General features: G+C 43.6%; 1 protein-coding gene and 2 long non-coding RNA genes across 6 annotated transcripts; 2 read left to right on the top strand and 1 right to left on the bottom strand.

Annotated features, from left to right (window-relative positions):
• Positions 1–27,540: 27,540 nt before the first annotated feature.
• On the bottom strand, positions 27,541–43,929 carry LOC135372249 (uncharacterized). Its single transcript, XR_010415911.1, has 4 exons — positions 43,813–43,929; positions 43,615–43,720; positions 28,999–29,105; positions 27,541–28,706 (listed from the first exon to the last, which is right to left on the bottom strand). It is a non-coding gene; the product is annotated as an uncharacterized LOC135372249 (long non-coding RNA).
• LOC135372267 (uncharacterized) lies at positions 33,106–42,872 on the top strand. Its single transcript, XM_064605919.1, has 13 exons — positions 33,106–33,381; positions 33,496–33,827; positions 34,534–34,615; positions 34,708–34,803; positions 34,883–34,975; positions 35,251–35,337; positions 35,512–35,598; positions 35,773–35,859; positions 36,023–39,773; positions 39,937–40,548; positions 40,715–40,774; positions 40,930–41,662; positions 41,752–42,872. The coding sequence occupies exons 1-9, from the start codon at positions 33,106–33,108 to the stop codon at positions 36,173–36,175; spliced, it is 1,293 nt and encodes a 430-aa protein (XP_064461989.1). The 3' UTR covers positions 36,176–39,773; positions 39,937–40,548; positions 40,715–40,774; positions 40,930–41,662; positions 41,752–42,872.
• Positions 43,930–43,960: 31 nt separating the features above from the next.
• LOC135372251 (uncharacterized) lies at positions 43,961–48,433 on the top strand. Of its 4 annotated transcripts, none has more exons than XR_010415913.1 (8): positions 43,961–44,076; positions 45,831–45,904; positions 46,228–46,256; positions 46,341–46,525; positions 46,634–46,753; positions 46,849–46,948; positions 47,033–47,221; positions 47,840–48,433. It is a non-coding gene; the product is annotated as an uncharacterized LOC135372251 (long non-coding RNA). The 4 variants fall into 4 exon arrangements; XR_010415915.1 differs by lacking the exon at positions 47,840–48,433 and having other exon boundaries at positions 46,341–46,357; positions 46,419–46,525; positions 47,033–47,832; XR_010415912.1 differs by lacking the exon at positions 47,840–48,433 and having other exon boundaries at positions 47,033–47,832.
• Positions 48,434–72,089: the final 23,656 nt, after the last annotated feature.

The raw sequence follows: 72,089 nt of genomic DNA, 5'->3' as shown, positions 1-72,089 counted from the left end.
GACAAGAGATGGCGCCGCTTGTCTTTGCAAAGATGGACAGCTGCCATTGCATTGGTGACTCATTTCTATCCAACTGGTTCTAGAGAGCCAGCGTTCTGAACAGCTTACATGCCGCCGTCTGTTCACATAGACGCAGTTGGAAATGGGGGAAAATTTTTTTTCAGGGTACACATCTCAAAACATGCTCCACACAAGTAAAGTTGGCTTCCCCCTGTTGCATGCCTGCGTTAGGTGAAGCCCGTCCCATCTGGCTGCTCACTGGTTCACAATGAAACTTTTTCACATGCTCTGCCCTACACAGACAAGAGATGGCGCCGCTTGTCTTTGCAAAGATGGACAGCTGCCATTGCATTGGTGACTCATTTCTATCCAACTGGTTCTAGAGAGCCAGCGTTCTGAACAGCTTACATGCCGCCGTCTGTTCACATAGACGCAGTTGGAAATGGGGGAAAAATTTTTTTTCAGGGTACACATCTCAAAACATGCTCCACACAAGTAAAGTTGGCTTCCCCCTGTTGCATGCCTGCGTTAGGTGAAGCCCGTCCCATCTGGCTGCTCACTGGTTCACAATGAAACTTTTTCACATGCTCTGCCCTACACAGACAAGAGATGGCGCCGCTTGTCTTTGCAAAGATGGACAGCTGCCATTGCATTGGTGACTCATTTCTATCCAACTGGTTCTAGAGAGCCAGCGTTCTGAACAGCTTACATGCCGCCGTCTGTTCACATAGACGCAGTTGGAAATGGGGGAAAAATTTTTTTTCAGGGTACACATCTCAAAACATGCTCCACACAAGTAAAGTTGGCTTCCCCCTGTTGCATGCCTGCGTTAGGTGAAGCCCGTCCCATCTGGCTGCTCACTGGTTCACAATGAAACTTTTTCACATGCTCTGCCCTACACAGACAAGAGATGGCGCCGCTTGTCTTTGCAAAGATGGACAGCTGCCATTGCATTGGTGACTCATTTCTATCCAACTGGTTCTAGAGAGCCAGCGTTCTGAACAGCTTACATGCCGCCGTCTGTTCACATAGACGCAGTTGGAAATGGGGGAAAAATTTTTTTTCAGGGTACACATCTCAAAACATGCTCCACACAAGTAAAGTTGGCTTCCCCCTGTTGCATGCCTGCGTTAGGTGAAGCCCGTCCCATCTGGCTGCTCACTGGTTCACAATGAAACTTTTTCACATGCTCTGCCCTACACAGACAAGAGATGGCGCCGCTTGTCTTTGCAAAGATGGACAGCTGCCATTGCATTGGTGACTCATTTCTATCCAACTGGTTCTAGAGAGCCAGCGTTCTGAACAGCTTACATGCCGCCGTCTGTTCACATAGACGCAGTTGGAAATGGGGGAAAAATTTTTTTTCAGGGTACACATCTCAAAACATGCTCCACACAAGTAAAGTTGGCTTCCCCCTGTTGCATGCCTGCGTTAGGTGAAGCCCGTCCCATCTGGCTGCTCACTGGTTCACAATGAAGCTTTTTCACATGCTCTGCCCTACACAGACAAGAGATGGCGCCGCTTGTCTTTGCAAAGATGGACAGCTGCCATTGCATTGGTGACTCATTTCTATCCAACTGGTTCTAGAGAGCCAGCGTTCTGAACAGCTTACATGCCGCCGTCTGTTCACATAGACGCAGTTGGAAATGGGGGAAAAATTTTTTTTCAGGGTACACATCTCAAAACATGCTCCACACAAGTAAAGTTGGCTTCCCCCTGTTGCATGCCTGCGTTAGGTGAAGCCCGTCCCATCTGGCTGCTCACTGGTTCACAATGAAGCTTTTTCACATGCTCTGCCCTACACAGACAAGAGATGGCGCCGCTTGTCTTTGCAAAGATGGACAGCTGCCATTGCATTGGTGACTCATTTCTATCCAACTGGTTCTAGAGAGCCAGCGTTCTGAACAGCTTACATGCCGCCGTCTGTTCACATAGACGCAGTTGGAAATGGGGGAAAAATTTTTTTTCAGGGTACACATCTCAAAACATGCTCCACACAAGTAAAGTTGGCTTCCCCCTGTTGCATGCCTGCGTTAGGTGAAGCCCGTCCCATCTGGCTGCTCACTGGTTCACAATGAAGCTTTTTCACATGCTCTGCCCTACACAGACAAGAGATGGCGCCGCTTGTCTTTGCAAAGATGGACAGCTGCCATTGCATTGGTGACTCATTTCTATCCAACTGGTTCTAGAGAGCCAGCGTTCTGAACAGCTTACATGCCGCCGTCTGTTCACATAGACGCAGTTGGAAATGGGGGAAAAATTTTTTTTCAGGGTACACATCTCAAAACATGCTCCACACAAGTAAAGTTGGCTTCCCCCTGTTGCATGCCTGCGTTAGGTGAAGCCCGTCCCATCTGGCTGCTCACTGGTTCACAATGAAGCTTTTTCACATGCTCTGCCCTACACAGACAAGAGATGGCGCCGCTTGTCTTTGCAAAGATGGACAGCTGCCATTGCATTGGTGACTCATTTCTATCCAACTGGTTCTAGAGAACCAGCGTTCTGAACAGCTTACATGCCGCCGTCTGTTCACATAGACGCAGTTGGAAATGGGGGAAAAATTTTTTTTCAGGGTACACATCTCAAAACATGCTCCACACAAGTAAAGTTGGCTTCCCCCTGTTGCATGCCTGCGTTAGGTGAAGCCCGTCCCATCTGGCTGCTCACTGGTTCACAATGAAGCTTTTTCACATGCTCTGCCCTACACAGACAAGAGATGGCGCCGCTTGTCTTTGCAAAGATGGACAGCTGCCATTGCATTGGTGACTCATTTCTATCCAACTGGTTCTAGAGAGCCAGCGTTCTGAACAGCTTACATGCCGCCGTCTGTTCACATAGACGCAGTTGGAAATGGGGGAAACATTTTTTTTCAGGGTACACATCTCAAAACATGCTCCACACAAGTAAAGTTGGCTTCCCCCTGTTGCATGCCTGCGTTAGGTGAAGCCCGTCCCATCTGGCTGCTCACTGGTTCACAATGAAACTTTTTCACATGCTCTGCCCTACACAGACAAGAGATGGCGCCGCTTGTCTTTGCAAAGATGGACAGCTGCCATTGCATTGGTGACTCATTTCTATCCAACTGGTTCTAGAGAACCAGCGTTCTGAACAGCTTACATGCCGCCGTCTGTTCACATAGACGCAGTTGGAAATGGGGGGAAAATTTTTTTTCAGGGTACACATCTCAAAACATGCTCCACACAAGTAAAGTTGGCTTCCCCCTGTTGCATGCCTGCGTTAGGTGAAGCCCGTCCCATCTGGCTGCTCACTGGTTCACAATGAAACTTTTTCACATGCTCTGCCCTACACAGACAAGAGATGGCGCCGCTTGTCTTTGCAAAGATGGACAGCTGCCATTGCATTGGTGACTCATTTCTATCCAACTGGTTCTAGAGAGCCAGCGTTCTGAACAGCTTACATGCCGCCGTCTGTTCACATAGACGCAGTTGGAAATGGGGGAAAAATTTTTTTTCAGGGTACACATCTCAAAACATGCTCCACACAAGTAAAGTTGGCTTCCCCCTGTTGCATGCCTGCGTTAGGTGAAGCCCGTCCCATCTGGCTGCTCACTGGTTCACAATGAAACTTTTTCACATGCTCTGCCCTACACAGACAAGAGATGGCGCCGCTTGTCTTTGCAAAGATGGACAGCTGCCATTGCATTGGTGACTCATTTCTATCCAACTGGTTCTAGAGAGCCAGCGTTCTGAACAGCTTACATGCCGCCGTCTGTTCACATAGACGCAGTTGGAAATGGGGGAAAAATTTTTTTTCAGGGTACACATCTCAAAACATGCTCCACACAAGTAAAGTTGGCTTCCCCCTGTTGCATGCGTGCGTTAGGTCAAGCCCACCCCATGAGAACAAGCTTAGGATCGTTTAGGATGTGTGTGCTTTGCAGTTCAACCTAAAAATTGTTTCAATCAAGCAGAATGGCAAATGATGCAATGGAGCGCGTTCATTCTTGAGAACGAATTTTGTGACAGAACATAAACAAAACATTTCAATGTGCAAAAAGCTCATCGTTATGCTAATCAGGGAAGCCAGCACGCGTTCGAAATAAGCAAGAAGAAGCACATGATCGAGAAAACAACGATAGTTGATGCTGTGCAGAGAAGCTGGTTTGAGGGAAAAACAGCTTGTATGATCAATAAACCCCATAGAGCTTGGGCCTGTTTTTATTTTAGACAGTGCGCATTCAACACGCGAAATTAAATAAATCGAGCAGAATGACAATAGCATAGTGGCGCTATGTGGTGAAGCTCAAGACGCACTGACACTCCAACGCTTATTAAACAATGCTATGCACGCACGTACTGAAGCTAAAAAAAGCAGACTCAACCCAAGCTGAGTATGAAGAAATACAATTTCACACTGCTCCCCACAGAATACTCTGTTCAAACATAGCCAGTGTACACGACACAGCTCGCACTCCTGGAAGCACTCTTAGAAATATAAGTCCAAGGCACAACGTCGCACTATGAACGAGTTCACCACGGAAAAAATGCGCGCTCACCTTCGCAGACGGGTCACGAGCACCATGCCGCAATATCTGAAACATGCGGCGCGTGGACAGCTCACGCGACTTTAGCCAGCCCGTGTTTAGGCATATTGCAGTTTTAGACTTCAACATAAGAAATTAACTAAATCAAGCACAAAGCACAGTGATGCTATGTTGTGACTGACGCTCCAACGCTTATTAAACAATGTTATGCAGTGAAGCTTCGCACGTACTCAATGTTAAAAACGGACACTCAACCCAAAACTGAGTATGAAGAAACACAATTTCAGATTGCTCTCTCCCGCAGAACATCCCGTGCAGTCGCACCTCCGCGTTCCTTCTAGCAATATTAAGATCGTCGCACTATGAACAAGTTGATCTCGTCAAAAAAATTGGCTCACCTCATCACACCGGTATGACGCACGTAGATTCTTGTCGCGCGACGCGCTACAGCAGGGTAGGGAAACACGGGCGCGTGGACAGCTCACACGATTTCAGCCTGCCCGCGCACACCTCACAACATGCGCCGACACACCAAAATGTCGCGCACCTTCCTGGTTCACCCGCATGTCGCCAACTTACCGTGCCAGCCGCACGGAAAACTCGATAGCCGAAACACAGGCGCGTAACACACCCCTCCGGTTGGGACCATCTCTTTTATATCAGTGCTCGCTCGTTTCCGCAAGGTTGGAAGTCCGAGAAATTGGGTCACCTTGAAGATGTATTGGAGCCATCTGTTTTATATCAAAAACGCACTTCCACCCGTCATGGCCAAACTCTGCGGCGGACCCTAGCGGAAAAAAAATGTTGCGTCAAGGTGATGTAAATAGACCTTCTCCGAGAAACTGGGTCACCTCGTAAATCATGTTTTCCGAGGCCGCGCGTATTAAAACCAGTGATCACACCACGCTATGCGAAGAAAAAAAATATCACTATGCGCCCACCTGCTCATTGCCGAAACAAGCTTTCTGTAATCGAGAACAAGGGGTTCGCTTATGCAGTTTCCAATAAGTTCCAAATGCCCTTCGCAGCTAACGGGCGCGCATCGCGGGCGCGATTGTGTAAACAAAATCGCGCCACCCTCCAAGGGCGCATTTGAGTTCCGTCCGTCGGTCGACTCTGGGTCAAGCGGACAACGTGGAAGATGAGGAAAGTTCTCATTTTCATAAAAGTATTTCCTGTTTTTAGGGGGGGAAATTATGTGTTGTGTGATGGAGAAGCTATACAGATAGGTGATAAGGAGAAGGATTATATAGCACGTACTCATCGACTAAGCGAGTATATAGTTTGTGGAGAGCGCCACGCTATTTTAAAGCCATTTTATATCATATCCCAAACGTTCTGCGCGATCAAACAGCATTATGGAAAGAAGAAAACCGTTTCACGCATCACGGTGCGTGCGCGTTTCAGCGTGCTCAAACAAGTTCTGGCTATTAGTAAAAGAAGTAGTTTTGGGTTCCCAGGCGGGTTCTGCATGGTGTTTCCAGCGCATCAGGCGATGTTCTACAACAACGTAAACTGTTCTGCGCGATCAAACAAGTCCCGCTCCCACGCGCGTGCCATATCACAACTTGTTTCAGCGTGCTCAAACAAGTTCTGGCTTTTGTGGTGGGACTCGTATGATGGTGCAGATTTGTAAGAAACACTGAAGAGATTCAAGAGGATGATCCTCCGACAGGTGAAAAGTGATGAGCACCGACTTGACAACCGCAAAAGTGCGAAGGCCCAGTGTGTCGTGTGAGATGGATCAGTTCGTATGCAAACGCATGCTGGCAGATTTACAATGCCTACACAACTTTTTAAATGGACACGGAGAAAGAGTGATTTTAGCGACATTTTGAGAGCTATTCCCGTGCGGAGTACTCATAAAATAAGACAGTTTGTGAGATACAAGTTGGAACTGTTGGAGCGATATAGAAACGGAGAACCCATCAGCGAGACAATCATAAATGTCGGGTTTTCCATCCCCGTGGTGCGTGACTACTGGAAAAAGAACCACACGAGCTTGGACATTACCGTCGTCGAGGGAAAGGAACGTGTTGTCTCCACGTTAGAAGACGTCCTCGCTAAAGTGTTGTGAATACCGTGTTTACTGTAAACAATTTCTTCATAATCTTTATTGTTTGTGACATAAAGTTCGCACGAAATAAATGCGGGAATGAAGCAACCACTATATTCTTATGATGTAAAGCAAATCCAACTCGCGAACGCGAACTACGCGGCGTATTGCCCACATTGAGGAGATATGTAGTGGCAGCGCGAAATCTTTATTGTTTACGTAGATTGAGATCATCCATAGATTTTTTACGAAAAGAAACGTTTATTTGCCCACTGCTGTTTCACTCTGATTCCACCGATAGACCAGCATGCGTAGCAGAAGGAGAGCTTGAAGAATATCTACAGGTACAATGTTTTCGTAGCTCGACCTCCTTAGGACTTCATCGAGATTACGTGATATCTTGAATAGAAATGAGACTCCTTGCTTTCGCTCGATTACGTAGTACATGCGTAAGATCTTGTCCACGGCGCTGTCTACCCTGTCATCTGCGCTGAATCTTTTGTTGATGTAAGCTTCATATATTCCTTCCGGCACTTCCTGTTCAGGTATCCATTGCAAGAAGGTTGTTACAACATCGAGGACCGCGCGTCCTACAGAAAATGTGATTTTCGTCATTTCTGTGAAGAGAGGGCAAGAAATCGATTTACCCCTTCTTCTATCAAACACCATGCTGTGTCGATGTGCTATCCCGAATGGTGTGCGGTGGGAGCTGGAATTGCACAGCCTGTTGCCTATTTACAGATATAGAGGGAGAGTATTTTCTCACATCAGGCTTCGAAAGTACCTTATTCCCCATACTTTGTTTTAGGGTTACTCCATGTGTGGTTATAAAGATACGCGATGTCAAACGCCCGCGTGGCAATTTCAAAAAAATGCGTCGAATGAGGTAGGCTGGACGTTCGAAACCGTCTGTTCATGCATTCAAAAATCTTTTGTGTGGAAGAAAGAGCTTTATTTTACGTGAGGATTACACAGCAGTTTCACTCGATCTTTAGGGGGCAGCCACCCGGTTCGTACATGATACGACAGCATTCATTCCAGAGGTAAACTAAGACGTGCAGCAGATGGAGAGCTTGAGGAATATCTATGCCCGCGATGTCTCTGTAGCCGTATCTCTTTAGGACTTCGCCGAGATCGTGTGATATCATGAATAGGTTCGCATCTCCTCTTTCTAGCCCAATTTCGTGGTATACTCGTAGGATCTCGTCCACAGCATCGTCTACCCTCTCGATGGTGGTGAATCGTTTCCCGATGAAAGCTTCATAGAGACTCCGCGGTACTGCATCTTCCGGAATCCAACCGAAAAACGCCGTCAAAACATCGAGGACCGTTCGCCCTGCTGAAAATAGTGCTTTTGATTAGACAGCGAGGATAAAATCGCAATATCGCTTTTGTAATTCGGCTGTCGATTTCCGTAGCGTGGTGCCTTGAATCTCTTCAGTGTTTCTTACAAATCTGCACCATCATACGAGTCCCACCACAAAAGCCAGAACCTGTTTGAGCACGCTGAAACAAGTTATGATATGGCACGCGCGTGGGAGCCGGACTTGTTTGATCGCGCAGCGACAATGTTGTAGAACATCGCCTGATGCGCTGGAAACACCATGCAGAACCCGCCTGGGAACCCAAAACTACTTCTTTTACTAATAGCCAGAACTTGTTTGAGCACGCTGAAACGCGCACGCACCGTGATGCGTGAAACGGTTTTCTTCTTTCCATAATGCTGTTTGATAGCGCAGAACGTTTGGGATATGATATAAAATGGCTTTAAAATAGCGTGGCGCTCTCCACAAACTATATACTCGCTTAGTCGATGAGTACGTGCTATATAATCCTTCTCCTTATCACCTATCTGTATAGCTTCTCCATCACACAACACAGAATTTCCCCCCCTAAAAACAGGAAATACTTTTATTTCACTGCCGAATGAACTGAAAATGAGAACTTTCCTCATCTTCCACGTTGTGCGCTTGACCCAGAGTCGACCGACGGACGGAACTCAAATGCGCCCTTGGAGGGTGGCGCGATTTTGTTTACACAATCGCGCCCGCGATGAGGACCCGTTAGCTGCGAAGGACATTTGGAACTTATTGGAAACTGCATAAGCGAACCCCTTGTTCTCGATTACAGAAAGCTTGTTTCGGCAATGAGCAGGTGGGCGCATAGTGATATTTTTTTTCTTCGCATAGCGTGGTGTGATCACTGGTTTTAATACGCGCGGCCTCGGAAAACATGATTTACGAGGTGACCCAGTTTCTCGGAGAAGGTCTATTTACATCACCTTGACGCAACATTTTTTTCCGCTAGGGTCCGCCGCAGAGTTTGGCCATGACGGGTGGAAGTGCGTTTTTGATATAAAACAGATGGCTCCAACACATCTTCAAGGTGACCCAATTTCTCGGACTTCCAACCTTGCGGAAACGAGCGAGCACTGATATAAAAGAGATGGTCCCAACCGGAGGGGTGTGTTACGCGCCTGTGTTTCGGCTATCGAGTTTTCCGTGCGGCTGGCACGGTAAGTTGGCGACATGCGGGTGAATCAGGAAGGTGCGCGACATTTTGGTGTGTCGGCGCATGTTGTGAGGTGTGCGCGGGCAGGCTGAAATCGTGTGAGCTGTCCACGCGCCCGTGTTTCCCTACCCTGCTGTAGCGCGTTGCGCGACAAGAATCTACGTGCGTCATACCGGTGTGATGAGGTGAGCCAATTTTTTTGATGAGTTCAACTTCTTCATAATGCGACGATCTTAATATTGCTGCTTCCAGTATAGAGAAGGAACGCGGAGGTGCGACTGCACGGGATGTTCTGCGGGAGAGAGCAATCTGAAATTGTGTTTCTTCATACTCAGTTTTGGGTTGAGTGTCCGTTTTTAACATTGAGTACGTGCGAAGCTTCACTGCATAACATTGTTTAATAAGCGTTGGAGCGTCAGTCACGACATAGCATCACTGTGCTTTGTGCTTGATTTAGTTAATTTCTTATGTTGAAGTCAAACTGCAATATGCCTAAACACGGGCTGGCTAAAGTCGCGTGAGCTGTCCACGCGCCGCATGTTTCAGATATTGCGGCATTGTGCTCGTGACCCGTCTGCGAAGGTGAGCGCGCATTTTTTCCGTGGTGAACTCGTTCATAGTGCGACGTTGTGCCTTGGACTTATATTTCTAAGAGTGCTTCCAGGAGTGCGAGCTGTGTCGTGTACACTGGCTATGTTTGAACAGAGTATTCTGTGGGGAGCAGTGTGAAATTGTGTTTCTTCATACTCAGCTTGGGTTGAGTCTGCTTTTTTTAGCTTCAGTACGTGCGTGCATAGCATTGTTTAATAAGCGTTGGAGTGTCAGTGCGTCTTGAGCTTCACCACATAGCGCCACTATGCTATTGTCATTCTGCTCGATTTATTTAATTTCGCGTGTTGAATGTGCACTGTCTAAAATAAAAACAGGCCCAAGCTCTATGGGGTTTATTGATCATACAAGTTGTTTTCCTTCAAACCAGCTTCTCTGCACAGCATCAACTATCGTTGTTTTCTCGATCATGTGCTTCTTCTTGCTTATTTCGAACGCGTGCTGGCTTCCATGATTAGCATAACGATGAGCTTTTTGCACATTGAAATGTTTTGTTTATGTTCTGTCACAAAATTCGTTCTCAAGAATGAACGCGCTCCATTGCATCATTTGCCATTCTGCTTGATTGAAACAATTTTTAGGTTGAACTGCAAAGCACACACATCCTAAACGATCCTAAGCTTGTTCTCATGGGGTGGGCTTGACCTAACGCACGCATGCAACAGGGGGAAGCCAACTTTACTTGTGTGGAGCATGTTTTGAGATGTGTACCCTGAAAAAAAAATTTTCCCCCATTTCCAACTGCGTCTATGTGAACAGACGGCGGCATGTAAGCTGTTCAGAACGCTGGTTCTCTAGAACCAGTTGGATAGAAATGAGTCACCAATGCAATGGCAGCTGTCCATCTTTGCAAAGACAAGCGGCGCCATCTCTTGTCTGTGTAGGGCAGAGCATGTGAAAAAGTTTCATTGTGAACCAGTGAGCAGCCAGATGGGACGGGCTTCACCTAACGCAGGCATGCAACAGGGGGAAGCCAACTTTACTTGTGTGGAGCATGTTTTGAGATGTGTACCCTGAAAAAAAATTTTTCCCCCATTTCCAACTGCGTCTATGTGAACAGACGGCGGCATGTAAGCTGTTCAGAACGCTGGTTCTCTAGAACCAGTTGGATAGAAATGAGTCACCAATGCAATAGCAGCTGTCCATCTTTGCAAAGACAAGCGGCGCCATCTCTTGTCTGTGTAGGGCAGAGCATGTGAAAAAGTTTCATTGTGAACCAGTGAGCAGCCAGATGGGACGGGCTTCACCTAACGCAGGCATGCAACAGGGGGAAGCCAACTTTACTTGTGTGGAGCGTGTTTTGAGATGTGTACCCTGAAAAAAAAATTTTTTCCCCATTTCCAACTGCGTCTATGTGAACAGACGGCGGCATGTAAGCTCTTCAGAACGCTGGCTCTCTAGAACCAGTTGGATAGAAATCAGTCACCAATGCAATGGCAGCTGCCCATCTTTGCAAAGACAAGCGACGTGGACAAGGACAAACTCTTGTCTGTGTAGGGCAGAGCATGTGAAAAAGTTTCATTGTGAACCATTGAGCGGCCGCGGATGGAGGCATGGGCAGTTGGAGCCTGTTAGGGAGCTCTAGACATAAGTGACCAATGAGAGGCTTGTAGTCAGATGGGCCAATGAGCACTTGCAGTTAGATGAGCCATATGGTGTCTATCGAGGGAGCTGAGTGACCAATGAGCGCAAGAGATGACCGGGATCTCTCTGATGCAGCTGAACCTACCCACAGGCTGTTGTACCAAATAAAGGTTGAAATCAACAATTGTCGTGTGTCTTGTCTGAAGCTGCTGCATTGTGGTTTAGGAGCGACAGGCTAGCCAATCACTGTTCAGTAGGCTTAACGTGGACCAATCAGGGCCAGACATCGGTAGGCTTTGGTGTGAAGGGACAATCAGTAGGCTTAGCGTGGTTCGGCTTAGAAGTCAGTAGGCTTAGAATGGACCAATCAGCATGAAGTAGGCAGAGCTGGTGAAGAGTTGTGCCATCTGGTGTCAGTGGACTTAGAACGAGGGCCAATTGGTAGCGGCCAATCAGAGCGCAGGTAGAGTGATCAGTAGGCTTAGCGTGGACTGGCTTAGAAGTCAGTAGGCTTAAAATGGACCAATCAATGCGAAGTGGGTGGAGCCATTAAAGAGTTGCACCACGAAGTAAGTAGCATCAGGGCCAGCCACAGCAGAACCAAGCCGTGCCCTATGACGCAGCTAGACCAATAGCATAATTTCTATTAAATGTGTAGGGAACCTTCTTCGGCGCTGTCAGAGCATGCGCGCTGTGAACCAATGAGCAGCAGGGTGGAGGCATGTGGTTAGCACGGGCCAATAGCAGTTGGAGCCTACCAGCCACCGCTAAAGTTATCCTATGGTAAAAGTTACAATCTCCCACAGTTAAATTTATCTCGTCTAGAGATGAGTGTGAGTGACCAATGAGTGGCTTGCAGTTCAATGGATCAATAGCAGTGACCACTTGCTGTTAGATGGACCAATCGGGGTTGGAGCCTATGAGGGAGCTGTGACCAACTAGAACCAATAAGGAGCTGGCTGAGCGGCCACGTGCAGTCAGATGAACCAATAACAGTTGGAATCTACCGAGGGAGCTGACTGAGCGTGAGAGATGTCCACATAGAATTATGGACCAATGATCTCTCTGATGCAGCTGGACCGGGAAGCTGTTGTACCAAATAAAGGTTGAAATCAACAATTGTCGTGTGTCTTGTCTGAAGCTGCTTAGGAGCGACAAATTCAGGTAAGCCAATCACCGTTCAGTAGGCTTAGCGTGGACCAATCAGGGCCAGCCATCGATAGGCTTAGAATGGGCCAATCAGCGTGAAGTGGGCGGAGCCAGTAAAGTCCGGTGTCAGTGGGCTTAGAAAAGGGCCAATCGGCAGGCTTACATTGGAAGGGTGATCAGTAGGCTTAGACGTCTGAATCAGACCAATCAGTATGAAGTGGGTGCACACGACAAGGTAAGTTTGAACATCTGAGATAAAGCCGCAGCGGGGCAGCTGCCATCTGGCGGGCGCCGGTGAAGGCTATGTTCAGTAGGCCACCCGCTAGCCCGGGCCAATCGGCATGGGTAAGTTCGAACATCTGAGATAAAGCCGCAGCGTGGCCGCTGCAGCCGGGGCCGCGCCTGGACAGTAGGACCAATCAGCGAAGCCGGTTAATTAGCACGGCGTGCGTGCACCAATCAGCGTGAAGTGGGGATGGAGTCAAGTAATGAACATAAAAGGGGCGGAGCTATGGTGAACCAATCAACGCGATCAGTAGGTTTAGCGTGGACCAATCAACGTGAAGTGGGGCGGAGCCAAGTAATTAGCATAAAGGGGTGGAGCTACGGTAAACCAATCAACGCTCAGTAGGCTTAGCATGGGCCAATCAGCGTGAAGTGGGCGAAGCCAAGCCAACTAATTAGCGTGAAGGAGCGGAGCTACGGTCAGCCTTTCAAAGATCAGTAGGCTTAGCATGGGCCAATCAACGTGAAGTTGGCGGAGCTAATGGCGGCCAATCAGATGGCTTTGGATTTGGCTTGTGTTGGCTTAGAACTGGATTGTGTTGGCTTAGAATCGGCCATCTTGGATTAGAAAAAGGATGTCGTTATAGCGCTCGGTTCTTATGCCGCTCGAATATTATGCAGTCTATCTCTATACTACTGGTGCGCTTGCACGCTTCGAGAGGCTGAAAAACAGACAAGGCAGTCTTGGGTAGTAACTAAGTTACTTTTAACTTGTAACTGTAACTAGTTACTTTTGGGGATAACTAGTTACACTTCCCCTTAACAGTGTCTTCCTTCCTTTTATCCGTAATCGGTATGTGCCCCGTGCATTGGGCTCTTGAAGGGACCGAAAAGTGAATATAAACCTATCGAAACTTTATGTTCAGCGAAAAGCTTGAACCTTCAAAAGTTCAAATGTCAAAGAACTCCGCTGAAATCGCTGTAGTTTTTCTGTAATCGAATTTTCCATAATCGCATGTCCAGGGACCTAGTAGGAAACCGAGCAGTCTGTCAACAATGGCATGACCCCGCGCCATCTGTCGAGGACGCGTGTAATACGCGCACTTCCGGGCGCTAATCCGGCGAAAACGAAAATGGCAGTGGGCATTTGTGACCGCTTTCTACGTCGAGAATGTCGAGCCTCTTGGACATAAGTGCGCTGGAATTCCGCATTCGAGAACTGTCACTCACACAGAACTGTTGTTCGTGCGTTAGCGTGCTGGAAAGTGTGTTCTTCGCAGCAGAAGGTTCCTCGTCCAGAGATTAATCGGAGTCACACTCGCCCTCAGGAGTAGCTCACCGTGCCGTGAACATGGACTGCTTTGTGAAATTTCCATGTATCAGAAGGAAGCCCTTGTTTAAGCCGAAACCAGCGCTGGTTTTTCGTCGTGCAGGTGTTCATGTGTGAAATGCAAACCGACGGATACTACGGATGGATACTACGGTTTTTGCTGCCGAGAGGTAGAGAATGCGTGTGAAAAGCAGACAGACGATTGCATCAGAACTAACGAATATTTCGAAATACTGTGCCTTGACACCGAAGTACTGCCAGTGTCTTTTACATACATCCGAGAAACCGAAGAGCATGGCAACGTACACGGCAGCGCCATGTGGTCTTTACGCGCTACTTGAACGGCAAACTGGACGGAAAACCCTTATTCCTGCAGGAAATTCCGTTTTACCACCCGTTGGCGATTCACAAGGATATGGGGTGCTCCGTGAAAATACGAAAGAAAATACTCCACTGGATCTCGATCTGCGTCATGCATGCTATTAGGGATGCTTTCCCATCAGTGCGCTGACCTGTAGAAATGTTGTCAGCATCTGAAATTTCTGGACACCATCGGACAACGATCGTCATTGTGAAGGGGCTCGTTATTTTATTCCCCCCATTCCATCCAGCAATGGGGTAGAGTATCGCCGGTGGCGATGAAGCTCCCCACTCTCCATGGTCGAAAAAAAAGTTGTTGTTGTTGTCTGCACATTTTCATTTCTTGTTTGCTGCAAGTTTTTCTCATTGCTTTTTCTTTGCTGTCACAGCATATTATAATTACTAGTTTGTACCTGGAGGGTTAAGTAACCTGTGGGCATAGATGTATTTGTAGGTTATACTCATGTCTCACTTGTGTATGTGAGGAGTAAGTAAGACAATTTTCATCAGTGTCATTCAGCTGAATTGTGTTCATAACCTTTTAGTATACTTCTTAGTGACCACGTTTCCAAATGTCAACTAATAATTGAACCAAGATTGGGATTTAACACTTAATCAACTCTGTTTTGCTAAACGGAGTACTTGTAACTGATTCATTATCACGTCGCCAACTAACATTTGTAAAGAAGGACTTGAGGGCTGACTTCAACTATTATTAACCCTTGATCTGGGTTCAAAGTTAACAATGCACCATTGGTGTGCATAGTACTCCAAAATGGCTAAATAATTTATTGCATAAGGTCTCTGTTACTGTAATTGAGATGTACTTTTGTAAAGTACTTTTGACAGCCCTGCAAATTGAAACTGGCTTCAGTGTACACTACAAATGCATCGTAACATTTAATTGAAATATAATATAAGAGCAGAAGCAACGTTTTGTCCCAATTCAAACTATATCTTTCTTTTTTATTGTCCAGGGATTTAGGAAATAGAGTAGGACTTCCTGCCCTCTGATGTTTTGACGTACTTGAACGTACAGTTGTAAAACCTACAACAAAATAAGCAAGAGAAGTATAAACAGTTTCGTCTTTCCCTTTTGAATTTAACAAGCTAGTTATATTTTACCATTTGTTCACTTTTGTATTCTCTGTTGGTGAAAAGATTACAGGAAAGATGATGCTGCAGATCAAACAATGGCCTATCATCTTGATGAAGATCAGAACATTTCTTCAGGCATGCTAAGTGAAGAAATGCTAAAAAGAAATGTAGAATGAAGGTTGTACAAAAACAGCAAATCTTCGTCGACTAAAACTTTATATATGTGGATGTTACCACATCGTGTAGTTTCCACCCAAAAGTAGGACTAGGCAAGCTTGTTTGGAAGGTTGTTGGGATGTTGATGTGCTATACCGTTAGAGCACATCAATATAGATGAGGGGCAAACACAGTAGACAGCGTAATGGCTGCAAACTCAAGTGAAGATTTAATCAACAGAATAAGAAACCGAAAGCAAGAGCAGAGAAAGGCAGTGTCCATGCAGTGTATGGTGAACCATATTCATTTCTGAGAAGGTAAGATCGGAAGAGCAATAAAGAGAAATGACCGCCTGATATAGGGGAACTCTGCAAATTTTGGGACCAATATGATGTGGTAACCTTGCATGGCTCACTGCAGCTCTGACACACATTGAACAATTCCAGTAGTTGCGGCTTCAAAGACAACGAACGTTTGCTGTTGCACTGGGTATTCAAGTGTAGAGGATGCATCTCTAGAAAATTAATTAGTGTTCCTTAGTCATAAAGTCATAACTCCATCTCAACAGGAACTATTCTTGTACCCTTCAAACAAGCTAGTAGTTCTCATCGGTTTCTTCTCCGCTTGTTGACGTCATACTAATGTTCTGCACCTGTCCAAAGACTACAAAAAAAAAAATGTCACAAAGTCTGCAACACGTAACAAATCTAGTGCTTCCATCTGTGGACTTTGCATACCTGCTTTCAGTTATTTCTGTCATGTCAACTTGAGTGCCTGGATTACACATACGAAGCAGTCTTGCGCCACTTCAACACTGGAAGGCCCCTAAAATTAAATTTGTTGATGTTGACAAAGTTGAGTACGGAACTAGTAGGATAACATAAGTGAAATGGAATACGTCGTCGCTATATTATAATTTATACATGTGTGACGCCTGTACATACCTAAGACGTTGTGTTGAACTCGTCACCTCGGTGAAGCAAAATCACTGGGTACTGAGCATTAGTGTGCTTCGGACGTCTTCGCAATTCGCCTTCTACGGCATCTGCGTAGTCATGAGCTCAGCACATACCACACGACTGCTACATCTAATAGCCGAGTGCTTTGAACCACATTCGTTTTCGCGCACTCTCCTGTTGAATCTTGTGGTAGAAACGCCTGCCGCCGATGGTGAACGAACATGATTTTTGCATCCCCGAACACCAAAACCACACCACTCATATGTAGGTCTCTCGAATAATTGACACAACAACCACGAACATGTCATTCACTTCTCTTCGCGGGACCAACACGACCGCCCACGACGTAAACAATAAACGCGATAACACAGACGACCTTGCAGATGGCGCGGCGGATCGTAGCTCGTAGCGGCGAAGTAGCTGAATGCTTTATTAACGTAAAAGCTATGGAAGTGAGCGTCATTTTTAAAATAGTGTTTAGCTGTAAGATAATGTGCGTCAGCTTCGTTCTCTACAAAATTAGCTCTCACGTGGTAAGGGTTGACCAATCCCTGGGAGCCCTGGACCTGAAACCCAAGTTGCTCTTTTTCGCCGTTCGCTGGCAGCACCGTCCATGTTCCGGCAATCTTCAAAATATTTATACGTAAAAAATATGCCGAATTGAGAAGTAATGCTTTCTGTGTCTTATCAAACAACGATGTTGTGCACGACAGTGGGCAAAAATATGGGGGTTATTTTTCACTTTTCGGTCCCTTTAACCAAGCAGGGAACTCCAGCTTTGCGAACAGAAATTAGTTGAAGTTAGTGACCCTCAACGGTCGGAGTGAGTCATATGTGAGTAATAATGTCACTGCCCTTGCACGGGATCCTGCCTCCTGTGGATATGGACAAGGGAATGATTATGCACAAAGAGAAACTTTTCGGTCAGCTCACTTGCGCTCCGACCAGTGCAATGGCTAATCCTGCTCCGGTTGTTTCTATCATAAGCTTCCGTGGCCGCTCTATGAAGCAACCTTCGAGTTTTTATCATGGAAGGACGAGAATAATTTAATTGCAAAGTGCACGCTATGGAATAAGACGTATTCGGCAAACAGGACGTCAACTTCAAACCTGAAAAAGCATCTTGAGGCGAGTTCCTTGTCCTTGTGTATGTCTCTCTCTCTACACGGTACGAAGCGCGTGCGTGTCACCGTGCTTTTCTTTTTCACCGCGATGCGCCAGGTTGCATGCACGTGTATTTTTCCGTATGGCATAACCGCATATTAAAGGTACTCTAAAGCAGTAGACAAGCATGATATGCCGGTGATGTGACTAGAGACTTTGCTGCTTCTAAATACCTCATGCGGAACCATACGACCGACAACGCGCTATAAATATTTTTAATTTGCCATGAAAAATGCGGCGTAGTGGAGCGGTGCGACGCCTGGTGTCAAACAATCCCCTCTACAGCGGGCAACACTGAAAATTGGTATTACACACTATTACATCGGAACTTCGTTATTTTAGTAACCGTGTTATTAGTTTCCCTGTTTACCTATGCATTCTGAAGCCCCTGTTAACAGTGTTTTTTGCGAAGTAACCCAGTGCTGACCACTGTTCGATGGAGGCTCTCCCTACTTCTCTGCTGCGCCTGCGCGCTTCTTCTGCTCGCGGCCTCTTTCGAACGAACAAACTCTCTCTGTGAACCTCTGTGAACAAACAAAGTCCCGACGCTGTCTGGCTTCTTGAACATCTGACACATTTTTTTCAACGGCTCAGCATTTCATTTCAGTTCGCTTATCCGTTTATCCTCAGATGTGGATCGTTGTGTGGATCGCAGGGGCGGATTTTATGGTGGATTGTGGTGGATTGTTATATCGGGCCCAGTGTTATACGCATTCAATGTGGTTGCCGCCGTATGTGGCAGGAGTACGGATTCATTTCGAATACCTAGTACAGTGTTGCCCGTAATCTTTAATTATAATATTCTAATTAATTGCACCGTCGATTGGAATGAAACTTGCGCAGTTTTTGTCCTGGTGGCTTGGAATACCGAATAGCCACACTAAATGACATTTGATCGGTGCGGCTTTACAGTACCTTTAACTTATACTGCTTCTGGTTAAGTGCAAGACAACTTTTATCGCACTTCGATAAATGTAAATAAATGTATGTTTTTGACAATTGTATCACCCTCTCATGGTCATCATTTTTATAAAAAGTAACTGTAATGTAGCTAGGTAATTTTCTCTCAGTAACTGTAACTAGTTACTCGACCAAGAAAGTAACTATAACTGTAACTTAGTTACTTTTCAGAAGTAACTTACCCAAGACTGAGACAAGGTACGCGAAGGCTGGACATGTTTCTGGAGATAAAACCTCGTTATCTTTACACAGTCATTCAGTGCTCAGTCATTGCTCCAATGAACCTGAGCTTTTATCGGTCTAAGCTGTGACCCCTTCTAATGCATATGACGCACGTTTGAGAGAGTGTTGATCATGGAATGCGCCTCACACTGTGATTCTCTTGTACAGGCACTGCACAGAGTCAGTGTGCTTCCACGAGCGATGCTCCACAGAGGGATACAACTGTCATGCAGAGATCACCGGCTGTAGCCATGGATGCAGCAGAAGTCGGAACGAAGGTGGAGACACATTTGTGGACTGTGTGCCAGGACCAGCGGGCAGTACACGTCGAGGATAAAGGTTGCTAGACTGACGATCATCTGAGGAAGCACATTCAACAGCTTGGGACCGCTTCAAAGCAGAAAAGCACAGAAATTCTCAACTTGTGGCCCAGCTGTCTACGGCCGAGGGTGAACTGAAGTCAACCAGTCTCATCCTTGATAACATGCACACCACCGAAGATATGCGGTATTATACTGGCCTGCCCTCACAAGTCATCTTCAGGCACATTCTGGACTTTGTAGTAAAGCGAAATCCACACCTTGCCAAGGGTGAAGATAGAGGAACACAGAGTGTTGAAGAGCAAATGTTTATGGTGTTGATACGGCTCCGTACTGGTATGCAGACGAAGGAAGTGTCGCGGAACTTTTCAGTCTCTATGGCTACCTTCAGTCGCACCTTCTCACGGTGTGTCCTTGCAATCCAGAAAGAGCTGGTTGCACTCACTAGTTTTCCGTCTCTTGTGGAAGCATATTCTTCCACATTTCAAGCGGTATCCAAATACTCGCATCATACTTGACACCACAGAGATCCGGATACCTTCAGGTCATCATGTCCAGAGGGAAACCTTTTCTAATTACAAGTACGCAAACACAATGACGTGCCTGGTAGGAGCAACGCCGGACTGTTATGTGAGCTTTGTCTCAGCACTCTATGGTGGAGGAAAGACCGATTGGGCCATCGTGCAGCAGTAAGCTGTGCTTGATCTTTTAGAACCAGGTGACGGTGTTATGGTCGACAAAGGATTCAAGGTGTATGATATTTTGCCCCTAGGTGTTCATCTGTACATGCCTCCGTTTCGTATCCCTATTGAGGCACAGATAAGCGCTAAGGACGTCGAGAGAACACGACACGTAGCGAGTGCTAGAGTCCACATAGAAAGAGTGATAAGGAGATTTAAGGAATATCACATTCTCGACAGACCTTTTCCAATTAACATGCTTGACCTGGCTGATGCGGTCGTCAAAGCATGCGCTCTCTTGTCGAACTTCAGAACCCCACTGTTAAATAATGGCCGTAATGAAATGCAGACAGACAAAAGGTAATGCCAGCACTTGTGGTTGGCAACAGGTGCTTCCACATCCCTCCTGTTGTCGTTGTCTTTATTACCAGATAATAAGAAATATATACATTATGTACAAATGCACGACGTGTTGTTCTTAGCTGCCTAGTTTTAGTCGTCTCATCTTCAGCCTCATGGGTTCTTTCTGCTTGTCAACCACGTAAAAACCATTCTTGTATCGCTGAAAGGGCACGTACCCTACCCCTGTTGTGTACAGAAAGCCTAATCGTCTAATGCGTCGCGTTAAGAGCTCGAGTATGACTGCTACCTTGTAGAAATATACCAGGCCCTGATGGATCTCTGTCCACATTTCTTTATCAAAATAAACGCTTTCCACCGAGATCGAATGCTGCAGCTCTGGGTGATTTCTCCAGATTACAAAGTCGCACCATGGTGCATTTGTCACGCATAGCTAACCTTGGACTTGGTAATAATATGGGTGAGAACGTTTTAAACACACATTCCCACCAACCACAAAACGTCTTGTCACTTAACGCATCCTTTACTCGTCGTCCAGCTTTCGAAGCAGGGCACTTTACTTCCAGCAGCACTACTTCATTTCCATCCTTCACGATGCTATCCGGGGAAGCGGCAATGAAGGAGTGCACTCTATGGGCATGTAGCCAAGTCTTTTTCGCAGCTATATCTTTCTCGTACAGTCTCATTATTTCAACGTACTGGTCGACAGCAGAATCTTCATTCTGGATGCCATAGAGCCTTGGGTCGCCTGGCTTGAGCACTTCTGGCTTTCTCCCATATAAAATGGTCTTTACGTAGCCGGCTTCAAGCAATGCAGGAGGCTCCTAAAATTTGAGGCCGTCAGACGTCCAATCCTTTCAGTGGTCCATTCTGTATCCGTCGGAAGCACGACGCACGAAGTGCCAGCAAAACAGCAACAACGGTTGCGCCTTTATTCACAGCTTATATATACACACACACAATGGGGGAGGACACGTACAAACAGGACCACGTGAAGTCGCTCAAGGTTAAGATTAGATATGCTACGCGCTGGGCTGTTATCAGCATACAGATACATCTTCCCTCTTTTTTATGTTTAACTGTTACACATCTAATACTAACTCATACATGCAGACAGTTTAAAAGAACACAACTATGTATACACGAGCCTGTCCGGTGGACGTCTTGTCCTGGATGACCTCCGTAGACAGGGCTCTGAATCCTTCCCATCGTCAGATGAAGGTAGACACTTCTTGGAAGGTGAGGCCGTTTCGGTTACAGATTGCGAAGAGTCTTCAGTCGCGGGTGGTTCAACTGGATGTCCGTTTTCTGGGTGACGGGCTGAATCCATGTCCGGCCGTGTAGGAACGTACCGTTCGGGTGTGGGCAGAAGATGTTGTCGATTTCTTCGTAGCGGTCTGTTGTCTTCAGTGACCACCTTGTATGATCTAGGTGCTACGACATCTTGTATCTTTCCCTTTAGGGTCCAGGCGCCGTCCTGTAGCACACGTACATGTTGGCCAGGCAACAGCGGTTTAAGTAGAGTGCCTCTTGAGGAATCTTGTTGATGCTTTCGGACTTGTACTTGCGTGGTGCGCCTAAAGTCTGGAAGCCGTGTGCGCAGTCGCCGGCCCATCAACAGCTCTGCTGAGGTGTTGCCATCTTCTTGAGGAGTGGTTCTGTAGTTTAGAAGTCCTATGAAAAAATTGTCACTTGAATAAGCACATTTTTTCAATATTCTTTTCACAATCTGTACTCCTTTCTCAGCAAGTCCGATCGACCTTGGAGACCGAGGGCTTGAAGTCACATGACGAAAGTCGAACAGCGAGGCGAAGTCTCTGAATTCCTTTGACACAAATTGAGGTCCATTATCGGAACACACTTCCATGGGGATACCATGTCTTGCGAAGACGCTGGCTAGCGCAGTAACGACGGTACGCGCACTGGTGTCCCGGAGCTGTTCAACCTCAGGATAGTTCGACGTCGCGTCAATGACAACCACATAGTTCTTAGATGCATATTGGAACAAGTCTACTCCTACGCGATGCCATGGCTGATTGGGAGTAGGTCGCATTATTAGGGGTTCCTCTTGCTGACGATACGCATACCGCCTGCATGTGCTGCATTTTGATACCATTTCTCTAATGTCAGTGTTCATTCCAGGCCAAAACATGAGCGAGCGAGCGTTAGCCATGCACTTAGCGACTCCTAAATGTCCCTCATGAAGGCGCGTCAAGATCTCTCTGCGAAGCGTTCTAGGGATCACCACCTTGCAACCTTTAAACATAACACTGTTTACACTGGACAGTTCCGATTGCAATGCTTTGTACTCTCCTTGCACCTCCTCGTTGTTTTCCAACGCTGCCATTACATCCCGCAGGCCCAAATCCTTCTCAGTTTCCTCTCTAAGGCGTTTTAGAGTCTGTTCACTCACCATCGTTGAAAGAATTGATACTGCATGCACCTCTACGTCGACATCCACGCCCCGAGCGATTTCTGTCACTAGTGGTGCCCGAGACAGTGTGTCGGCCAGCTGCAGGTGCTTGCCTGGAACATATTGCAGCTCATAATCATACTTCATCAGACGTATAAAGAAACGCTGCAACCTTGGTGGCATATCGCCAAGGTTTTTCTTGGAAATCGCAATGGGAGGTTTATGGTCAGTTTCCACAGATAATTTTCGGCCGTAAATAAAGTCATGGAATTTTTCACAACTGAACACATTACCAAGAGCTTCCTTTTCGATTTGTGAGTACCTGCCTTCAACTTCTGTGAGTACCCTCGAGGCATATGCCACAGGTAGCCATTCGCTGTCATGAAGTTGAAGCAAAGCCGCACCAAGTCCGAACTGAGAGGCGTCGGTGGAGACCTTAGTTTCCAACCTCGGGTCAAAGAAGGCCAGAACCGGTGACGACGCTAAGGAGTTTCTAAGGCTCTGCCACTCCTCTGCGTGGCTCTTTGTCCATTCGAAACAACATCCTTCTTTGAGAAGATCTCTCAGGGCGACGGTTCTCTGTGAAAGGTAGGGGATATATTTTCCGAAGTAGTTGGCCAGTCCAAGCATACGGTGCACACCCTCCTTATTTGTCGGTGCTGGCATATCTAACACACTTCGTAAAAGTTCCTGGTCTGGCTGTATTCCTTCCTTCCTTATTCTGTCCCCCAAAAACGCTATCTCTTTCACAGAAAACACACACTTATCGGGGTTCAAAGTTAAGCCTCCACGCTTCAAGTGCCCTACGCAGACGTTCGTCGTGTTCTTTACGCGTGGTACCCCAGACTAGCACGTCGTCAATGTACACTCTGACGCCGTCTAAGCCCTCAAAAACTTGGTTCATCGTTTTCTGAAAAACTTCTGGTGCTGATGAAATGCCGAAAGGCAGTCTTCTGTACCGGTAACGACCAAACGGCGTTGAAAACGTACAGATCCGGGAAGTTTCTTCATCCAATGGTATTTGGTGAAACCCCGCATTGGCGTCTAACTTTGAAAAATAAGTGGCACCAGCCAGCTCTGCTTCTATCTCCACCAGTACTCCACCTCATGTGGGGCTGCGATGCGCGATCTCTTTTGGCCATTCATCGAGCCTTGGTGCGTGGTCCGCTCCTATACAGCCTTCCAGTATTACACGGGATTTCGCCATCCTCCGAGTCCAAGCTTCAGTGTCTTTTGGCACGTAGCCTTCGTGTGTGCCTGGGCGTGCCAAGAACAACGGATACTTGTTTAGTCATGGCAGAAGCGAGAGAGACTCCGCTTGCTATCCAGCGCTTTAATGAGACGAGCCGTCACTATCTCCGTTTGTTGGCTCATCACCGGCACCACCCTTTACTGCTGAAGCTTTCCCGTCGCAGGAATAACAAGTTCAGGCCCTGCATTCAACAGCTAAAGCCTCACCTGCCACGTTTTCAAGTTGAACCCCAGGCGCGTTCAACACCACCTTGGACCCTCCCTCTGCCATCTGCTTCACTATCCGTTCCCGGGCTGCAGAGAAAGGATGATGTCGCTGCAGGTGTATCCAAGGCGCTCACACTGGATATGATGAGCGAGCTGTATGCAGGCTTTACTCCTGTTTTTACGGATGGCTCGTCCACAAAATCCAGCTCTGCATGCGCCTATATTATTCCGTCCGAAGACATAACTGGTATCTTCCGTCTCTCGCATCTGACGTCGTCAACATGTGCTGAGCTACATGCTTTGCTCTTTGCCATGCGCAAGATCCTGCAGTGTTCATCTCGGCCATGGGTCTTCTACACAGACTCGAAAGCTGCTATCCAATGCCTGGCAACAATGGGCATTCGAGGTCCTCTCGCGTCCATTGTTGCTGACGTGCTTGAAACTTACAAGGAGCTGCTAGACCTGGGCCACTGCGTAGTATTACAGTGGGTACCTGGCCATGTCGGCGTACCCGGCAATGAAGAGGCCGACCGGGCGGCCCTGCGGGGTCATCATATAGCTTCAGCCCACTCTATCATCTTGCCCAAAGGTGATCGTCAGGCCCTCGTCCGTGCTCTCTCTGCAGACAAGACAAGATCACAGTGGCTGCATGACATTACACCCTACTCTCTGCTCCACGCAGTGGATCCTTCTCTTTCACTGTCGCCTCCTCATCGCCTTCCGCGACACTACGCATCCCTGCTTCACCGCATGCGGCTGAATGTTGCATTTACACCAGTTATGAGGCAGCGTCTTGGCCGTGCGCCCTCGGACCTTTGTGCAGCATGCAGTGTGCGTGCAGACCTGCACCACCTACTTATGGACTGCCCGGACTACCAGCGGGAGCGTGCGATATTGCAGCACGAACTGCATGCGATCGATCATCGCCCCTTTACCATAGGCAAGGTGCTGGGCCCATGGTCCAGTCCAGCTCATACACGCGAAGGTCTGCGTCACCTCTGGGACTTCTTGTCATCAACAGGCCTCTCCACCCTGCTTTGATTACCGGACCCCTTATCATAATCATCATCATCTCTCATCACGTACAAGTGGCACTGGGGCAGCGCCCAGCCTGCTGGCCGGCATCAGCCCCATCTCATCATCGTATCTCTATTTGTGTGTGTGTGTGTGTGCTTCTATCTCCTCTCTTTTGGGCATAGAGTAGTGTTCCCGTTTCAGGTTTTGGTTGATATGTCTAGGGTCCATGCATACTCTAATCTTGCCACTCTTTTTTCTCACGACTACCAAGGGATTTACCCAGTCAGATGGTTCTTCCATTTTTGCTATGATGCCCTTTGCGTCCATCCTGTCCAGTTCCTCCTTGAGAGGTCTTTTGAGCATCTGCGGTACCCGGCGCGCTGACTGGATGACCGGAACTGTCCCTTCCTTCAACACCATTCTGTATACTCTCTTGGTGCATCCCAAGCCCTGGAACAAATCTGGAAAGTCCGCCGCTACATGACCGTTTGAGCAATCTGTACTTGCCACAGCTTCTACGCAGTTGACCAGTCCGTATAGTCTGCACGCCTTGAGGCCCAAAATTGCTCGACGAGCACTTGTAGTCACAGAGAATTCCAGATTTGCTGTCACACCCTTGATCTTCGTGCGCAGCTGTGCGGTTCCGATGTGGAAGATAACGCCGCCGCAGTAACTCCGTAGAACTGCTGTCGTCGGCCTGGTACGAATCCCGGGGACTATCTTCTTGAATACAGACAGCGGAAGCAGGTTTGCTTGTGATCCCGTGTCAACTTTTAGTTGCACGTCCTTCCCCGAGATAGCTGCCGTTATCAGCCAGTCGTCGCGGTTATCCCTGCCATTGCATACTTCCAGCACATCAAGGCCGTCACTATCTGTTTCATCATCTGCGAGATACACTCCGTCAGCTGCCTTAGTTTGCAACATACAGCAAAATGATTCCTCTTTTTGCACTTGCGACACACTTTCCCATACGCGGGGCACTTCTTCGGTTCATGATTACTGTTGCATTTTTTGCATCTGCTGCCACCGTATTTCCGTCGTTTTTCTTTCACCACTGGGTCTACTGACTTGTCAGTTTGACTCCAGATATTCTTGTGTTCTTCCGTCAATTCGGCAGATTTGCATATTTGAACCGTTTTTGTTAGGGCTAGGTTCTCTTCACGCAAGAGCCTCTCGCGCAGACTTCTGTCTAGCACCCCATACACAATTTGGTCCCGTATGAAAGAATCTGACAGTGTTGCAAAGTTACATGATTGAGCTTTCAGTTGAATGTCTCGGTAGAAGGATTCGAACTGCTCACCTTCACCTTGCATGCGACACCTGAAGACATAGCGTTCATAGGTTTCGTTACACTAGTAGTGCAGTAATCCTCGAACCTCTGAAGCACTGTCGTGTAGCTATCCAGGCAAAAAAAAAAAAAAAAAACTTCCACCGCCTCCGGCCCGGCCACATGGAGCAGCGTTGCTATCTTCTTCTTGTCTGACCGTGCCTTCCCTTCAGCCTCTGTTGCCTCGAGGTAGAATTCCAACCGTTGTTGAAATTTCCGCCAGTTTTCCGCTACGTTTCCAGACAGTAGTAGCGCATCCGGCGGACGAAGCCCGTCCATGGCAGCTGCTCCGGTGTGGAAGACCCCACTTCTGACACCATGTATCCGTCGGAAGCACGACGCACGAAGTGCCAGCAAAACAGCAACAACGGTTGCGCCTTTATTCACAGCTTATTCGCGATTCCAGCGAAGCCGTGGCCACCTGGCGACGATTTCAGAAAGCTGCGAGTGGAGGTCCGGGAGCGGGTCCGGACAGGGAAGCGGTACGGCGATACACGTTTCTCTTGCTTATGGACAGAATGCGACAGCAAAGAATGTATCGACATCGAAAAGAGGAATGTTGCACTACTATTTATTCTCAGCCTGTTGAAAATGCCCCACGCTTTCTTTTAATTGTTTCCCTAATCAAGAAGAACGGAACAGAGGTCCCATGTGTCGACAGGGTTTCCGGACCAACTCTGTTACCACGATACTATCTTAATATTAATCTTAGTAATCCCAAACGAGGAACCCGCAATTTCTTTGTCGTGTTGATATATATGCATTTTCAGACCTCAGGCAAAGTAAACAATATCACAGCACTAATGCATCGTAGACAAGCATCCACTATAGATGTTCTCTGGGATTGAAAGCTTCTGTCTAGTGCCGCACACGTATCAACGAATGACTCGCAAAGATAAAAATATCACACTGGGTTCTACGTAAATACAAAGAGCGGTAGAGAAAACGAATACTTCACTTTGCCAGAGCGTCTCTTCCAGCGCTTAGGTGTTCACCGCACAGCATAATGCATGTTAAATAGCTGCACATGTATGGTGTAAAGTGAAGACAAGGTGTCAGATATACGCATGTACGCAAAGCATTTTCAAAATATGTATTGTTCACGTATACCTTTGACATACAGTCACAGAGTTCTGAAAACATCAGGGTCAAAGCTAACGAGCACGCTATCGTCACCACAAGAAACAAAGGAAATAAGTGTTATCTTGAGCTGTTGCAAATGCCCATGTGAACGCTAACTTGTGCATTACAATTTTATGATTACTTCTCTATGTTCCGACAAAAAGTATCAATTAATAGAGACACTACACTTCCAACGGAGCTGTTGTTCCCTTGATTGCAACACTCACACGTAAATACGAGGGACTATCGGAGGAGAAACTCAAACATGGTATTGCTTGTAGACTAGTAATCCACATTCGAAAACACATGAAATGTCACTCTTCTTGGAAACATATCCCTGCTTTGCCTTCTTAGATTCTAAAATGCCTCCTTTGTTCACTCGACTCCCGACGTTTGTAAACAAACTTCGAGGACGGGAACTTTTTGCCTACTTCTCTGAGTTGAACTGCACAGTATGAGATGACCAGATGATAAAGTTCATTCCTTTTTCATGAAACGTGCTCATTTGTGGGTATTAAAAACTGAAACAGATGAACATAATTAGGCCGACACCTTGCCGAATACGCTTGCTTCGCTCGGGAGACGTCCTTTCGTCCGCCATCTTGGAAGTTCGCGGCGCCACCTATAGTTCATTGGAATCGCGAATATATACACACACACAATGGGGAGGACACGTACAAACAGGACCACGTGAAGTCGCTCAAGGTTAAGATTAGATATGCTACGCGCTAGGCTGTTATCAGCATACCGATACACATTCTGGATTTTGGCTTTGCCCAATAGTCTTTTTGCATATTTCATTCCTTGCGGCATCTGTTAGTGGCACCAGCCGTTCGAAGTACTCCTTGACTAGTGAACAGCATTTTTCAGAATGCAGGTCTTCCTTATCCGAAATTGCACTAATGTTCCGTGCAGGTAGAGGCTTGCTTCTGCTGTATCGATTCCAAACAAGGTGTGAGGCATCATCAGCAACATTCTTTGAAAACTCTTGGATGTCCGAAGATCGTGGTGCCAGGGGGGAAGGTGGAAGTTGCCGCTTCGACTTTGCCGGCACAGTCTTGTTTACAACGTGCTTTTTGAAGGTGATGTCTGCCAGAGGACGCGTTGGTAGCTGGTTTTGACCTGAAGATAAGAATAACATGTGTTAAAAGGGGTGAACAATATCCAGCTGGGAAGCAAAGGTCAAGACTCTGTGTATATATGCAAAATAAAATTTTTCGTGCAATGGACACACTTGCTCAATGTGTCAGTCATCTGTCTTTCTATTTGTATACACATACACACATCCCCTGCCTCAGTCGCACCACACAGCTCACGATCTCAAACTTATTCGGGAAGTACTGTACACAAGAAACACGGAAACTACCAAATTAAATTGAGCTAGTAATGCTGATATGCAGTAAAATGAACTTGCATTGCGCTGGTGCAATCCATCTGCAGGATGTGCCTGTGCATGAAGGCGTCTGGACACTGCGTACGGCAAAAAGCAAGGCTGCAGCATGTTGGCATCTCTGACTCAGCCTGTAAAATAGTGTTAAAAATGATTATAGGGGAATTTTTTTTCTCAGAGATGCTCTGCTGCTTATGCTTTTGCAAAGGACATACAGTAGCATCTTTCAAGCGCATGCTTTTGTCGGCCAAATACTGAAAGAACAGTTAGCTCCCCTTCTTCAGGGAGGCGTGCTCTGGCTGATAGATCTGCTTGCAAAACCACCCAGCAACACAGTCGCAATGTGCCTGGATGCGACCACTGATCTCGATTGTAAAAGGCTGGATCGCGGATTGGGAGCGCGAGCGTGAAGAAACCGGCCGCCATCTTACTGTACCCACAACAGTCGCCGCAGCGATCATGGCAACTTCTTGCAATTACGGTCGTACCAACCGTACTGGCAAGGTTACAGGGCCTAAATTTATACAGGTGAGTCACTCTTCATCGAGGAATAAATAGGCGCCATTCTGTATATTTAGTTGACCATTATGAAGTGTTTTTTTGCCCAAAACGAGCACTGGATGCAGGTTGCTTGATCGCTCTTCCGACGTTTAGTCGAGCACACTTGCATTTTACCCGGCGGCAAATACAGTTTGAGTGCATAATATGCTTGAAAGAACATGTTACACTACACAGGTAGTGTTGTCATCAATATATGTGCAAGCACTCGAGCGCTTTTTTGCATGCATTGCAGCATGGTACACGGTGTTCTCTGCGGAAGCAAGTGCCACATTCATTTCTTTGAATTACCTACACGCACAAGTTCGGTATTACGTCATAATGAGACCACGATTGTCACCTTTTTTCATGTATTCGTATTGTTTTGTGCCTTGGTTTGATTTGTGACAAAGAATCCTACGTAACGGTGGTGTAGCGCGACTTGAATAACGCTTTTGTCTGAGCTGTATCGTCAGCTTGTTACGATAGTAGTAATCTGTAGCGTGTCGTGCTATTTGTAGCAGTTTTTAAGGCAAAAGTGGTCTCTCAATACAGGTTTCGTCATGAGGGCTACCCAGTGAATAATCTGTGCAGTGTGATACGGCTGGGTGTACAGGTAAGTATCACGTTCCTCATCCACTGGTTTCTACTTTACAGGAAGGAACAACCTCAGTGCACGCACTGTGGTTAGCCTCTCTCAGTTTTGCATATTGTCTTACATGTTCACATCAGAAACACACCTTACACTTTAGGCTCCTTCACCCAGCAATATAATAATTAGAGATTATAATTCTTTTTAGAAGTGTTCCCCATATTCTTTTTAGAATTGTTTTTAATCTTTTTAATTTTGAGAAGATACAGGGATTGTAAACCATGTTTTAAACTGATGTTTTAACATTTGTCCAATGCATTTATTAAACAACATATTCATTTTTAACTGGTTGCACCCAAACCAATGTTCTGATGTATTATTTCCTTTGTTGTCGATGCACCATAAAAATTGGAATAATCATCATCAATGCAGGTTACTTCACAGCTGCCTCGACATACTCAAGAAATGGGTGCAGAACCTGCGTAATGCCCACAAACTTTGACTACCACAGCACCTCCAGAAAGTAAAGGCATATGTGCCACATGGGATTTTTAAAGGCATTCACAGTATATAATACCTTGTATGAACTGTTGTAGATCTAAGCAGTACACTCACAGAAATTAAAACTTGTCAGGGAACTGTGATAATTGTTTCAGTTAATAGGCATGCACATATACTCTACAAGAACAAAATTATTTATTGTGAATGCACTTCTCTGGGTACTCATGTTGTTTACATCTACTGTTGATCACATTCATTTATCACATATTATATTCTTATATATTATTATTATATTATCACATATTCGATCACATTAAATTTAAAATTTAGCATATGTGAGAAAATATCAGGAGGGAAGTTGCTATTCATTGCTCATTCCAACCTAAAATTGAGTGCTACAAATTTAGAGAGCGTACCTGACCATTGTCATTCCTAAAATATATATTGCCATTGTAGCAAGGTCACAAAACAATAAATGTAGTCTTTTGCGACCTGCCTGCACGTTCATTGTATCCTGAAACGCATAAGTGCAAGAAATAAATCTTGAACTTGAATAAACTTGATGTTGTATAAACTTGACATAAAATGTTGAATAATATAATGAATGATATAAAATATTGAATAAACTTGAACTCGTATATTCTCTTTACTCATCATCAGTGATCTTCATTACAAAAGCATATCGTGTTAGACTTTTTTGTTTGCGTTTCACAGACTGGGTACACGAGGGCCAAAATGACAAAATCACAACTGTTTCAAGCTCCAAATAGTCCTGTTGCAACTTGAAGACCATATGTGGAGCTGCATTTTTTGGAACATGCTCCACATAACAAGCATGACAAAGTCAGCACTGGATAGCAGGACCCCGTCCCCAAGCAGCTTTTCTCACGCTGCAGTTGTATTCAACAAAAGCATGGGAGTGCTGGAGAAGGACATTCAGTTTGGCACAACCGCGCCTGCAAATAATCAGAACAAATAAAGGAAGAAGCAAACATACATAGAACGGCTGTACTTAGTTCAAAAAGAGATAAGTCCTGTGTCTCAAGGAGGTGTTACCACTTTCTAAGTAACTTAATTGATTAAGCTTACATCACTACCTGATTAACTGTCCTAACGAGTGTGATCTAATTGCGTGAAGTAATTATTTGCGCTGCTTCGGTGTGTCCATATTTGCGAGGCAAAGCACCGCTGTCGTTTACTAAAAGGCTCTTTCTAAGGCGATGCTTGATATAAATCATACTAAACGCATACACGGCTAAAACAACGGCTGTGATTCTAAAGAACGATCTCTTTCTGCCATGCGAGTATATCTTTTCCCGGACCGTTCTTTATGGAACAATTTTTGTTCAGAACGCAGTACGGGATATTATATACATGGTTGTTGTTAACCTCAAGTCGTTTCTTATTGAAATATTGGCGGGGAAACGTGCTGTAGTACAATCCCCAGCGCTGCACTGCGGTGACGGTCTAGTTTCGGAATGCAAAACATAACGTAATTAAGAATCGAACGGCGGGACACCTGTGAAACACTATTAGGATACATCAGTATACTGGCACCTTACAAAATTGTGTGATGACAAACAACGATCAGTGCTAGCAGCGCAAGAAATACTCACAATCTCTGTTGCCTCCCATTGTTTTCTATGGGCACACACAGCACTTTAGGGCCCACCAACATGGCGGCCCGAAGGCACGCCTCTCCCCCACGAGCCCCTCTCCCATGCGCGATCCAGCCGTTATACATAGAGATCAGTGGATGCGACTTGCTTGTAGTGTCCAGACTTCATGGAGCATAAGCATATGCTCCTGATCACTTGCGCCTCCGTCCCGCCCTATGTCCGACGTGTGCAGCATTCTATACGGCGTATATACTTCTCTTCTTTAAATACCCAACCTTTGTTGAATTGCCGGTTCGACGCAACAAAGTGCGTGCCGATGGTAAGTTCAGAAACTGCGGGCACAGAGGATAAATCATTTGTCAACACACCTGCGTCAGAGAGCTCCTTCAACTCTGCCTGCGAAAATATTTCTTGCATCCCGTGAAGAACCGGCGGGACCACAACATAAATGACAGCAACAGGATTATGTTCCCAATTCGCAAACGTTTGGGTCCGATTGTCACTTGTCACCAGCGCCCGTAGGGACTAGGGAGTGGGTAGGGACGCCACGCGCCGCGGGAGCCACCAATCATGTTTCCGGCTCCCGCCGCTAGAGGCGCTCTTCCGCTCTGAAAAAGGTCCATTTTCTATAGACCGTTTTATTGGGGTCAGCGGGGAAGAGAGAGAATATCCATGCACCAGGGACTTAGCGGGCTTCTTTCCTCCTTTCGGGCTGTGAAGCTGGCGCATCTCTTATGGCGTTTGCTTGTGTGCGTGTGCTTTTCAACTGTTTGAAGTAAGTTCATCGCGTCAAGTCGCATGACCCGTGTGTAACTAAGATGCCGTACACTCACGACGGGTCGTCTGGGCACCACTGTGTTGTTTTTGGATGCACCAACAAGGATGGATGTTTGGATGCAACAAAGAAAACAGAAGATCCTCTCTCAAGAAATCTGTGCCGAGCACGACGTTAGGCGGGAAGGGTGCGGCTGTGGCATGTTTGTGCTACACGGTTTTCCTGCAGACAAACAGCTACAGCATCAGTGGGTGGTATCAATCAATCGCAAGGACTTTTCACCGTCGTCGTCGTCGGCCCGGGTATGCTCCGATCATTTCGTGGACGGAAAGCGCACACCGTTAAATCCAGTGCCCATGGTCAAGATGGGATACCCCAGAAAGGTATGTGTTCTTTTGCTTGTGTATGTGCTAATATTGAAGTTCGGGTGGTATTTCGGTTCGGGTATTTTTGATGCGCTCATGGAGCCGTGCCACCCTGCCCATGATCTGTTACAGTTCCTCCTGGGTCCTGATGTCAGGTTTTTTTCGGCTTTTTCGCTGAGTAGGCCTCGGTCTGAGTTTGTCGCACCCCACCTCAGGGAGTATGCCTCCTCCATGCGGCGCCTGCGCGAGTCCTACCCAGGTGAACGCATTTCTACCTGGACTGTGTCGCGACTGTACAAATCTCTCTTGGAGCTTCTTCCCATGCCTCCGCCGGCTGTGGGCCTTGGTGTGCCCCGGCAGGTTGCTTGGCGTCTTGTCACCGCGGGCTGGTTCGACGCACGTCGGGCTAGCCTGCAATGGCGCTTGGCACACGGCGTTTTACCGCTTCGGGACCGTCTGGCTCGGTACGGAGTCACCACTCCTTTCTGTCCATTCTGTGCTTGTCACGAAACTGCGGAACACGCGTTTCATCAGTGCCTTGTGCCCGATACTCTATGGCACAAAGTTGAAGTCCTCTTCGGTGTGTCACGCATTCGGTGGGCTGTCATTCAAACGCTCTTTCAGCCTCCCGTCCCGCATCGCGATAGGAAACAGTTCCTCCTTCTGGCAGTTGAGATTAACTACCAGGTGTGGATTTCTCGCTGCATTGCAGCACAGGGTGGCCGCATCCGTAGTGTAGCAGAAGTGCTAAATCTTGTTCGAGCAGGGGTTCGTCGCGCTCTTCGTAGAGAGAGAGCTGTGCTGGGAGCTGTGCACTTTGCAAGACGGTGGCAGACATCTTCGGTCCTCTTTGAAGATGATAGAGGTACGTATGTGCTTCACTTTTAGGTGGCCAAGTACAGTGTGCCGTTGTCACGTTCGCAGCTTTCCGCGAGTCTTCGTTCGTTGCATGGTGACGTCCAGCACACATATTAATCTAGAGATCATATTGCTCTAGAGTTGGCATCTACGTAGCCTTAGTTTAGTCCGTGTGAAACGTTAGAGGGAGCCAGTCTGTGTGGCTGGTCTTCCGCTCTGATGCCAATACAGGAGACGTACTGGCCTGCCTCTAGTTTAGGCAGGCTCCTTACCTGATGACAATACACACACGTACATGTTGACGATTTCTAGGTGTTGGTGGGACGCCGCCGTCTACTTAGGATGGACTCCGAGCCACCAAGGAAGCAATACAGTTGGCAATACGAAGCAAAAGGTGTGTGTAATTTTTCAATTTTGCTCTTGAGGCTCTACCCTACTCTACTGTTCATCATTAATATCTCACCCCGGTTAATAACAATCATACAGAAGGACGAAGACGTGAGCCAAGCTGCAGCAGATGCGTCGCTGTCAACGGAAAGTGAACTTGAGGCTGGAGAGCCTGCTGAAAGCGGCAACGTGGAGGTCAGCAGTCGTCTCTATCAATTTTTATAAATTTTCTTTCCGAGTAAACACACCATTACTTGTCTGAAACAAATTATAGCCACAGCCGTACGGTGCGGTGCAGAGACAAGCAGAGGAACCACTACCCAGGCTGCCAGCTGAGGAGCTCCAGGAAGTTCCTACCACCGCTGAGGTTTGTTTTGATCAGCTGTCTACGTACGAGTTGCCTTAGGTGTTTTTGTGTCGTGCACAGTACGGATGACAGATCAATAATACTTTTTAGAATATTACAGCAGGGGTACACACAAAGCACTTGGCAAAATGGGCAGCAGTCGTCTTTAACTGCTGACAAGATAATTGCGAGACAACATATGATTTCTGTACAGAGGATGCAATAGTTTCTAACTGACGAAATGCGTTCCCACTGTCTGCTGCAGCCTTCACACTGTGCCCGTTTTTCCACTTCAGGTACCTCCACAAGCATCACTATTCTTGGAATCACAATGCCAAGTGGGAGCAAATGTTACTCTTAGCGCCTCTGGTCAAGGCACTGAGGTGGGTTCAATTCAGTGTAATCAGTAGCCATCTGCATGGGATATGCACTAACTAACTGGTTCATATCACATTGACTCAACTGAAAGTTTGCCAGTGGTCACAAGGTCCATTCGTTTGGTAACTGCTGTACTCTTAGCACCTTGTAATAACACCACTTCACCTGTTCCATTTCAGGTACCTCCACAAGTATCACTATTCTTGGAATCACAATGCCAAGTGGGAGCAAATGTTACTCTTAGCGCATCTGGTGAAGGCACTGAGGTGGGTTCAATTCAGTGTAATCAGTAGCCATCTGCATGGGATATGTACCAATTAACTGGTTCATATCACATTGACTCAACTGAAAGTTTGCCAGTGGTCACAAGGTCCATTCGTTTGGTAACTGCTGTACTCTTAGCACATTGTAATAACACCACTTCACCAGTTCCATTTCAGGTACCTCCACAAGTATCACTATTCTTGGAATCACAATGCCAAGTGGGAGCAAATGTTACTCTTAGCGCATCTGGTGAAGGCACTGAGGTGGGTTCAATTCAGTGTAATCAGTAGCCATCTGCATGGGATATGTACCAATTAACTGGTTCATATCACATTGACTCAACTGAAAGTTTGCCAGTGGTCACAAGGTCCATTCGTTTGGTAACTGCTGTACTCTTAGCACATTGTAATAACACCACTTCACCAGTTCCATTTCAGGTACCTCCACAAGTATCACTATTCTTGGAATCACAATGCCAAGTGGGAGCAAATGTTACTCTTAGCACATCTGGTGAAGGCACTGAGGTGGGTTCAATTCAGTGTAATCAGTAGCCATCTGCATGGGATATGTACCAACTAACTGGTTCATATCACGTTGACTCAACTGAAAGTTTGTTAGTGGTCACAAGGTCCATTCGTTTGGTAACTGCTGTACTCTCAGCACCTTGTAATAACGTCACTTCACCAGTTCCATTTCAGGTACCTCCACAAGTATCACTATTCTTGGAATCACAATGCCAAGTGGGAGCAAATGTTACTCTTAGCGCATCTGGTGAAGGCACTGAGGTGGGTTCAATTCAGTGTAATCAGTAGCCATCTGCGTGGGATATGTACCAACTAACTGGTTCATATCACATTGACTCAACTGAAAGTTTGTTAGTGGTCACAAGGTCCATTCGTTTGGTAACTGCTGTACTCTTAGCACCTTGTAATAACACCACTTCACCAGTTCCATTTCAGGTACCTCCACAAGCATCACTATTCTTGGAATCACAATGCCAAGTGGGAGCAAATGTTACTCTTAGCGCATCTGGTGAAGGCACTGAGGTGGGTTCAATTCAGTGTAATCAGTAGCCATCTGCGTGGGATATGTACCAACTAACTGGTTCATATCACATTGACTCAACTGAAAGTTTGCTAGTGGTCACAAGGTCCATTCGTTTGGTAACTGCTGTACTCTTAGCACATTGTAATAACACCACTTCACCAGTTCCATTTCAGGTACCTCCACAAGTATCACTATTCTTGGAATCACAATGCCAAGTGGGAGCAAATGTTACTCTTAGCGCATCTGGTGAAGGCACTGAGGTGGGTTCAATTCAGTGTAATCAGTAGCCATCTGCGTGGGATATGTACCAACTAACTGGTTCATATCACATTGACTCAACTGAAAGTTTGTTAGTGGTCACAAGGTCCATTCGTTTGGTAACTGCTGTACTCTTAGCACCTTGTAATAACACCACTTCACCAGTTCCATTTCAGGTACCTCCACAAGCATCACTATTCTTGGAATCACAATGCCAAGTGGGAGCAAATGTTACTCTTAGCGCATCTGGTGAAGGCACTGAGGTGGGTTCAATTCAGTGTAATCAGTAGCCATCTGCGTGGGATATGTACCAACTAACTGGTTCATATCACATTGACTCAACTGAAAGTTTGTTAGTGGTCACAAGGTCCATTCGTTTGGTAACTGCTGTACTCTTAGCACCTTGTAATAACACCACTTCACCAGTTCCATTTCAGGTACCTCCACAAGTATCACTATTCTTGGAATCACAATGCCAAGTGGGAGCAAATGTTACTCTTAGCGCATCTGGTGAAGGCACTGAGGTGGGTTCAATTCAGTGTAATCAGTAGCCATCTGCGTGGGATATGTACCAACTAACTGGTTCATATCACATTGACTCAACTGAAAGTTTGTTAGTGGTCACAAGGTCCATTCGTTTGGTAACTGCTGTACTCTTAGCACCTTGTAATAACACCACTTCACCAGTTCCATTTCAGGTACCTCCACAAGCATCACTATTCTTGGAATCACAATGCCAAGTGGGAGCAAATGTTACTCTTAGCGCATCTGGTGAAGGCACTGAGGTGGGTTCAATTCAGTGTAATCAGTAGCCATCTGCGTGGGATATGTACCAACTAACTGGTTCATATCACATTGACTCAACTGAAAGTTTGCTAGTGGTCACAAGGTCCATTCGTTTGGTAACTGCTGTACTCTTAGCACATTGTAATAACACCACTTCACCAGTTCCATTTCAGGTACCTCCACAAGTATCACTATTCTTGGAATCACAATGCCAAGTGGGAGCAAATGTTACTCTTAGCGCATCTGGTGAAGGCACTGAGGTGGGTTCAATTCAGTGTAATCAGTAGCCATCTGCGTGGGATATGTACCAACTAACTGGTTCATATCACATTGACTCAACTGAAAGTTTGTTAGTGGTCACAAGGTCCATTCGTTTGGTAACTGCTGTACTCTTAGCACCTTGTAATAACACCACTTCACCAGTTCCATTTCAGGTACCTCCACAAGTATCACTATTCTTGGAATCACAATGCCAAGTGGGAGCAAATGTTACTCTTAGCGCATCTGGTGAAGGCACTGAGGTGGGTTCAATTCAGTGTAATCAGTAGCCATCTGCGTGGGATATGTACCAACTAACTGGTTCATATCACATTGACTCAACTGAAAGTTTGTTAGTGGTCACAAGGTCCATTCGTTTGGTAACTGCTGTACTCTTAGCACCTTGTAATAACACCACTTCACCAGTTCCATTTCAGGTACCTCCACAAGTATCACTATTCTTGGAATCACAATGCCAAGTGGGAGCAAATGTTACTCTTAGCGCATCTGGTGAAGGCACTGAGGTGGGTTCAATTCAGTGTAATCAGTAGCCATCTGCGTGGGATATGTACCAACTAACTGGTTCATATCACATTGACTCAACTGAAAGTTTGTTAGTGGTCACAAGGTCCATTCGTTTGGTAACTGCTGTACTCTTAGCACCTTGTAATAACACCACTTCACCAGTTCCATTTCAGGTACCTCCACAAGCATCACTATTCTTGGAATCACAATGCCAAGTGGGAGCAAATGTTACTCTTAGCGCATCTGGTGAAGGCACTGAGGTGGGTTCAATTCAGTGTAATCAGTAGCCATCTGCGTGGGATATGTACCAACTAACTGGTTCATATCACATTGACTCAACTGAAAGTTTGCTAGTGGTCACAAGGTCCATTCGTTTGGTAACTGCTGTACTCTTAGCACCTTGTAATAACACCACTTCACCAGTTCCATTTCAGGTACCTCCACAAGCATCACTATTCTTGGAATCACAATGCCAAGTGGGAGCAAATGTTACTCTTAGCGCATCTGGTGAGGGCACTGAGGTGGGTTCAATTCAGTGTAATCAGTAGCCATCTGCATGGGATATGTACCAATTAACTGGTTCATATCACATTGACTCAACTGAAAGTTTGCCAGTGGTCACAAGGTCCATTCGTTTGGTAACTGCTGTACTCTTAGCACATTGTAATAACACCACTTCACCAGTTCCATTTCAGGTACCTCCACAAGTATCACTATTCTTGGAATCACAATGCCAAGTGGGAGCAAATGTTACTCTTAGCGCATCTGGTGAAGGCACTGAGGTGGGTTCAATTCAGTGTAATCAGTAGCCATCTGCATGGGATATGTACCAATTAACTGGTTCATATCACATTGACTCAACTGAAAGTTTGCCAGTGGTCACAAGGTCCATTCGTTTGGTAACTGCTGTACTCTTAGCACATTGTAATAACACCACTTCACCAGTTCCATTTCAGGTACCTCCACAAGTATCACTATTCTTGGAATCACAATGCCAAGTGGGAGCAAATGTTACTCTTAGCGCATCTGGTGAAGGCACTGAGGTGGGTTCAATTCAGTGTAATCAGTAGCCATCTGCATGGGATATGTACCAACTAACTGGTTCATATCACATTGACTCAACTGAAAGTTTGTTAGTGGTCACAAGGTCCATTCGTTTGGTAACTGCTGTACTCTTAGCACCTTGTAAGAACACCACTTCACCAGTTCCATTTCAGGTACCTCCACAAGTATCACTATTATTGAATCACAATGCCAAGTGGGAGCAAATGTTACTCTTAGCGCATCTGGTGAAGGCACTGAGGTGGGTTCAATTCAGTGTAATCAGTAGCCATCTGCATGGGATATGTACCAACTAACTGGTTCATATCACATTGACTCAACTGAAAGTTTGCTAGTGGTCACAAGGTCCATTTGTTTGGTAACTGCTGTACTCTTAGCACCTTGTAATAACACCACTTCACCAGTTCCATTTCAGGTACCTCCACAAGTATCACTATTCTTGGAATCACAATGCCAAGTGGGAGCAAATGTTACTCTTAGCGCATCTGGTGAAGGCACTGAGGTGGGTTCAATTCAGTGTAATCAGTAGCCATCTGCATGGGATATGTACCAACTAACTGGTTCATATCACATTGACTCAACTGAAAGTTTGCCAGTAGTCACAAGGTCCATTCGTTTGGTAACTGCTGTACTCTTAGCATTTTGTAATAACACCACTTCACCAGTTCCATTTCAGGTACCTCCACAAGTATCACTATTCTTGGAATCACAATGCCAAGTGGGAGCAAATGTTACTCTTAGCGCATCTGGTGAAGGCACTGAGGTGGGTTCAATTCAGTGTAATCAGTAGCCATCTGCATGGAATATGTACTAACTAACTGGTTCATATCACATTGACTCAACTGAAAGTTTGCCAGTGGTCACAAGGTCCATTCGTTTGGTAACTGCTGTACTCTTAGCACCTTGTAATAACACCACTTCCATTTCAGGTACCCCCACAAGTATCACTATTCTTGGGATCACAATGCCAAGTGGGAGCAAATGTTACTCTTAGCGCATCTGGTGAAGGCACTGAGGTGGGTTCAATTCAGTGTAATCAGTAGCCATCTGCATGGGATATGTACCAGCTAACTGGTTCATATCACATTGACTCAACTGAAAGTTTGCCAGTGGTCACAAGGTCCATTCGTTTGGTAACTGCTGTACTCTTAGCACCTTGTAATAACAACCCTTCTCCAGCAGGACACAGTAGCACTGCCTCTTGCAGAGGACGTCCAAAGCACTAACAGCGTGTCGAGTGAGGTGTGTAAAGCAAATGTACAAAAGTAACTCACCTTTGATAAAGGGATGACTGCTACTACAGTGAACTCTCATACACATGACGTGAATAGACACGTGCTTAAGCCAAACATGTCACTCTCCATGGAAATAATGAAATGCTGTTATTGTCATTACAGGGACCTTGTGAGAGGGCACTTGATCCAGACCACGCATATGCCAAGCCAGCCCTGCGAAGTGACCACCAGAGAGCAGCTATGGTTGACAACTTATCAGAAGACGACATCCACTTCCACACTGGACTGTCCTACGATGCTTTCCACCAACTATTGCGTGCTGTTGCTACAGTTGACAAGGAGAAAACCAAGCAGCTCACATAGGAAGACCAAGTGTTGATGACTCTCATGAGGTTGCGACTCGGGTTGCTACTTGGACACCTCTCCAGAATATTCAAAGTGTCTGTGCCATGCGTGAGCATTACGATCACTCACATAATGGATGTGCTTCACACGGTGATGCAGCATGTCGTGAAATGGTTGCCAGCTTCATACATACAGAAAAGTATGCCAGCCAGTTTCAGGGAAAGCGGGCATGGAGCCACCACCTGCATAATTGACTGCACCGAGGTAACTCTGCAGCGGCCGAAGAAACTCATGCCGAGGGCACAGACGTACAGTGCCTACAAGGCACATAACACTGTAAAATTCCTAACAGCAATTGGTCCGCGTGGACTGATAATGTTCGTATCTCAGACATACGGAGGCCGAGCGTCTGACAAGTACATCATGAGGAACTGTGGGATAGAGGACAATTTCTCACCAGGTGATCAAGTTATGGCTGACAGGGTTTTTTCCCTTGGTACTCATTTGCAGGTTGCTGGTGTGAAACTCAATATGCCTGCGTTTACAAAAGGTAAGAAAGCATGCCAAGTACATTATGTACTGAACTGCGCTTGGTGTCTGTTGGCTACTTTAAAACTGGTTACCTTTTCTATTTGGCAGGCAAACAGCAGCTGAGCGAAAAGGATGTTACTTCCACACGTAGGATTGCATCTGTACGGATTCACGTCGAGCGTGCCATTAATCGTATCAAAACCTACCGCATCCTGCAGCAGCCTCTCCCCATCAAATCAAAGAAACTGATCAGCAAAATTGTGTTTGTGTGTGCAGGCTTATGTAACTTAAAACCTCCGCTGATTAGACAACGCGACAAGAAAGCTCAGCAAGTTGAGTAAAATGCTTTTCACCAAAACTTTCGTGTTCAGTCTCCTCAAATTGGATCATACGAGAGCCAGAAAAAAAAAATGCAAATGTTTCTGCACTTTCTAAGTTTTAGTACGGTATCATGCAGGAATAACAGTACTACGTAGCTTCATCTCCCTGCGACCCTATTCATGTAACATCCATCGAAACAAGACTAGAATATTTCGAACTTTAATGCTACTCAAAGCTTTAGTATCTTTTTGTACACAGTGCTAAGCTCCCACTTTCCACTCCTATGCTGCTGCTCAATGATCGGAAGTAGTGCACAAAAATAGAATTTGCACAGTCGCACAATATTTCGGGCCAGGTAGTTGGCATCCAGAGACACTTTAACAATTAGGTCTGTCACTTCACCATTGTCATTAACAGTCCATACATAAAAGTAGCACAGTTTCCTCCCGGAACGCAGCAGCTGAAATTGCACTTGTGCGAAATATCCGTTTGGGCCATTCTCTGGGAGAGCATATTCCATTTCACTTGTCCGTTCGACGTCATATTTCCTTTTTTCAATCATGGCCTTACAGTCTTGAACATGTGGGCACTTCTCTTCAAGGATGGCATCCTCGGCCTCAATAAGTCCATCTGGGGAGGCACAGAGCCACGGGTAATCGTCATGAACGCCTGCTTTTAATATTTATAATATTGCAGTCATAATATTGCATAATCAGTGCAGGTGCTCCAAATGTCTGCCTCAGTTTGATGCAGAGGTATAGCATGCAAGGATAAAATAATCTTGTGGTATTTTTCAACATGGCTCTTGGATGGACATGCAACTTCTGCAAGCCATCCAGAAGTCCTGTAATTTCTGTAGCATCACAAGTGTGTGTTTTTTATCAATGTAAATAAAATTATTTGTTTCACGGTTTCTGTGTAGCTTGTACAAGAGTACAGCCAGGTTTCAAGGCAGGCTGGGCAACAAAATTGTTCTCCAATCATACAGTGAGCAATCTCTGAAAAACATAATTAGGTGGTCAGTACAAATCATAGCAACTTCAATAAGCTGCTCATCATCGGAACTATTTGTTATATATCTGTCCCACCTTGAAATCCGTGATAGACTGGTAATGGAAATACACTGCGAATAGATGATACGCTGCAGCAGGGCATTTGCCTGTCCACGGCCAAGGCGGCCCCACACCCAACATACGAACACGGTATATGCTGCAAACCGGACGGTACTGCGCAAAATAAAGGGAAACAATAAGTCAAATTTATTGACAGAATGGCGTAAATGCAGGCTAGCTGATGGATAAATTTATGGGTGCTGTCCTGTAACTTAGTTTGATATTCTAGGAATTTTACATGTACTACTCACACTTTCGTGGTTTTCATATGTAAAAACACGGTTCAGTAAGTATAAACATGGTTGTTACAGTACCTGTTCTCGTCTCTGTGTTGCTTCAGTTGGGTGGGGCTGGGTGGGGATGTGTCGTACAAAAACGGACACAATAGTGGAAACACATGCTGCTGAGCAATGCAATCAATGTTGTTTTCGTCGCACATTCGGGAAATAATCACGACGCTCCGGCAGCACAGAAATTCATCCGGATCGCAGCCTAAGCATCTAAACAAGATATACAGAAAATTGGCTCAACAACATACACTGTTAAAAAAGAGCTTCTCTTTTTCATTGCTGCTCCAATTCCGTAGCGGCACATGAACCGTTGCTATCCCGTCGTCTTTTCCAGGAATGAGTAGAGCAATATCGCTGAAAATGAAATATTTTGTTCAGACCACGTCACGATTATACTAGCAGAAATATGGAAGACGATACATGTCTTCAGCGAAGCACATATTTACCGTTTTTAAACGATCCAACAGTGATATCGCAATATTCGGGCCTAACTTTTTTGCTCGTATGAATGTGGCAGACACAAGGACGCCGGCGTCTCGCCGACAGCGAGTGCGCAGCGCGGAGCAATACAGCATTGTCACCTGAGCCGCTAACTGGAAGCCCGCGCAATTCTTTCCTCGTAGACGCATGAGACGCTCCGTGAAGTTTTAAGTGTTTGGAAGTGCATCTAGTGTTTGGTCTTTGGCCGACTGTACCCCCGCAAAGCAAAGGTGAGTTCAAAACCTGTTTCGTTGTTCCACCACTATACCAAGTCAAATACGAGCACCACTTGTAAGCATGGTTGCAAAAATTGTTTCGATGCATACGCGTCTCAGCAACGGTGTGCAACAGCAGGAAAGCAGTGTCTGTGTGTGTCACTGTTTGTAGATCATGAGTAGAAACGTAAAGAGTTGCCTAACGTTCAGTCGTCCATGGGGAGGCTACTGAAATAATTTGTGTTTGCTGTGATCTCGCACAAAAAATTGATAAATGTTGTGACTCTATTCCCCCCACCTTGGAGCTGGAGTAAACGGAATTCCTCTGTTGTGGAATGTTCACCTGAAAGTGTCACGATCTCCAAAGTGGATATCATTCCGATATGGCCTGTTATACTTTCCATTGAAATCTGTTGCATTTGCACTACCCCAGCAAACCATATACATCCCAGGTATCCTGGCAATATCGCAAATTGGATGTTTGAGTATCCATGCGAGCTTCACAGAGAGCCCGTTCCGTGCGACTGCAAGATTCCTACTGTTTTTACATCCCAGAACCGTCGCATCGACATCTATTTTGGATATTTGGATGTTCTGGGGATATTTTAAAATTAATGGTATTTTTGTTTTGAATCAATTTGTACTTGATAATAGTTTGATAGCTATAGCAAATGAATGCTGCACGCGCTAATCAAACAAAAGGCATCTACTTTTGTCAGCACATCCCACTTGACGACGGGTGCCCAGCGACCTTTCGGCCATAATCCAAGATCAATGCAGACCGCGAGTTATTAAATGTGCTTTCGCCTTTCACCATATGAGATGCAGGCTCCCTGGTTCTCCCCTCCACCGCGTACACAGGTTTCACGATAGACCACAGCGAACATATACTGAAATACAAATTGTTGAAGGACGTTCATCAAGTGTAGCGTTGCGTATCACGCTTGCAACGGTGACGACATCTTTGCAGTTAACTTGTGAGTCTGCAAACGACGTCAGCGTATACCTGCGAACGTTCCTGACACACCATATTGGCAAATATCGTGTTTTTAACTCAAGCTACTGCCTTTAATGTGATTACATGGTAAATAAGGTAGTAAACCCAAACATTTTCCCCGTTTGCTTACGTCATACCACTAAGGGTCACGTGTCCCAGCTATCTCCGAAAAATAACGCGCGCTTACTCCTTTGTTTTTACGTCTACCAGATGTCCCAGGGATATAGAAAGTAATACACTTTTCGAAGTCACATTGTGGACGTACAGGTAACGTCGCATAGACGTGGCGGACATATGCGACGTGTGCGACCTTTGTGGGACGTACCTGGGATATTTCTGGTTTACTGGGACAGGAAGGCCTCCTGTTTGCAAAATTCCGATCCTCTACAGTTTGCAATTCATCAAAGAGGTCACATTTCACAGTCTTTCCTAACAAATGTACCTTTCACTAGTCTTAGCGGCGTCAAAATTTTCACCAGTAACGGTTTCATGCTCGCACAGCTGAAGGCTGTTTATAAATGGATCCCTTTTTTGCACTCTCTTGGTAGGTGATATACGGGTGCACTTTGTTGCTGCAGAAATTTTCTTCTCGCCGAGCTCTTTTCGACCATCTGCTATCACATGAAGATTTTGCAAGTGGTGTTCCTTGTACCATAGAGGGGCGTAATGCTGCTTCCAAGAACTATAGAACCAATTCCTCCATGCCAAACACGCCAACACATTCAACACAAAAAGTATTGTCTTGAAAGTTTTGTTCTGTGGCTTCTTGCAGCCAGCCGTGTGGACAGTGAAGAAGCAGATATTGCACGCTGAAAACATCACCTCATCACAGATGCATCGTGCACTGTGAGTTGACAGTCCCTTCTTGTGTGCTTCGACAATCACTATTATTGGGACTCAACATACAACAGGACACTATCTTGTGGTCTCCAGAGACGAGTACAACCTGCGCTATGGGAAACCGGTACACATCTTTGTGGAAAGTGGCCCTGAGATGATGCCAATTTTTCTTTTTCGCATAACACCATCGAGCTTTCTACCAGACCTCAGGCTATACCATCTTGAATCTCAGAAACAAGTGTATATTGTTGTGTACGACCCTCAGAGTTAATGGACAGTCATCCATATTCAGCTTATGAAGTAATAAACTCTGTTGTTGTCTCCCTCAGAATATCGCTGCTCAGCCATGATTATGGAGGTATATATAGTCTGTTTAACCAAATTTTTGCAAAATATATACGCTACTTCCGGTTTTGCTTAATAACTTCGTTTTCTGACACAGAAAGTTCCATATGAGAGGTACATATCTGTGATGCGGCAGACTGTGAGTCAACCTACGTGACCCCTGGTCAATTCACAGTGCCTACACTGGACGTAGCCGCCAGAGCCCTCAGGGTAGTTCGGACAGAAGCCAGCACGAGACAGAGTCATACAAGGTTGTAATAAGAAACTTTACTGTGAGCATGGGTAATCACAATATCTTTCCATGTGCACGCTACAGTTGTTGCTATATGTGTGTGGTTTTCAGAGCTTGCTCAATGCTGCTTCTTTTTCTCTTTCTTTCTTGTTTACTAGCCGTTTCTGAAGATCAGGAGTAGAGATCATAAAACGAAAAACTTTGTGTCAGTAACATGTCTTGAGGAGCTAATCAGAGTTGCTGTGGGTCATGGAATTTGTCAGGAGGGCAACATACAGGTATGGCACTTTTGTTATAACGTTTATAAGCTCGTATGAGCTTCAATTGCATTGTTGTTCTAAAAATCTTTGTCACACCAGTTATTTCTTTCTAGGTGTATTTAATGGATGAGTTATCACTTCGCTCTATGGTTGCTGGTGCTGAGAAATGCCTCGATGACATTTTCATTGTTAAAAATTGACTATGGAAACAAGGTATAGTGCATACATCTCCAGATGCCACTTTGCCCTCTTGCTTGGGGCTTTAAGTGCCATTTTTTGTTTTGCTTTCCTGTTTAGATCAGTCAACATGTGTGAGTGCACCTTCACCACTCCCACAAATGCCTCTGCTCTCACGAATTTATTACCCTTGGGAGAGCCTCAGCAAGACAGTACTTGATGCATTGGAAGCAGACAATGTTCTGCTTCCCTCTCAACGACAGGAAGTGGCACACATGGCAGCGTCATGGCCCTGCATATCCATTGAAGGTGGGAGGCACTCCTGATATTTATTCACAGGTATATTTGCTGTTTGCATGGCTTACCTGGATAGAGTACAGCAGATATAAAAAAAATGTTGTGACATGCATTGAAATATTGTAGGAGAGCATATCACATACTGGTAAAATATTGCATTTTGAAACTCACGTGATGTAGTAGAGTAACAAAAAACTGGTTTGTAAGTTTAGATGGTGCTGTAGCTTAGATTATCTGCGGGCCTGTCTTGCAAGAACCCTCATATTTACTCGGCTGGTACGATACATACTGCAGTAAATACAGCAGGCGATGTAACACATACAGAGGCCATATCAACTGCTAACCTTTCACAGACATTCATATGCTTCACATATGGTGGTGTCTCTGCCATGCTGAACTATGCTCATAAGCATGTTTCACGGATGAAAAAAAAATCCTATCTATGTGCTCAGAAATTTGTTGTGCCATTTGCAGTGGTGGACGTGTAGTGTTCTTCATAAACTTATTTGGAATAGTTGGTAGAGAAATGGAGTGATTGTCCTGATCATTACACCATGTGAAACTAAGAATATTTCATGCAATTATTTTGAATACTCATAAGGAAATTTTATTAATTGGTTGTGATTTTAGGCACCTCGTTGGTATCATTGAGAACGAAGGGAGCCAGCAGGCATAAAAAAATCAAGAGGGCTACATACATAAATGCGTGAGGCAATGAGGGCCGCAGATGAATATAGCAAGAAGTAGGAACATGTAAGTTGTAAATGCTTCCTACGAGCATATTACATTTCTTTATTCATCAAATAATTTAATTTGTTGTGGAAGTATTATGACTAAGGAGGCTCAGTAATACTTCATAATACTAATACTTTTCAGCTCATGTGATACATAGCGGTCAAATGTTCCACCACCAAAGTAATGCACAAGTTATTTGTAGTCTTTTCAGTAATTTCCAAAATAAAGGGTTATTATTGAAAAGCTATCCTCTCTGGACACAAAAAACATGAGAATTGAACAATTAACAATGAAACAAAATCTCTGGACATCTCACATTGATCATAAGGACTGTAAAGGAAAACAACAGGAAACCGGCTAGCATCATGGTCGACAGCATTTATCCCTGTTTTAAAGCGGAATCATCGTTTCATTACTGCACAGGGCCCCGTCATTATAATTAGTGAATTGCTGCCGCAATGAGGAGGCACAACACGAGTACAGTTTCCTATACTTACTGATATATAACAGTACCTTGCCCAAACGGCACTTCAGCCGTGATGATGTACTCTTTACTGAGTGGTAGCCGTTGGCAGTTCACAACAGACTCAACACCGTTTTTGTCAGTTACGGGTGCATTCCTGTACATTCACCGTCTACCATCAGAGTGTGAGAAACCTAAGTGATATAATCCCAAGACGGTAGCGGAGAAGGCTGTTTATTGTGTGGCCGTCAGAGCCAGACTGAATAGTCTCATGGCGGCCAAAACCGTGGAAGGATTTTTAAAGCTCGCGCCTTGCGATGTGCTGCTGGTGGCGCATCAACTTCATCTTCTGCTGTGCGTCGCTACAGCCCCCCCCCCCCCCCCCCGCTGGAAACGACGAAGAGCGGTCGGCCCAGGTGACGCGCTTGGTGGAAGCAGCGTACACAGGCGATGGGCCGGGGAGCGACGAGGCGACAAGGTTAGGATTCTCCAAAAAAGCTGGTTTCAGCCTATCGACGCTGACCGTATCCTGCCTGCCGTTGATGGCTATATGTGCTACCCCATACTAAATGGCAGTAATTTAATAGGCCAAAGAATAGTGTATTATATAATGCTATTTTAACATGACAGGGGAGTATGTTTCTAAACCTGTAAACCTTGCCAGTAATGTTAGCAAGTTTGGAACAAAGGAGGTCAATATGCCATGATAATGTTTCTTGGAAATGTACACCTAAAAACTTAACTCAATCAACGATTTCGATAGCAGACGTGCCCAATCGCAGGTCTGAAGCCATACCCACAGCTTTATTTCTTGCCCTAAAAATAATGGCCTTTGTTTTCGATGGATTTATTACTAGTGCATTTGCTCTCGCCCATTGATTTATTTTTTCCAGAATCTCGTTTCCATCATTTATGATGCTGTCCAATTCACGCCCAGTGATTAGTATAGTGGTGTCATCAGCATAAAGAATGAAGTCCGCGTTTACAGAGAGCGTAACAATGTCGTTAATATACAAATTAAAAAGAAGTGGGCCCAATATGCTTCCCTGAGGAACACCGGACTTGATGTTTAATGGCGTGGAAACACTTTCCCTTATCATAACTTGCTGCATCCTATTTTGCAGGTATGATTCTAGCAGCTTGAGTGGGAGCCCACGTACACCATTGCTCTGAAGCTTAAATAGCATAATTTTATGATTAATAAGGTCAAACGCAGGGTGTTACGCATCGTGTGTTACGCATCGGGTGTTACGCAACGTAAACGTGGGTGTTAGGCATCCTAACACCCATGAGTAAGCTCACAATATCTCGAGCAGGAATCATAAATATCATTGACAACCTAAAACTCTCGTCTTCATGTGGGTTGGATTGCATTAACTCCAAGATCCTTAAAAATACAAAAGAGGCGTCATCCTTGTACCTGCGTGACATTTTCACTCAGTCACTCGATCACGGGTATGTGCCTCACGACTGGCGTCTGGGGAAGGTCATTCCTGTTCATAAACATGGCGATAAGACGTCTCCTTTGAATTATCGCCCCATATCTTTAACAAGCATATGCTGTAAAATCCTGGAGCACATAATCTATTCAGCTGTCTCTTCTCATCTCGAATCTAATAATTTTTTTCATGAACACCAACATGGATTTCGCAAGGGTTACTCCTGTGAAACACAGCTATCTTCTTTTGTCTTTGATGTTGATTCTCACATGGATCGTGGTATTCAAACGGATGCAGTCTTTCTTGATTTTAAGAAAGCATTTGATTCCGTTTCTCATATTATGCTAATACGCAAACTCTCATCGCTTAATATCCACCCTACTGTACTACGCTGGTTTCAGAGTTATCTCAGTGATCGTTCACAGGCAACCCTTGTAAATGATTGTCTTTCTCCTTTCCTTCCTGTTTCCTCCGGTGTCCCACAGGGTTCCGTCCTTGGCCCACTATTATTCCTCATCTATATTAACGACCTGCCAGGTAGACTGTCATCCTGTGTCAGGCTTTTTGCCGACGACTGTGTTGTCTATCGCTTCGTAACATCCTCTTCTGACCAATTATGCCTTCAGCAAGACCTAAGTTCAATTTTCTCATGGTGCTCCACATGGCTTCTTTCTCTCAATTCTTCTAAATGTTCCTATGTTCAGTTCTCTCGCTCCAGGTCACCGCTCCCTTACCAGTACCACGTGGGCCATTCTCCTATACCACAGTCGTCTTCGTATAAATACTTAGGACTCCATCTCTCCTCAAATCTCTCCTGGTCGGATCACATCCGTAGTGTTGTGCGTGATGCCAATCAGAAACTCGGCTACATACGCCGTAACCTTCGTTGCGCACCCTCCAATGTCAGACGCTTGGCCTACCTAACATTAGTTAGGCCCAGGCTTGAATATGCGTCAAGCGTCTGGGATCCGCACCATGCTAACCTCATCTGCCTTCTTGAGTCCGTTCAAAACCGCGCCACTCGTTTCATCCTTTCAGACTATTCCTATCCTTCTAGCATCTCATCACTTAAGTCTTCTCTGGACCTTCCGCCTCTCGTAACTCGCAGAAGTTTCTTCCGTCTTTCCCTTTTTCACAAATTTTATTCCAGCCCATCTATACGACCATCTTTCATCACAGCCGCACCTTACATCTCAGGCCGATTAGACCACACATGTAAGGTTGAACCAATCACTTGTCACACTTCCCACTTTTTGTATTCTTTTTTTCCACATACGATTGCCGATTGGAATGACCTTCCTCAATCCTTAGTCACCTCGCCTAACCATCAAACTTTCCGTAGAAACTTGGCATCATATCTACACATTTAGTGAGAAAGCATTATTTCATCTCTTGTATGTATGTGAATTTTGTTATTACCTTAACTATTTTGTGCAGTGTATGTGCTGTTTCATGTACTAATGTTGCATATATTGTACGTATCCCCCTCATGTATCGCCCTAAGGGCTCTTTGAGGTATTTACATAAATAAATAAATAAAAAACGCCTTGGAATAGTCTAGAAAAATAGCCAGTGTAATGAGTCGATATTCTTTACGATTTTCTCTTTAGCATGTAACAGGGCTAGCTCAGTGGATCGTCCTGCCCTAAACCCAAATTGTTCTTTCGCAATGCACTCATGCTTATTCAAGAATGACATTAGTCTTTTGTGAATTATTTTTTCAAGTGCTTTTGAAAAAACAGGCAAGATCGAAATTGGCCTATAATTAGAAAGCAAGTTCGGATCGCCCGTTTTATATAATACAGTAACTTTAGCCATCTTCATCCTGCCAGGAAAGACGCCATTGCTCAAACAAGAGTTGTAGATATGCGCTAGATGCGGTGACAGGAGATCGATTACATACTTGACTGGGCCAATCTGCAGGCCATCTATGTCTGTGCTTTTGCTATTTTTTTAGCCCTAGCGTTATTTCAGTCACTTCGGAAGGATCAGTCGGGGCAAAGAACACGGATGCGGCGCTGCTTGGTGTGTTAGTATTTGGACATGGTGACGTTGTTGCAACCGAGGTAAAGTAAGTATTAAAACAGTGAACTAGCTCCTCGCTATGTAATTCCTGACCATTAATCAGCATTGTACTCGGCGGCCCCGAGGACTTGCTAGCACTCAGTAGGCCGTTTAATTTAGACCACACAACTCGTTGATTCGTGACACCAGAAAATAATTTGCTATAATAGTCAGCTTTAGCATGCCGAATCTTAGCGTTTACAGTGTTTCGCAGTTTTTTTAAATTCTGCTAGATGTTCTTGTGTCTTTACAAATTGCTTATATTTATTATTCCGCTTTCGCAATAATTTTAAAAGTGCTTTTTTGTTTGCGGATTGCTTTTGCAGGGGAAAGGCAGCATTGTAACATTCGAGTAGCATGGAGAGAAAGACGTTAGAGGCCACATGAGTGATATTCGCTATTGAATCCCAATTCACTGAACGAATGGACTCCCGAAATACCGCAAGGTTTTCTTCCGTTCTATGCCATACGTCTGGGTGCTTATTTGTCCTTAGCCGAGATCTCACAGATATAAAGACTGGCATGTGATCACTGATACCAACGTTAATTACGCCACTGCAGGTGATGAAATCTTCGGGGCAGTTCGTAATGAGCAAGTCTAGAAGTGTCGAAGCCGTTACTCTAGTAGGAGCATTAACTACATTGCGCATGTCATACAACTGGAGCACGCTGGTGAATTCTTTTTTGAGACGTCAAGTTACTAACATATTAATGTTGAAATCGCCCCCTAGTATGAGAGTGTATTTTTCATCGTTTCAAGGGCATTCATAAGTGGGACTATATCCCTTTGTGGTGGGCGAACATTTACGACTTCGTAATGCTGCAGTTACAGTGGAGAACTGAGGCATCATTTCACAGTAGTATAGATAGGTTGTTAAACGCCGGCTCCCCCACCAGGGCAGCGCCACCGTCACGCCGACTTTTTTCGCGTATTTTTCCTCGCGCGCGGCAGGCGGCGCTCGGGTGGAGGCTCTTACCGGGGGGGCGGAGCGTGGCCGGAGGGCTGCGTGCGCGCTTACTCGATCATATTTTTCAGCCTGGGCCGACTTCTTCCATCATTTTTCCACCTGGGCCGACTTCACTCACAATTTTTTTCCGATACAACAGGTGCGCAGTGGGCGGTTTACATGCAAAGGATAGTCATACACAAAAGTACATGTGAAAACATATTTATTAAAGTCATCAATGTCAGGAATTATGTTATGACTCTGTGTGAAGGAGAAAAACTTAGCCAAAAGCATGAAGCAGAAGAAACACAATACACGTAATAAAGAATATACTTATTACAGGTATGACGCAATAGCATAAAAGGGGTATCACAATTTTTATAAGTGATAATCACGCAAGCTTTCAATTAAGCAGAAGGGGTAGCACATTTTAATCGAAGAAGATATTTTTAATCAATACGATTAGAATCAAAATTAAGAGTTTTATTACAAAAAGTCTAACCTGACCACCACAGTGGAGTTTTAATTACAAAGTTCTGATATGTAACTTCAAGAACAGTAGCTGGGCCGACTTCTCTAGCACTTTCTTTATTATTTTTTTCAGCGCGCGGTGGGTGGAGCGGAGGTGAGGGGGCTGTCCGTGTGTTTACTAGCGGGCCGAAGAGCTGAGCGTACACTTATGGTTTTACATCCTGGGCTGACTTCTTTGGCTATTTTTCAGCCTGGGCCGACTTCGTTTGCAATTTTTTTCAGGTTGCGCGTGTATCAAAATTAAAAGTTTTATTACAAAAAGTTTAACATGACCACCATAACGGAGTTTTAATTACAAAGTTCAATGTACGTAACTTCATGCGCAACAGCTAATATTTCATTATGATACATTTAATCAAAGAATATACTTTTAATCAATATGATTACAATCAAAATTAAAAGTTTTATTATAAAAAGTCTAACATGACCACCATAGTGGAGCTTTAATTACAAGTGCCGATAGTTAATTGCGGACAGTAGAGAACCTGCAAGACCATGGGACACGAACACAAAAGGAAATAAAATCTATAACACTGCAAAGAAGATATTCTTAATCAAAACAACAGAATAATCTATCACTATCATAAAATCATCCTCGTGACTTAATCTAGTCGAATCCCATACAATTTTCATTCTAAGAGACACTACAAACCTTACTTTGTTTTATGAATTCAACACAGAAAATATATTAAAAATGAACTTCACCCCATTGCACGCTCCTATCAGCTCTAATAATATCTGCCCTGATTTGTTGAAGACGGGAGGCGTACGCCTGACAATTATGAGCATTTTCGAGCGCAATAGGGAAGATAAGTTCCAACATTACACAATTAATCAATTTTCTTATTAAGTAAACAGCATAGACATACGGAAATAATGAGAAACACGATCAACAGCTAATAGAGAACCAAAACCCATCACATAAACAACAGACACATGCAGGAAAATAATTGAAAAACAATCTATCAAAACGATAAACATGCACGGATGAATAGCAGAGAAACACTCTAAACGGCGCATCTGCCAACGTGTAAACAACAGACAGGAAAATATTATTGAAACAAGATCAACAGCTAATAGAGAGTCAAAATCCAACATGTAAACAAAAGGTACACAAAGGATAATTAGTTGAAGAACAATACCATATCAAAACGAGAAACGGTCTCCACATTTAATCAAAGAAGATATTCTTAATCAATATGATTACAAACAAAATTACAAGTTGTATTTATAAAAAGTCTAATATTATTATATGTGACCACCATAGTGGAGCTTTAATTACAAGTGCCGATAGATGTATGTGAACAGCAGAGAACCTGGAAGACGATGGGACACGAACACAAGGGGAAATAAAATCTATAACAATACATTGGTTAATCAAAACAACAGAGGAGAATAATCTATCACTTGTCATAAAATCTACCTCGTGACTTCCCAATACAATTTTCATTCTAAGGGACACTACAAGCTTTACTTTGTTTTATGAATCCGACACAGAAAATATGTTAAAAAATTAACGTCATCACATAGCACGCTCCTAGCCAACAATCAGCTCTAATAATATCTGCCCTGATTTGTTGAAGACGGGAGGCGTACACCTGACAGTTATGAACATTTTCGAGCGCAATAGGGAAGATTATTCCAACATTACACAATTAATCATTTTCTTATTAAGTAAACAGCATAGACATACGGAAATAATGAGAAACACGATCAACAGCTAATAGAGAACCAAAACCTATCACATAAACAACAGACAGATGCAGGCAAATAAATGAAAAAAGAATCTATCAAAACGATAAACATGCACGGACGAATAGCAGAGAAACACTTTGAATGCCACATGATGAATAATTTAATACAGCACAGAGCTAACGCTGAATAGCAGAGAAACAATCTAAACGGCGCATCTGCCAACGTGTAAACAACAGTCAGGAAAATATTACTGAAACAAGATCAACAACTAAAGAGAGCCAAAAGGATAAATAGTTGAAGAACAATCTAACAAAACAAGAAACATGCACGGATGAATAGCAGAGAAACACTCTAAACGGTGCATCTACCAACGGTAAACAACAGACACATGCAGGAAAATAATTGAAAAAGAATCAATCAAAACGATAAACATGCACGGATGAATAGCAGAGAAACGATTTGAACGATGCATCTGTCAACATGTAAACAACACACCGGAAAATAATAGCGAAACAAACTATCAAACATTACAATTTGAAATAATATATCTTTTGAACTATCATAAAATCAACCTTGCGAGCTAACAATATAGAATTTTCACACTACTCAGGCACTATAAACATTACCTTGGCACAGGTATCCAAACACGCACCACAGCTAAGCTTTCCGTAGTACAACCACACTGGCAAGAGGGGTCACTCTCTCCCTCTATGCAGACCGGTGGGGTCACTCTCTCCATCTATACAGCCCCAAAAGCGGGGAACCTGTTGTCAATATGCGGGGTGGGGAAACCCTCTCTCTCTTTTTCAAATTCTTTCCTCCAAAAGGAAATATTCTTAGGACCGTGTACAGGAGGCGAAATTTTTTATTGATCGCAAATAGACATTGGAATTATTCGACTCTCAAGAACACAATAAGAACCCTATCAAAAAAAAAAATCTAAGAATAGACTTTCTAAGCAAACGAGAGAATATTATCGGTGCAAACAATACTCAACGAGAAACGTTGCATTTAATGTATTTCAGATCAGACACAACTATTAGGCAATCATTATTCTCAACTCACAAAATATGAATCGAGTGAAAGTCAAGTTTATTCAGTGATAGAAACAATACTAATTCGAAAACGAGAATCAAATTTAATTACATCGTTTTACGTTAACTTTGCAATACACGCAGAAGTCGCAAACAACTCATCTGAAATGCAAATTATTGTGTTTGCAATAGCGGAAATCAACGCACACAACATTCCCAACTAGTAGAATATTTTTATTAATATCAATCGAGTGATCATCTGAAACAAAGTCAAAAGCAGTAATTAATTTAGGCAAACATTTTTCATAATCACACAGCGCAAATATACATCACAGAAACATGTCTTTTTTTCATTCAGGACCAACTAGTGGAAACGAAGTGAGAGAGGGAAGCTGAGTTCCCGTACACATTCGTTAAGGTTACACCCGCAGGGAGTAGGGGAATCCAAACAATGGTCTCGGTATACAAAGCCATAAAATTGCTCCTACAAGTCAAGTTAAGGAAGGAGGGTCTCTTGCGCTGTCTTGTACATAGAATCACTGAAAGCAAACGTTTTTCCTTTACACATCACATCTTTTTTGTAAATTGAATTTCATAATTCTCACGGCAGGTGGAACATTCTAAACGCGATAATAAATTTTTAATAAATAAAATTACAACCAATATGATTTAATTAAATGTTGAGGCGCACTACAAAACAGAACAGACAATTGCTATACATTGAAGAGATGGACGGATTTTGTACTCGTTACCATACGTCATGGGAGGACCTGATAAAAAGCTGCTTCGAAAAGGAGGAGCCGCGAAACGATTCATTTATCGCTGCATTTCAATACGTCCTAGACATGGTCGTATTCGGAGATATGGCACAAGTTATGGAATTCAAGATGCGAGAACTTGTATGCCGAATCTACAATAGTTATAAAAATATTTGCACGTCATCATCGGAAGGACCACTTGGGTTGATGGTCGAGTTTTTGAGGTTTGCTAACGAAGAATTGAAATACACTAGACCAAACGTAATTGTAATCATTGCAATGGGTATTGCATTAATTAAGAAAGCAATCAGATCAAATTATCATATACAAGCAGTCTATATCGCACGATTCATTACGGATTTGTTGAAATTACACCTAACGGTTGAAATGGAAAGTACATAAAAAAATCTTATCACGTGATATATTCCACTAGAGCCTCTACACATTTATTTTATTCTACCAGTCAAGGATGTCGAATGAACAGAAGTTCAATATTGTAGTGCAAGGTCTGATGTATCATCACTTATTGAAACTCAACAAACATATCAATTGTGGTGGGCCACCGGATGATTTTCATCTAATACTCTCTTGTACGCCATTCAAGAATCTTCATACAAAGAAAGGAAGCATCAATAAGAGACTGTGCAAGTTCGTCGCAACAAAGTGCAAGTTGTTGAAGCAATACAAACACGGCGACAACATATCACCTGCGTTAATCAACGCTGGATTCAAGCGCACAATAATCAGAATAAGTTACTTGATGTCTTCGGAATTCATCAATCAAGACAACAAACGAAAACTTCGGAGTTTGGAATAGAACTGTAATTTATCGAAATAAACAAGTGTATAATTGAAATAATAATTGTATTCTTTGTCATCATTGTAATGTATTCTACACAGCGCAACGAAAACAGCTTATGACTAGATTGAAGATTGCTAAGGAGACACTACATACAAGGATCTTCGCACGGAATCAGCGCTGACAATCAAAGAGATTTTTACACGACCACACTCTATACAACACCGACACCCGAAGGAAAGAATTGTAGAAGAATCGATAATAGAAATTTAGAGGCATGTTACATCAATCTTTGTTTACAAAGATGATCACTAATATTTTGCGAAAGCTTATTTTATGAATTAAATTTTACAGCGTATATATTTTCTCAAACAATTGGACAGATGACAATACTATATTGAAAGGAATCTATTATCAAATGACGCGATGCAAGTGATGGACATGCATGATGCGCTAGCGGAGTCTACAATTCTAATCATCATAACATGCGGCACACAATTCCAATAAGATTTTGGGAGAATCGAATCACGCAACTGTCATCAGAAATGTTTAACCAATGAAGATGTGCACTATCCATAAGATATGTAATTATAATAAGTAAATATTCCTTTTGCAAACTTAACCAAAGCAGCACCCATAAACGGAGCTCCAATTCACAGAATGTACCCGAGGTTTTTCATTAGCCATACTGAAAAAACTATGAGTCTGTTCATTATGTGACGGCATATGAGGCACTACAAATGGGAAGGGCATACTTTAATTTTAGAAGATTTTATCTGATAATGAAACAAAACGCAAACTCCAGCACCAAAGGTCCTTGTTTAAATTTTCAAACTCAAAACTGTATACCCTTTCTTACAATTTTTTAATATATAGATTAAAAATTTCACAGCTTTAGCTGGCTCACTTAGATACGCGAAGGTTTTAAGAATTCTTTCACGATGACAAAGAATTTAATCGAGTGTATTGATATTTTCTATATACTCTATAACATAATGTGAATTCTCCATGACGCGAATAGTAAAAGTTACGAATATTTTTCGAACGAAATTTACTTAAAACTCGAAGAAATGGTCATCCGCGTCGTCGAACCCGTTTCCGGAAGAAAGCAACACGCTCGCGTGCGGTACCGTGTTAACGCGTCGGGCGCAGAATCGTGTTCGGTTTCGGGTACGGCATTGGGGAAATGCGGCCCGGCGTGTTGCCGAAACGCATTCGACGACGCGGATGACAATTTCTTCGAGTTTTAAGTAAATTTCGTTCGAAAAATATTCGTGACTTTTACTATTCGCATCATGGAGAATTCACATTATGTTATATAGTATATAGAAAATATCAATACACTCGATTAAATTCTTTGTCATCGTGAAAGAATTAAAACCTTCGCGTATCTAAGTGAGCCAGCTAAAGCTGTGAAATTTTTAATCTATATATTAAAAAATTGTAAGAAAGAGTATACAGTTTTGACTTTGAAAATTTAAACAAGGACCTTTGGTGCTGGAGTTTGCGTTTTGTTTCATTATCAGATAAAATCTTCTAAAATTAAAGTATGCCCTTCCCATTTGTAGTGCCTCATATGCCGTCACATAATGAACAGACTCATAGTTTTTTCAGTATGGCTAATGAAAAACCTCGGGTACATTCTGTGAATTGGAGCTCCGTTTATGGGTGCTGCTTTGGTTAAGTTTGCAAAAGGAATATTTACTTATTATAATTATGTATCTTATGGATAGCGCTCATCTTCATTGTATAGTGGTTAAACATTTCTGATGACTTTTGCGTGCTTTGATTCTCCCCAAATCTTATTGGAATTGTGTGCCGCATGTTATGATGATTAGAATTGTAGACTCCGCTAGCGCATCATGCATGTCCATCACTTGCATCGCGTCATTTGATAATAGATTCCTTTCAATATAGTATTGTCATCTGTCCAATTGTTTGAGAAAATATATACGCTGTAAAATTTAATTCATAAAATAAGCTTTCGCAAAATATTAGTGATCATCTTTGTAAACAAAGATTGATGTAACATGCCTCTAAATTTCTATTATCGATTCTTCTACAATTCTTTCCTTCGGGTGTCGGTGTTGTATAGAGTGTGGTCGTGTAAAAATCTCTTTGATTGTCAGCGCTGATTCCGTGCGAAGATCCTTGTATGTAGTGTCTCCTTAGCAATCTTCAATCTAGTCATAAGCTGTTTTCGTTGCGCTGTGTAGAATACATTACAATGATGACAAAGAATACAATTATTATTTCAATTATACACTTGTTTATTTCGATAAATTACAGTTCTATTCCAAACTCCGAAGTTTTCGTTTGTTGTCTTGATTGATGAATTCCGAAGACATCAAGTAACTTATTCTGATTATTGGGCGCTTGAATCCAGCGTTGATTAACGCAGGTGATATGTTGTCGCCGTGTTTGTATTGCTTCAACAACTTGCACTTTGTTGCGACGAACTTGCACAGTCTCTTATTGATGCTTCCTTTCTTTGTATGAAGATTCTTGAATGGCGTACAAGAGAGTATTAGATGAAAATCATCCGGCGGCCCACCACAATTGATATGTTTGTTGAGTTTCAATAAGTGATGATACATCAGACCTTGCACTACAATATTGAACTTCTGTTCATTCGACATCCTTGACTGGTAGAATAAAATAAATGTGTAGAGGCTCTAGTGGAATATATCACGTGATAAGATTTTTTTATGTACTTTCCGTTTCAACCGTTAGGTGTAATTTCAACAAATCCGTAATGAATCGTGCGATATAGACCTGCTTGTATATGATAATTTGATCTGATTGCTTTCTTAATTAATGCAATACCCATTGCAATGATTACAATTACGTTTGGTCTAGTGTATTTCAATTCTTCGTTAGCAAACCTCAAAAACTCGACCATCAACCCAAGTGGTCCTTCCGATGATGACGTGCAAATATTTTTATAACTATTGTAGATTCGGCATACAAGTTCTCGCATCTTGAATTCCATAACTTGTGCCATATCTCCGAATACGACCATGTCTAGGACGTATTGAAATGCAGCGATAAATGAATCGTTTCGCGGCTCCTCCTTTTCGAAGCAGCTTTTTATCAGGTCCTCCCATGACGTATGGTAACGAGTACAAAATCCGTCCATCTCTTCATGTATAGCAATTGTCTGTTCTGTTTTGTAGTGCGCCTCAACATTTAATTAAATCATATTGGTTGTAATTTTATTTATTAAAAATTTATTATCGCGTTTAGAATGTTCCACCTGCCGTGAGAATTATGAAATTCAATTTACAAAAAAGATGTGATGTGTAAAGGAAAAACGTTTGCTTTCAGTGATTCTATGTACAAGACAGCGCAAGAGACCCTCCTTCCTTAACTTGACTTGTAGGAGCAATTTTATGGCTTTGTATACCGAGACCATTGTTTGGATTCCCCTACTCCCTGCGGGTGTAACCTTAACGAATGTGTACGGGAACTCAGCTTCCCTCTCTCACTTCGTTTCCACTAGTTGGTCCTGAATGAAAAAAAGACATGTTTCTGTGATGTATATTTGCGCTGTGTGATTATGAAAAATGTTTGCCTAAATTAATTACTGCTTTTGACTTTGTTTCAGATGATCACTCGATTGATATTAATAAAAATATTCTACTAGTTGGGAATGTTGTGTGCGTTGATTTCCGCTATAGCAAACACAATAATTTGCATTTCAGATGAGTTGTTTGCGACTTCTGCGTGTATTGCAAAGTTAACGTAAAACGATGTAATTAAATTTGATTCTCGTTTTCGAATTAGTATTGTTTCTATCACTGAATAAACTTGACTTTCACTCGATTCATATTTTGTGAGTTGAGAATAATGATTGCCTAATAGTTGTGTCTGATCTGAAATACATTAAATGCAACGTTTCTCGTTGAGTATTGTTTGCACCGATAATATTCTCTCGTTTGCTTAGAAAGTCTATTCTTAGATTTTTTTTTTTGATAGGGTTCTTATTGTGTTCTTGAGAGTCGAATAATTCCAATGTCTATTTGCGATCAATAAAAAATTTCGCCTCCTGTACACGGTCCTAAGAATATTTCCTTTTGGAGGAAAGAATTTGAAAAAGAGAGAGAGGGTTTCCCCACCCCGCATATTGACAACAGGTTCCCCGCTTTGGGGCTGTATAGATGGAGAGAGTGACCCCACCGGTCTGCATAGATGGAGAGAGTGACCCCTCTTGCCAGTGTGGTTGTACTACGGAAAGCTTAGCTGTGGTGCGTGTTTGGATACCTGTGCCAAGGTAATGTTTATAGTGCCTGAGTAGTGTGAAAATTCTATATTGTTAGCTCGCAAGGTTGATTTTATGATAGTTCAAAAGATATATTATTTCAAATTGTAATGTTTGATAGTTTGTTTCGCTATTATTTTCCGGTGTGTTGTTTACATGTTGACAGATGCATCGTTCAAATCGTTTCTCTGCTATTCATCCGTGCATGTTTATCGTTTTGATTGATTCTTTTTCAATTATTTTCCTGCATGTGTCTGTTGTTTACCGTTGGTAGATGCACCGTTTAGAGTGTTTCTCTGCTATTCATCCGTGCATGTTTCTTGTTTTGTTAGATTGTTCTTCAACTATTTATCCTTTTGGCTCTCTTTAGTTGTTGATCTTGTTTCAGTAATATTTTCCTGACTGTTGTTTACACGTTGGCAGATGCGCCGTTTAGATTGTTTCTCTGCTATTCAGCGTTAGCTCTGTGCTGTATTAAATTATTCATCATGTGGCATTCAAAGTGTTTCTCTGCTATTCGTCCGTGCATGTTTATCGTTTTGATAGATTCTTTTTTCATTTATTTGCCTGCATCTGTCTGTTGTTTATGTGATAGGTTTTGGTTCTCTATTAGCTGTTGATCGTGTTTCTCATTATTTCCGTATGTCTGTGCTGTTTACTTAATAAGAAAATGATTAATTGTGTAATGTTGGAATAATCTTCCCTATTGCGCTCGAAAATGTTCATAACTGTCAGGTGTACGCCTCCCGTCTTCAACAAATCAGGGCAGATATTATTAGAGCTGATTGTTGGCTAGGAGCGTGCTATGTGATGACGTTAATTTTTTAACATATTTTCTGTGTCGGATTCATAAAACAAAGTAAAGCTTGTAGTGTCCCTTAGAATGAAAATTGTATTGGGAAGTCACGAGGTAGATTTTATGACAAGTGATAGATTATTCTCCTCTGTTGTTTTGATTAACCAATGTATTGTTATGGATTTTATTTCCCCTTGTGTTCGTGTCCCATCGTCTTCCAGGTTCTCTGCTGTTCACATACATCTATCGGCACTTGTAATTAAAGCTCTACTATGGTGGTCACATATAATAATATTAGACTTTTTATAAATACAGCTTGTAATTTTGTTTGTAATCATATTGATTAAGAATATCTTCTTTGATTAAATGTGGAGACCGTTTCTCGTTTTGATATGGTATTGTTCTTCAACTAATTATCCTTTGTGTACCTCTTGTTTACATGTTGGATTTTGACTCTCTATTAGCTGTTGATCTTGTTTCAATAATATTTTCCTGTCTGTTGTTTACACGTTGGCAGATGCGCCGTTTAGAGTGTTTCTCTGCTATTCATCCGTGCATGTTTATCGTTTTGATAGATTGTTTTTCAATTATTTTCCTGCATGTGTCTGTTGTTTATGTGATGGGTTTTGGTTCTCTATTAGCTGTTGATCGTGTTTCTCATTATTTCCGTATGTCTATGCTGTTTACTTAATAAGAAAATTGATTAATTGTGTAATGTTGGAACTTATCTTCCCTATTGCGCTCGAAAATGCTCATAATTGTCAGGCGTACGCCTCCCGTCTTCAACAAATCAGGGCAGATATTATTAGAGCTGATAGGAGCGTGCAATGGGGTGAAGTTCATTTTTAATATATTTTCTGTGTTGAATTCATAAAACAAAGTAAGGTTTGTAGTGTCTCTTAGAATGAAAATTGTATGGGATTCGACTAGATTAAGTCACGAGGATGATTTTATGATAGTGATAGATTATTCTGTTGTTTTGATTAAGAATATCTTCTTTGCAGTGTTATAGATTTTATTTCCTTTTGTGTTCGTGTCCCATGGTCTTGCAGGTTCTCTACTGTCCGCAATTAACTATCGGCACTTGTAATTAAAGCTCCACTATGGTGGTCATGTTAGACTTTTTATAATAAAACTTTTAATTTTGATTGTAATCATATTGATTAAAAGTATATTCTTTGATTAAATGTATCATAATGAAATATTAGCTGTTGCGCATGAAGTTACGTACATTGAACTTTGTAATTAAAACTCCGTTATGGTGGTCATGTTAAACTTTTTGTAATAAAACTTTTAATTTTGATACACGCGCAACCTGAAAAAAATTGCAAACGAAGTCGGCCCAGGCTGAAAAATAGCCAAAGAAGTCAGCCCAGGATGTAAAACCATAAGTGTACGCTCAGCTCTTCGGCCCGCTAGTAAACACACGGACAGCCCCCTCACCTCCGCTCCACCCACCGCGCGCTGAAAAAAATAATAAAGAAAGTGCTAGAGAAGTCGGCCCAGCTACTGTTCTTGAAGTTACATATCAGAACTTTGTAATTAAAACTCCACTATGGTGGTCAGGTTAGACTTTTTGTAATAAAACTCTTAATTTTGATTCTAATCGTATTGATTAAAAATATCTTCTTTGATTAAAATGTGCTACCCCTTCTGCTTAATTGAAAGCTTGCGTGATTATCACTTATAAAAATTGTGATACCCCTTTTATGCTATTGCGTCATACCTGTAATAAGTATATTCTTTATTACGTGTATTGTGTTTCTTCTGCTTCATGCTTTTGGCTAAGTTTTTCTCCTTCACACAGAGTCATAACATAATTCCTGACATTGATGACTTTAATAAATATGTTTTCACATGTACTTTTGTGTATGACTATCCTTTGCATGTAAACCGCCCACTGCGCACCTGTTGTATCGGAAAAAAATTGTGAGTGAAGTCGGCCCAGGTGGAAAAATGATGGAAGAAGTCGGCCCAGGCTGAAAAATATGATCGAGTAAGCGCGCACGCAGCCCTCCGGCCACGCTCCGCCCCCCGGTAAGAGCCTCCACCCGAGCGCCGCCTGCCCGCGCGCGAGGAAAAATACGCGAAAAAAGTCGGCGTGACGGTGGCGCTGCCCTGGTGGGGGAGCCGGCGTTTAACATGGCCGTAGTTTAACAACCTATCTATACTACTTTTCACAATTGTGATCTCTATCAGCAAGGCCACCTCCTCGTTTCCCTTCCCTATTCAAGTAAAAATGATCGTACCCCCGGCGGGTGAAATAGTCGTGCTTATCCTGGCACCATGTTTCGGATACCATCAGCACATCAATTTTGACCGACAGTTCAGAAATAAATATCTCAAGCTCATCAAATTTATTACTCAATGATTGCACATTCAGATGCACACATTTCAAGGATTGTGACTCCTGCAACATCCCTATTTCATGCGTAGAAATATATTTGTAATCAGCCATAATGCTAAAAGGAGGTCGATAAGAAGGGTAACTGTCCTCATTTTATCTTGTCAAGGTCAGACAATGACTCAATGCGGATAGAAGGATGGCCCTCAGCTTTTCTGATATAAACAGTTCCTTGGAACGTCCATACAAAGGAGTGGGCTTTTTCCTTGGCTTTCATACGCGCCATCCAGAACAGTTTTCTTCCCTGCTGCGTTAGATTCTCTTGGACATAAACCGATTGCATATTGGTCGCAGATCGTAGCTTATTCCTACGTTCCACCCACTTGTCCCTTTGTAATCTATTGATAAACCTAACAATAATTGGCGCTATTTTACGGGTCTTGGGGGCAAGCGATGTATCGCTTCGATGTTGTCACAGGTAAGAGGCGGTAGCTCTAAGGCAGCTGCGATTGTGTTTACTTTTTGGAAGAGGTCCTCGTTCATGGAGTGCTTGATACCGTGGATTTCAATGTTGTTTCGTCTGTTGTATTGCTCAAGTTTATTTAAATCAGCTTGCACACTTTGGAGCTGGATACCATGGTTATCTGACTCAAGCACAGTGACCCGCTTCTTTACATCCTGTATTTCTTTCGCCTGATCTGTTAGCTGAGTCATAATGTTATCGTACTTGCTGGATAGCATTTCAACTGCAGCTTCGATGTTGTCTACCGTATTCTCATTGACAGCAGCTTGTCAATATTTGTCTTAATTTCGGCAAGACACATCAGGCACTTAGCTGGTATTGAATAGCTTTCATGCCGCCGTCGTCATCTTTCGTTAGTTGTTTACTGCGAGCTCTAACCGTGAGACAAGTGGCGCATTTATCAAAGGTTCGTTTTGCCAGCAATTGTTCCGTTGTACCTGAGCATTTACAACGTGATAATGAAAGCTGCATTCACAGCACTTCAAAGCTTCATGACAAGCTTCTTGGCATGCAATACAGGTGTCATCCGAACGAGACATAGCTAAATCACAGTGTTGCAGTCAGCGGCGGAATCAAACTTTCATAGTATAGGAAAACCTCCCTCACCCAGAACACAGAAAACCAGGTGTTAACAGGGTACAAGAATGCCGCTGACTGCAGAATTTTATAAGTTTTTAGCTCATAACGTTGTAAACGCAAACTCAACATTAAAGACAATTTTCTTCTTTAAATTTTCAAAGACAAAAACTGCACGATATTTCTTGCATTTTTTAAAAGATATAGATTAAAAAGTTCTGCATATAGTTACACATACTATACAAGATATTTGATTGTGGCTTAAATGCTAAAATTCATCGATTCACATTCAGGAGAAGTGGTGACTACCACACATCAGTAAGAGTTTAATTAAAATTTGAACAGATGTTGCGAGTGACGATCAGTGTTGTAGAGTGTGTAATTTCACAATACGCAAGCTTGAGCTCGCTCACTTTGACGAGCACTCTTTCATGATGACAGAGAATTTAATGGAATTGATTGATATTTTCTATATACACTATATCATAATGTGAATTCTCTATGTCGTGCATATTAAAACTTTTCGATAAACACGCCGGGCCGCGTTTCCACAATGCCGTACCCGAAACCGAACGCGATTCTGCGCCCGACGCGTTAACGCGGTACCGTATGCGAGCGTGTTGCTCTTTCCGGAAACGGGTTCGTCGACGCGGGTGACCCTTTCTTCGAGTTTTAAGTAAATTTCGTTCGGAAAATATTCGTAACTTTTAATATCCACGACATAGAGAATTCACATTATGATATAGTGTATATAGCAAATATCAATCCATTCGATTAAATTCTCTGTCATCATGAAAGAGTGTTCGTCAAAGTGAGCGAGCCAAGTTTGCGTATTGTGAAATTACACACTCTACAACACTGATCGTCACTCGCAACATCTGTTCAAATTTTAATTAAACTCTCACTGATGTGTGGTAGTCACCACTTCTCCTGAATGTGAATCGATAATTTTTAGCATTTAAGCCACAATCAAATATCTTGTATAGTATGTGTGACTATATGCAGAACTTTTTAATCTATATCTTTTAAAAAATGCAAGAAATATCGTGCAGTTTTGGCTTTGAAAATTTAAAGAAGAGAATTGTCTTTAAAGGTCAGCTATGCTGGTATCCCAAATAGTCGAAACGGTTGTGATATTCTGAAAGCCCACATCCAGCTCTCCCAAAATGCCCTTCATTCTCTCAGTTCGGTACAGTACCATGTCAAAAAAATAGGTAATTCATTCCGAAACACACATGGGCCGCAGCCATTTTTATGACGTAGATGCACCCGTACGGGCATTGTGACGTGTACGCGCCTTCGTACTTGTCAGTGGATTTCAGCTACGGCTTCTCGCGGCTTCACGTATCTGTGCTTGAAGATGGCGGACAGCCGGGTTCCACCGTTCCGCGATAAGTAAACAGTGCAGCAGTCCTTCCTGCTATCCTCTCTCCGTCTGTCCACATCTATACGTCGCTCATAGCCACAGTTGCTTCGCGGCGCTAACACCCAATAAAACAAAATAAAAATAAAGAATTTATAAAAAATAAATAAAAAGGCTTCATGGAAGCAATCCGTTAGCATACCCATTGCACATGAAGCACAATTATATATGCTTGGACATCATCTAATTAATCTTCTGAACCATATGTGTGGCTGCATACGAAATTTTTTATGCGCATCCTCTACCTTCCTATTCCTACATGTGCACACGAATAACAGTGAATATATGTGAAGTGGCAAAAAGCAACGCTAGACTCTTCCATCATTGTGCCCCTTTAACTTTTCCACATTTATGTCTGGTGAACAGGGAATATCTCACTAGAAAAGAAGACATTTGTGGATTGTTTGGCAAGCAAATAAATATATTTATTTACATTTTCATAAATCAACAATGTTGTTACCTGGTGCAAATAATTATGTCAACACGTAAAGTACTTACAAATTATTCCTATGTGCTCAAATGCAGATATGACAATTCTGTTTTTGTACCTCAGCACAGTACAGTTTCAAAATTAACAAACTGCACAGCATCAGCAATCTTAAAGTATCTGAAGAGGGGAATCACATAAAGCTCCAATAATAGACTGTGCAAACAAAGCTAAAAAAAAAAAAAGTACTTCAAGAAAAATCTGAATAATCGGTTGCCGTTGTGATATGTACTACTATGCACAGTTCATGAATGGAACATGTTACCTCATTGCATTGCCTCCATGTGAGCACTGGAACAGGCAGCTTTTTAGGTCGCTCTTTCCGTGTTTTTCTATTGTCTTTTTTTTGTTTTCTGTTTTTGCAATAGCAAGCATGGCCATAGTGAATCACAAGCAACCAAGGACGGGATGAGACATCTATAATGCGACTGCTAGCTCTAAACTGATATATTTATTAGCAGACTCTGGAATATACACACATATGCTGCTAAGAAAATGACAATTTAATCACTAGAATAACAGACAAGAAAAAGGGTTATATATCTTCCCCTCTCCTCATTCTATTTCACAGGCAGCCTAGTATCATTCTGACTGTGTCCGTGCGTTCCCTTTGAGATAACGTATCTCTGACAGAAGCAAATCCAACAGCGGACTGCTTACGGATGCAACTATCTTGGATTTCTCTAACCACTTGTTATTTAACTGCTGCCTTGAGCTGTGGTGTTCTGGAAATTTAAGGCAAGCCATTAAGAGTAACTGCATGTGGTTGCCAAGTTTCTCGAGGGCCTGTGTTTCACTATGGCAATACAGATACAACTACCCCACTTTCAACACAGTAGAGAAAAAACCACAGATTTGCGTAAATAGCATCTGTTGATTGCACTGTACGTACCCCCCACATAAAGGATCATAGTGGATACTAACATCTTGTGCGATAATGTCAGGAACACAAAAAAAGCTAGATTGGAACCCACTCTTCGTAGTAGTAGTAGTAGTATTGTGTGACGCTGCAGCAATTCCTGTCCTGCAAATAATTAAACCTATGTTTCATCTGCCAGCGTGATGATCCCCTGAAAAGCAATTCACACTTGGCGGGAACTACCGGTTCTGAAACCTATCCCTGACATGTGTAGCCATCAGGGAGGAAACCCAAGGGCTGCGGTGGAAAAGACAAACACACACGGGCTATGTTCTCTCTGTGTATCAGCTGCTCTGGCTACTAAGAAGAACATGTTCCAAATTAATATAACATGGCTTGACATGATACGCCAGCGAAAGCTAACCAATAAAATTAGTAGTTAAATGTACAATACGTAAACACTTGCCATAACATGACAGTTTCCTTCCTGCATTCATGCGCTACCATTCAACCCACACAAACAGTGTACTGAATTTTTTTATAGCATTACAGGTTGTTTGACAGAACTTGAACAAGATTATATAGCACACGATAAAAGTAGAGTGAACATAATGTGCAGAAAAAATGGCTGCAAGCAAGCGAGCTGGTGAAGATGATGCATATGTAAAACCCCGAGACTAGGGAACACAAAGGGACATGTTTGTGTCTGTCCCTTCGTGTTCCCTAGTCTTGGGGTTTTACATCATGGATAATGTGCAGGTTTCTATTCACGCTTAATGGCCGTAGCAGTAATGCATGAAGACCACTGCTAAGTTGTGTTGAGAAACACCACTTTATGTTTGCCATGTCTAAATGAAACGTACCTGACCTGATCCAAATTAACCGTTCTGAGTCTGGAACACACAAAGAGAAAAACGCAACACACGCCACAACATTAACAGATAGCAAATGAGCTGTAGCGAGCTCCACCTTGGGACAAAGTCAACAAGTAATTCACCAAAAGTCAATGAGCGCCTGAAATGTAACATCTCCAGTGGCGTAGCCAGACCTCAAAGGTAGGGGGGCTCGATACGAAAACTCGCCCCCCCCCCGCTGATCCTGTGTCGACAACACACACATACTTGTGCACACTGCAAACTGAGGATTAAAAAAGGGAACGAAAATAGTTGATTTAGACGTTCACAGTACGATTACATGTATAGGCTGTCATGACCAATGAAGTGGTGTCACGAGATTGGAAGTATTTTGAAAAGCTCATACTTTGAAAACCATTCAAGAGTGCTTCTTAGATAGACGCCATGAACTGCAAGAACTTTCGCGATAGTCACACTGGTCCCCCCCCCCCATATATTATGTTCTCGGATTTGCACGATTTGTGTGGGTCGGTCCGTGGCAGGTAGGGGGGCTCGAGCCCCCCTAGCCCCCCGTGGCTACGCCACTGAACATCTCTGACTGGTAGCAGGACGGTCCACGTTCAATTCCTGGTGCTAGCACTGACTGGCTTTTTCATGAATTATTTGTTGGAAGTTTCGATGTGCTTGAGAACCATTCGTCAACCATTGTATCCTCATGAGGTGATGAGGGTTTGTCATCCCAAAGAGACTCCCTTTCTGGCATGTGTCCTTATGGATGCTCATCACTGCAGAAAAAAAGAAAGAAAGAAAGGAAAAGCATTTAATGACAAGAAATGGATAGTCGCATTTACTGTATAATGATTGTGCACAACAGAAAGAATACTTTTGCACAGAAGGCTGTACTTCTTGATGTCTAACATCAAGTTACAAAATTCCAGAATATATGACATGTTGTAAGGTAGAGAATAAGTAGAGTTATTGAGTTGTCGAGTTGAGTTGAGGGGGGAGTTGTACCCCCTTTTATTTTTTATATATGATTATATAATTATCTTTATGTCTGTACCACCCCTCGCTCTCTACATTACAACATGTTTTATATATTCTGGGATTTTGTAACTTCATGTTAGACATTAACAAGAGCAGCCTTGTGCACGAAAGTCTCGTCTCATTAAAATTTAGATGCTCTCAACAGTCTTCTTTCTGTTGTGAATCTCTATCGCAGCATACCTGCACATTGCTGTTCTACGTACTGTGACTTTGCAGTAAGAGTATGGACTTTGGGTAAAAAGACTACACAGCACTGCTCAGGTATTTTTGCCTATCGAACAGTATGTATGTATGCAGTATGCACACAGTATTTGTGCACCGGACCCACTAAAAATGTAGTGAATGTGGCATTGCCCACGGTAATGCACCAAGTTGAACACAATTATTGTAGAATCCAGGTATTTTAGCTTACATGTCAAGCCAGTACCACACCAGTATCCAGTGTGAAGTTGTGACAAATAAATAGTTTCCATTTTTCTTAGCTCTCAGAAAACAGACAGTGAATTAATAAGAGTAGACAATGTTAACATGAATTCTGGGCTATTCTTCAGTTGAAGATTCACAGATAGTAAAGGCACCTTCCTCAATGGACGTTGATGACACTGAAAATTCTAAAACGTTATCAGAGGCGACATCAGCTTCGGTGTGTCAAAGGATTGTATGTCCAACAGTAATCCAGCTAACAGTAACAAAAATGTGCAAAAGACAAATTAACTGAACTAATGTAACGTATCTATATCAGACAGTGAAGCTTGTAACACCCCATCCACAGGAACCAGTGTCCAGACACAAAAGTGCTTGAACTGGGAGATAGCAGCTAATCGGAATGGCGACCTTTGTTTTCCACCCTGAAAGCACAGGTTGTAACTTTGAGGGCAGATTTAAAAGTGGTGTCAAGATGTCTGCATGCGAGTGCACATGAAAAGTTGAACATAGATGAATACTCAAATTATAACATCACATTGTCATACCTGTTGGTGGAGGTGGACTGCAACTAACGTGTCAGCAATTTCTTCATGACCAGATGCAAGCCAGATCATGCTTCATTTCCGCCTTCAGCGTGCACCTGTGATAATTCAGAAGTTAGATTATCAATAGTACTATTGTGTTGTTAATCGTGGTTATATCAGAGTAAGCGCAGTAGGACAGCTGCACAATCGATTCATTAAGCTTGCTTTTTTTATATCTGAACCTCGACTTACCTTTTTTGCTCTCGTTTTTTGCCTTGATCCTCCGTGGCACGTT

This window comes from Ornithodoros turicata, unplaced genomic scaffold (assembly GCF_037126465.1).
Source record: "Ornithodoros turicata isolate Travis unplaced genomic scaffold, ASM3712646v1 Chromosome135, whole genome shotgun sequence".
Classification (NCBI taxonomy): domain Eukaryota; kingdom Metazoa; phylum Arthropoda; class Arachnida; order Ixodida; family Argasidae; genus Ornithodoros; species Ornithodoros turicata.
The sequence above is the reverse complement of the archived record's forward strand: the minus strand, read 5'-3'. Positions and strand labels throughout refer to the sequence as shown.

What these genes read in the sequence shown, in the direction of transcription:
- LOC135372267 (XM_064605919.1), top strand. Translation starts at nt 33,106, where the DNA reads ATGGATGTTTGGATGCAACAAAGAAAACAGAAGATCCTCTCTCAAGAA. An exon ending in TTGGCAATACGAAGCAAAAG is followed by an intron (nt 34,616 to 34,707) that starts GTGTGTGTAATT and finishes ACAATCATACAG; the next exon opens with AAGGACGAAGACGTGAGCCA. An exon ending in CATCTGGTGAAGGCACTGAG is followed by an intron (nt 35,599 to 35,772) that starts GTGGGTTCAATT and finishes GTTCCATTTCAG; the next exon opens with GTACCTCCACAAGTATCACT.